The 65,909-nt window shown below is 31.1% G+C and overlaps 5 protein-coding genes across 5 annotated transcripts; all 5 read left to right on the forward strand.

Annotated features, from left to right (window-relative positions):
- Positions 1-147: 147 nt before the first annotated feature.
- On the forward strand, positions 148-1,982 carry LOC139883938 (probable xyloglucan endotransglucosylase/hydrolase protein 23). Its single transcript, XM_071868032.1, has 3 exons — positions 148-414; positions 499-692; positions 1,601-1,982. The coding sequence occupies exons 1-3, from the start codon at positions 148-150 to the stop codon at positions 1,980-1,982; spliced, it is 843 nt and encodes a 280-aa protein (XP_071724133.1).
- A 10,405-nt stretch (positions 1,983-12,387) lies between these two features.
- On the forward strand, positions 12,388-12,702 carry LOC139883935 (xyloglucan endotransglucosylase/hydrolase protein 22-like). Its single transcript, XM_071868029.1, has one exon. The coding sequence runs from the start codon at positions 12,388-12,390 to the stop codon at positions 12,700-12,702; it is 315 nt and encodes a 104-aa protein (XP_071724130.1).
- Positions 12,703-22,424: 9,722 nt separating this feature from the next.
- On the forward strand, positions 22,425-26,944 carry LOC139883936 (CASP-like protein 2C1). Its single transcript, XM_071868030.1, has 4 exons — positions 22,425-22,582; positions 22,702-22,834; positions 25,716-25,961; positions 26,879-26,944. Exons 1-4 carry the CDS (start codon positions 22,425-22,427, stop codon positions 26,942-26,944), a joined length of 603 nt encoding a protein of 200 aa, XP_071724131.1.
- A 12,673-nt stretch (positions 26,945-39,617) lies between these two features.
- Positions 39,618-41,526, forward strand: LOC139883939 (protein YIP4b-like). Its single transcript, XM_071868033.1, has 3 exons — positions 39,618-40,121; positions 41,102-41,176; positions 41,266-41,526. Exons 1-3 carry the CDS (start codon positions 39,618-39,620, stop codon positions 41,524-41,526), a joined length of 840 nt encoding a protein of 279 aa, XP_071724134.1.
- A 14,614-nt stretch (positions 41,527-56,140) lies between these two features.
- On the forward strand, positions 56,141-57,670 carry LOC139883937 (AAA-ATPase At5g57480-like). Its single transcript, XM_071868031.1, has one exon. It carries the CDS (start codon positions 56,141-56,143, stop codon positions 57,668-57,670), a length of 1,530 nt encoding a protein of 509 aa, XP_071724132.1.
- The last annotated feature ends 8,239 nt before the right edge of the window (positions 57,671-65,909 follow it).

Genomic DNA, 65,909 nt, shown 5'->3' on the forward strand with positions numbered 1-65,909 from the left:
GTACATTTTATTTTATTTGAACCCTTCACCCCTTTATATACGACCAATATTAATTTCCCATATTCCATCTCTTATACAACAAACCTTATTACAACTTGAAAAATTCCCCGACAAGGGTTGGCATATATTTAATATTCCAGAAAAATAATGGCTTCGTATTTTGATTCTACGACTTTAATCCTAGTTTTTTGTTTAATAGTTGGCTTAGCAACTGGAAATTTTGTGCAAGATTTTGATATTACCTGGGGAGATGGTCGAGGTAAAATTCTCAACAATGGTGATCTCCTTACTCTTTCATTAGATCAATCTCTTGGCTCGGGATTTCAGTCCAAGAATATGTACTTGTTTGGCAAGATTGACATGCAACTCAAACTTGTCCCGGGAAACTCTGCTGGAACTGTCACTGCCTATTATGTAAGTGTAAACTGAATTTCATTTCAATATTTAAGTATATAGTTGTTGAAATAAAAATGTTAATTAATGTGATATTGCATGCAGTTAAGGTCACAAGGAGATGCTTGGGATGAGATAGATTTCGAGTTCTTGGGTAATTTGACTGGCGATCCTTATACTCTCCACACAAATGTGTATACTCAAGGCAAAGGCGATAGAGAACAACAGTTTCATCTTTGGTTTGATCCAACGGCTGATTTTCACACTTACTCTATTCTCTGGAATCCACAAGGAATTGTGTAAGTATATATACTTACTGAATTTTACTTTAATTTTTAATGGATTGATGAAAATTTTAACTTCATCCTTATTTATGTATTAATTTATCCAAGTTTTACTTCTCATCCTTCACGTCTTTCTATATAATGGGGGGATATTTAATCAAATTCTGCACATATTCATTTCATTATCTTGAAAAATGACAACCAAGTTTATACTTTTTATTATAATGATTTTCTGAAGAAACCAAAAAGATACTCTTTATAATAAGTACTGAAAACACATTATGAAACTATCTAGAAAATATAACAAAAATTTTAAGGGTTTTCGTAATTTGCTTAAAAAAAAAAATTGCTTGTTTACATTTGCACTAGTTATTTATGATTAGATCTCAAATTTTGTCTGAGATTCTCTGTTATGTTTCCATTTTCTTGGTCCAATTGCATGGAAAATAGTATATATATATATATATATGCTTGGAATATTGAACTCGACCTAGTCTTATCGACAACACTAGGATTTGATTGTCACGCTTAACAGAATCGAAGAGTACAAGAGGAATGGTACTGTTTGAGCCTACAAATGTCAGTTTGTTATCATCCTTGGTAATTAACTCACATGCATACTTTCATAAAAAGCTTGTATATATCTCACCATTTTCCACACGTGTCACATACACAAAGACTCTCATCTAGATTCTTTGGAGAGTGGAGAGACCGATGAGAGAAAACATTTAGTTGTGGCGTAAGGAATATTCTCGCACGTGTACGTCTTGTAGGAAATGTCTACATTAGTAATGTACATGTTCAGTGAATCTTCTTTGAATCTGAAGTCTTGAATTTTGGAATTCTGTACCTATACATAATATTAGAAGAGATTCAGTATGATTTTTATAGTATTGATAAATCCATCATTTTGGTTTTTCCAGTTTTTCTGTTGATGGCACTCCAATTAGAGAGTTCAAGAATTTGGAAGCAATTGGGGTTCCATTTCCAAAGAACCAACCGATGCGACTCGAATCGAGTCTGTGGAACGCTGATGATTGGGCGACAAGGGGAGGCCTCATAAAGACAGATTGGAGCAATGCACCATTCACTGCTTCTTACAGGAATTTCAATGCAAATGCATGTGTCTTCACAAATGGCAAATCTTCTTGCGGTTCGATCGGTATGGGTTGGCTCACTCAAGAACTCGATTCGGCAAGCCAAGGCAAGCTCAGATGGGTTCAGAATAATTTCATGATTTATAATTACTGTAACGACTCCAAGCGGTTTCCTCAAGGCTTCCCTAAAGAATGCTCTGCCAACTAAGTACGTAGTTCGTGAGTATTCATGGACAAACGAAAATTTGTTCAGAAATTTGTCTGTACAAATTGTTTTGGAAAATGTAAAATAAATATGTTACTAGTATTTGTTTTCTCTGGCCTTGACAATATGAATGTATAATAAAAATAAATAATAAGTAGTTATATCCGTTGTGGCATCTGTTATTTTTTTCCCCTAACATCTTGAGCCCTAAATTTTAGTTTAATAAAGACACTATATTCAGCTCCTTTCCAAACTGTTAATGGATGTAAATCTAACGATAAGTTATTTTATACTTATTTTATTGTAGGATGGGTTGAAATATTCTCAAATCAATGATGTTTGTATTGATTGGAAGATGTTTGTTCGCGTCAGGTTATATAGCAAGTTTTTTATAACAGTATAGCATATAAAATAGTGAGATGATTTTACTTGATATGATTTTATTTGATGGAAATGTTTTTTTTCCCTTACAAAAACTCTTTTTTTTTTATGTATGTAGAAATTTGTCTTTCATATATTTTATCGTGTATGTGTAGCATGATCGCATTCAAATAACAATTTAAAATCATTCTTCTTATAAAATTTGGAGAAGAAATAATTGAAGAAGAGGTATAAAGAAGGAAAGCCACAATAGGGAAAGAGTAGTGCTACCGTACGACAAAACATTGCCTTTCTATTTCCAACATAGAAAGTTTTGGCTGGCACTTTTGTTTACAATGACAAAGTTTGGAACGGTCGTTCTAGCATGTGGAATTATATCTACTAGTATATTGATTATTGTAGTGTCAAAATAGTGACGGGTCATAATTTTTATATTGTGATTACAATATATAAATAAACGACTATAAATAATTAGATATAGTATAATACTGATAGTCTCCTGCGTATAAGTTTCCAATTCCATACCCCCTCCACTATCGAAAAAGTCATATTCGTATAAACCTTCCAGTGAACGAGGTATTAACCCCGACAGATCTAAATCTTCCATTAGGCCAGCTAAAAGCTCGGTCTCATCGTCAGGAAGAATGCTTCCAGCTGCATGAGCTTCCACACCAAGCATTGACCGTGACATCATGATGAAGATCTTCGAATCCTTCCTGCACCTATCATACACATGTCCACTGCACACATAAAGATGATTAAATTGTAATAAGAAGGCCAACACATGAGGAATCAACCCATACACAGATCATTTAATAGCATGTATTAAAATTAATCTTGTCATGCTCAGTTGCAGTTATTTTACTGTTAGAGCGGTCAGTGCATAAAATTACTCGTCTCTAAAGAATTTTATGCATGATACACCTTGTAATATACTACCTCCATTCCAAATTAGATGCAAATGTTTGCATACAACTATACTATTAAATTATCTATGTATGGGTTCATACCTCATGTTAGCCTTCTTATTACAGTTTCGATTTCAGGTATAGGTAGATATTATCTCCGCTTTATAATAGTTGATGTTTTGAGTTTTAATGAAATGTATAATTATTCAAGTGTATTAAGGATATTTTTGTGAAAAAAAACTTCTCAAACTTCTTCAATTTGAGCAAAAAATCATGTATAACTTTAAAAGTGTTTTATTTTAAAAAAATACCTTCATTACATTTAATTAATTATACATGCCATTAAAATTCAAAATATCTATTGTGAAATGGAAGGAATAGATAGATAGATAGATGGAGCGCTTTATATCTCCATTTACCTCCTCAATTTTGTCTGTGGTGAGGAAAGGAGATCATTGCACATGAACTTCAGCAGCTTAGTCCTATGTCATCAAAAAGAAAAATGGGCAATTAGCGGCAAGACAAAGAAAGTATTCTCTTTTTCCACAACAGATCATTCAATTGCATGTTAATAGAGATCATTCAATTGCATATATACCCTTCTTAGCAAAATCTATGAATACAGAAAACAAATTAATAGATCATAAAAATAGACTAAAGGGGTGAGAGAGAGACATACATAACATTTTGGTTGATCATCAATCCGATAAAAATTGGAAATAGGGTTGGGCACCGGTCGGTCGGTCGGTTTTTTGCCCAAAAAAATCGAACCGGACCTTGACCGGTTTTAGAAAACCAAACCGAACCGGAAACCGGCCGGTGAAAATACAAACCGGAAACCGACCGAAATTTTTTGGTCGGTTTCCGGTTGGTCGGTCGGTTTTTTTAAAAAAAAACCTAATTATAACCTAAAAATTTCGGTCGGTTTCCGGTCGGTCGGTCGGTTAACCGGTAAAATTATATAAGATACTATAAAAAAATTAAAAAAAAATAAAAAATTACTGTTTATTCGGTCGGTTTTTGACCGGTTAACCGACCGGTCGATTACCGGTCAAAAACCGACCGAAAAAGTCCAAAAATTACAAACCGGACCGGAAACCGACAAACCGACCGGACGCTAAAAAACCGACCGTTTCATCCGGTCGGGTCGGTTTCGGTTCGGTCGGCCGGTTTTTGCCCAACCCTAATTGGAAACAAAATGAACCAAAAACCGTGTTCATTTGTTAATTCAATCTTCATTCAACATGAATTAGAGGGCGTTGTGAGTGTTGATGAGATTTTTTCGATAAAAAAATCAATCATGAGATTTAGACGGTGAGTGAGATTGAGAAAACTGTTGTATTAGACTTTTAGAAACGAGAATATTTATAGCCTAAAATGAAATATTTTAGGTGTATTTATTTTACCAACTTTATCCTTTGGACTCACCCGCATTTAGATCATGGGCTTCGATCCGCTTACGGTATTGGGTTTTCATACAATTTACATTTTCTAAAGAGCCGCGTAGCATCACTAATTAAGAAATATTTCCTTTTGGCCTGAACCGATGTTATTATTTCAATGTCAACTTCTTATTCTAAATACATGAACAAAATATGTCAGCATTCTAATTGTGTAATTGCATGGCAATCAATATGAAAAACAACACCACATTTCGAAATTTGATGAACACATAATGAACTCTCAAAAGAAACAAAGGGAAATGGCAATTGACAATTCAACTAGAGTAGATAACATAGTAGACAGAACTACTTAAAATCGAAAAGGAAAGAAACTTCAGTTGCAAGTAACCATGCCTCGCGAACATCCTCAAGAAAAGCTTCACATGTGACCCACCATAGTCCCCGATCGACTGCCAATCTAAAATCAAATACTATAGCAAAATCCCAAGGTCGAGATTTCATTAATGTCCTCAGCAGACTATAGATAGCTCTTTCCTTAGATTATTAGTAGAATTGCATTCGGATTTCAAAATAAAAAAAATAAATAAAAAATAAAAAATTGAATTTGAATTTGAATTTGAATTGCATTCTCAACATTATATTAGTGCAAGAAAATGAAGAAATTCGTTTGCAGTTGGATCGTAGTCCGGCCCGAGTTAGGCTAAAGCTGATTGGGAACTCCTAACCACGTTCCAGTTATGGGAAGCATGAATATTCTCTTACTACATACATGTATAAACCATTGTGGTGCTACCTAGGTTGTCCGGATTTTTCATGGTGAAAACGCTCCGAAACGGATCGTAGGAAAGGGTTAGGTGGGAACGGTAGGAACGCCGTTCTTGCACGTTCCGCAACTACGTTCTTTAATTTCTATTTTTATTTTTATTTTGTACTAAAACGATGTAGTTTTGGCCTTGCGTAGTTTTTTTTTAACTATAAGGACTAAATTGATTAAATTTTTTTAACGATGATGTCCTCATTAAATTATTATGTGTTGAATCATATTTAATTAAATATGTTTTGAACTTTATGATCATGATCAACTACTATTTAACTTATTATCATTTGATTTGAGTTTTGCTATTAAATATTTGTGATTGTTTTAGGAATTAATTATAATATTTTTGATATTTTATATATATGAAATTTTTTTAACATTAAGTTAGGAATTACGTTCCGTTTACGAACTCACGTTTTACGTTCCTACGAACTACGTTTTTGATAACTTTGCTTGCTACTATAGCTCATAATAGAAACGTACGTCCTTTTTTCTAAACCGTAACCAATTAACCAAGTAAAAGCATAATAATATTTAGAACTTCGATTCTCAATTTCTATTTTATTTTGGTCAGTGAATCTCAATGTTGTGTACACAGGAAATAAAACAAAACTACACAAATAGCCGTAAACTATTGTTGACAAAACTAATTCTTTACAGGTTGTTGACGCGGCAAAGGTCAACAGAAAACTTTTGTCTATTATTTTTCTTTAGAAAGAAAACCGTTCAATCAAAATTGCGTTTTAACATAGTCTTTGTTCAAATTGTGGACGTATCACATCAGTATAGTAGCACAAATATACGTCATGGATACAACTCGTCATAATATTATTTCCAACATTGATGACTATATATACAACTAACATTTATATTATTCCAATATTCATTATTGAATACAACTCATTCATATTTCATTTCAATTATCACCGAAATTTACAAATTAATTCCTTCCTAGCCTTCCTATATAAACATTCATTCTAAGACCAGTTTATCATTACTTAAAACAAAACAAATTAAGAATTTAAATCTTCATCAGAATTAGGAGAATGTCCGCAACATTATTTGTTTCTTTTAGTGCGGTGTTCTTGATTTTTGTTAGCTTCTTTGTGGCTGGCCCAACGGGTAACTTGTTCGAGCATCTTGATGTCCCATGGGGAGACGGTCGTGCTAATATACTAAATGAAGGCGGTCTTCTTGTTGTCTCACTTGACAAAATAAGTGGCTCGGGATTCCAATCGAAAAATGAATATCTATTCGGAAAGACCGATATGCAATTAAAGCTCGTTCAGGAAAACTCAACTGGAATCGTCGCAGCATACTATGTATGTCGATAAATTAGCTCTTGCATTAATTAACTTTTTTATGATATATCAAAATAAATGTTACGACTTAATGAAAATTATTTGTATTTTCTGTAGTTGCGATCTAATGGATTGACTTGGGATGAAATAGACTTTGAATTTTTAGGAAATTCAAGTCGTTTATATAAGAAATCTTAGAGACCCAAAGCTCCTAACGAAAGTGAAGTAATGGATCTCTTTGTAAGGTTTTCATAAAAGAAAGTTTGATCCTTGATATATAGTTGGTTGACTGAGTATCCCTAACGGAAGCGAGATACAAGATCACATGACCTAAAACAGAAAAATAGAATAATACTAATGAAAATAAAATTGAAAACTTATAACCGAATGAATGATAATCATATTTGTGCAAAAATTGAATCTGATCTGAAGCTTAGTATATATATCTATGATGTTTTGATCCTAAAAACTAATTTAGATTTCGGTTTAGTATTAAGCCTTCTCTCAAAATCACCAATGCAACCACAAATTAAGGCTATTTGAAACTGAAAAAAATAAAAAGATGAACTCTGATGAACTAATAGTAATATGCAATTTTTGATTTCAATAAAACTAAGAGCACATAATCGAAAAAGGAAAGTTAAGGACCTTATATACTAATCCTCAACTATTCAAGACATCATAAACTTATTTACAAAAATTCTGGAAATGAAATTACATGTAAAAAAAGCAAAAAAGCACTTTTGGGACCACTTCTACATAGACTGTCAAAATGCTCAAAACGATCGAGTTTTGCTTGCTCTTTACTCCATTGTATTTCTTTTAATCTTCAAAATGAGACTGCAAATAGGTGGAAATAGAGATTTCACTTCATCTGCATCTGAACTTCGACACACATAAGAAAAATAGTTGACTTTGTACTTGACTTTTGATTCAATGCTTCAAATGACATAGTACCAATGCAGAAACCTTTACTACACTGAACTTTTCCAATTTAACTTCTTCATTTGTTTGACTAAACTGAAACTGAGATTAAAAATACAGAATCTAAGCTAAAATAGTTACTTTGAGTAACATGATCATTTTTGAGCTCTTTCATCATAAGATTTGTACACAAAATATCTTCACAATCACCAAATATGTGCTTTCTGAATAAAAAACAGCCAAAAATAGCTTGCAGTAGAAATCCCCAATTCACAACAATCATAATGAGCAATCGACAACTTGAGCGTATATTTTATTCTTTACTAAATAATCGATGAAATTGACATAACCATTCGATTCACGGCATCCATTAAAGTGAATCTAGAGTTTTGAATCAATTGTTTTGATCAACTACAACGAATTTATGACTAAACTCTAGTTTTGTTCTTGACGGAGATTAAATAGAAACTTGAAAACACTGTAGCAATACTGAAACGGGAAACCCTAACCTTCGATTTGGGGATTTTCAATCTAGGGAAATGCAGGTGAATTACTCAATAAAGCGTTGTTGACAACCTCTTCCTGAGCATTCTGATATGTCGCCTGAGCTCCGACTATGTTCTGGTCGGTCCGACAAATATCATTTATGTTTCCAATTTGAAGAGTTTTAGAAAATTCAGCATAGTTCACAAGTTTCTATGCAGAGTTGACAAGGTCCTTGACTTCTTTCCAACGTGCCATTTCGTCCTCGACAGTCATAAATACATAATCAACTTCAATCTTCTCTGCATTGTCTTTAATCGATCTAGTCTTGCTTTTATTGATTTTAGAGTTATCCAAGCTTCCTAGGAGAGCTTGATGCCGACTTTGATTGATTTATCCATTGATGACTTATATTTCTTCAATTATAAGTTTCTACAGTTCCTTCTTTTCTTTGCTTTCTTTGCATTTGAACATATTAGACCTTCAATCGTGTCTTGAAAGGCAGGTTCCATGAAACAAGCCACTCCAACAGCTCCTCCTTTATTGAGTAGGACTTGCATTCCTATCATCACCACAAGAAATCAAACCTCCATTTCTGAAGTGGTTTTGTAAAGATATATGCAATATGAAACTAAGATCGGCAGAACACAATATTGATAACTTCCTTCTCCACTAAGTCCCTCACAAACTCCACAACTCATTTTCCTTCTACATGAACCACTTATCAATTCCCAAATTTAATTGCAGCTGTTATATTTGGATTCTTCTGCACAAATACCTCCTCCTTCATTGTCATATGGTTTGAGCAGCCAATATTGAGCTTGTCACAGAACAACTTTCCACTATAAAAGCACTCTCTTCCTCTTATTTGTCACTTTTTTGGTTTGATTGAGAGGTTCCAGCATCTTGGTTTTGAGTGTTTAGTGTATTTGGTTGATTTGAGGGTGTTTCTAGATTGGTTGAAGGGCTGGTTGGACTTGGACAGGTTTGGTGGTAGTCTATTTGGGGTACTTGTGAATATCTTGTAATGTTTTGAGGTGCAAAATAGTTCAGCTGCATTGGAGCTTGCCATTGTTGAATCTGAGGTGTTGGAAGTCCCATAGCATAGTTTGTTTGGTATACAGATTGTTGTTGTTGTCCAAGTGGTGTGAAATTTGCATTTTGGTTTGGGATCTTGAAATTGTTGAGCTTGTCTTTGCAAGGGATTAACTGAAGGCAATCTTCTATATTGTCTACTTTGAGTGTTTTGCTGATCATCACACCACCTGTTCTAACAGACCACATCAGTGTGGCATTTTTCCTACAATAGCTGCAAATGGCCATTTCATACCAAAAACAACTTGCTTCTGAATGATGGTGCTTCTTGCAATATCTACATTCTAAAAAATTTTCCTAATTTTATAGTGGTCTTTGTCCTTGAAAATTGTTGAATCCTCTTCCTCCAAATCCTCTGGGCCTCCATGGGGGACCCCTAACTATACATAAGTCCAATAAAGTATTTTATGAGTCCCATCATATTAAGGAAAATAAATGTCCAAATTCTCACAACTTTACAAATGTAAATTACCTTCATATGACAATTCTATCTTCATACCTTCTAATGAGGCCCTCTCCAAAAACAGCTTATGCTAGACTATCAGTAGTCAACATCTATAGTAATAGTAGCATAGTATTTATATATGACATCTCATTATCAAAATGATCCGAAGATTTTTCCTCCACTAAATTCATCCTGATAAAGCTTGGTTATCTTCACCGATTGACCTATGATGTCTAAGATAACAAAATTCACAATGTGAGAACATAAGTAGAAGTCACTGTTGAAGATTTGATAAACTTTGGAAATTTGATATCAGTTTACCTGTTGTTCGAACCACAGTGTTAGTCCCGGTGGAAATCTGATCTAGCAGTAGAAAGTCATATTTGGATATTTGGATGTCCACATCTTGGCTTTCAAGTTTCCTGATTTTAGTGTCTGATGTAAACTGAATAGAGCAATGGCAGGCAGCATATTGATAGTTTCTCATATTTTGTTAGACATCCAAACTCGCTCATTTGGACAACCTGCCCGACATTCTCACATATCAAGGGATGAAACTTATGAGCAAGAATTCTTGGACAAATTGTCTGAACACATTGTCTCTGCAGGATTGACAATTTTAATTAAATTTTCAAAAAAAGAATGTATATAATACTTGATTAACTGAAAGGTGTAAATCCTCTAAAAGTACCTGCTCATCAATAAGAAGCATGTCAAGACTTAAGAAATCTTGCGTAGTAGGAAACTTCGCATCCCATGCATGAACAATTTTTACACATATCTTCTGATTTTCATTGACGACCAATTTTTGAGATTGGAGTAAAATGTGGAACCTTGACAATATTCCTTCATGAAAGCAAATATTAAAATGAGTTATCAATATGAACATGACAAATCATGCTAATAGTTGAAGGAAAATCCTTGTAGAAGAAGAGAAACTTTATAATAAAATTAAGAGACATTAAGGATTTAAAAAGCAAGATTTCCAAATATAATCACTTTATTTTTATATGGCTAACTCTTCTGATTCACTGGACATTTAAATACTATCAAACCTACAATGTAAGTATTTACAGTCATAGAGAACCAATAACACAATGAGAAGATACTACATATGAATAAAATAATTACATAAAAGATGTGCAGGCCTATATAGTGTAATTGCCAGAAACATCATAATCTCCAATTAAAAAGGAGATGAGTCAAACAATGAGCTCTTAAAAAGTAACGAACCAAAATATTTGAATGAAAGATAACATCCAAAAACAATAACAAACCAAGCTCCTTGCCATGATTGTGGTATAGTGCACAAGACTGCAGGAGATATAAAGAGAGAAGTGATATAAAGGATATATTCTAAAAGCAACATGACTTACAAATTGAGACCGAACCATATTAACAAAGCAGATTCACAGAGACACCCATGAGAATGAGAAGTGTAAATTCCTTGAAAAAAGGTTCAATTATGAAAAATAAAGCAGGACGAAAGTTAGAGATGACAAACAAATGGAACCCCATAATTTTAGTAATAGAAAGAGCATCGAGTAAGAGCACTGACTAATCAGTAAGCAAGTAATAACTTAAATGCAATCTAGATTTATTTCAAACTATACATGAACTCCTCTATATTAAACACTTGCAAAATGTACATGAACTCCTCTACATTAAACACTTGCAAAGATCAAAACATCAATGAAAAATTGTATGAAACATGGAGAAGAAGAAAACGACACAGAACTATCCAAATTTTGAAGAAGCAGAGCGATTGTGAGAGAGAAGAAAAGGAAGAGAGAGAGCTTATTTAATTTTCCTTGTAGAGAGATGGTATGTTTTGAATTGATAATGGTAGGAAGATTATAAAGCAGGTAAGAGGCAGAGAAAAATACGGTTCGGCGCAACAATGATGAAAATTGCAAACCCATACAATAAATTGAATTAAAAAGTATGTATGTAGAGGATGGAGATATATGTACATAAGGAAAATCAACGGTATGGGTGAGAGTGTAATACGTACATATATTTTTGTGGTATTGTGTTCATAAGCTAACATAATATGAATGTATGGATGTTGAAAGGACGAAATACGGCTGCACACATGGCTTTCTTTTTTCACAAGACCGTTGTCGCCCAAAAAGCTGCGTCCATGTATAATCTCTCCATGTTTATACATTAAAAAGAAAATTAAAACATCAAATGGACGGTAGGAAGCAGGCCTCTCTCCATATTATTGAAAGATAGGCCCGTGCCCAAAATTAATGGTGAAGATCTATCGGTGGCTAATCCAACGGTGCAGATCAAAGAACAGTCATATTTATTCCTACGAAAATTGAACAGTAGCAAATTTTGCTACATGATTTTATACTATTGGATTGTTTGAACTTTATTTTCTTGTTATAACTGTTATTCCCCCATTATTGTCTTCAATATATATCAACTTAATTAGAAATTATAAATTACTCTGACAGGAATAAATGTGAAGTAATTAGGGACGGAGGGAATGTGACAAATTTTCGCGTCCTTTCCTAACAACTCAAGGAAAATCAACAACTTACAATCAATTTTATCATGTTTCAGCTTCTCTGTGGATGGCATTCCTATTAGAATGTTCAAAAATCTTGAGACACCAAATCCCATTTCCTAGGAACCAACCCATGAGACTTTACTCTAGTTTATGGAATACTGATGACTGGGCAACTAGAGGCGGACTTGTGAAGACTGATTGGACGAACGCACCGTTCACTGCTTCGTACAAAAACTTCAATTCCGATGCATGTGTTTGGTCAAATGGTCAATCTTCTTGCTGCTCAGAATCTCCAAATTCTTGGTTTTGGCAAGGTCTTGATTATGCACAGCAAGGACAATTGAACTGGGTGCGAGATAATTATATGATTTACAATTACTGCTCAGACACGAATCGATTCCCACAAGGTGTTCCTCAAGAATGTGCATATGCCAACCTTTATTAGAAGAAACTATATATATTATACATGAATCTTTATTTATTTTGAGTCTGCACATTAATCTCTCTGTTTTTTCATTCATAAAAGGTCGATTTTGTTTTAAAATTTCCAATTTGTATTCTATTTGATTGCCCCTTTTTGTTTTTTTAATTAATAAAAACAGAAGTGATTATAATTTATATCCATGGTACACTAATAGGAATTATTTATTTGGTTAATTAAGCCATTTCTGCATAAATAACTTGTTTCCTACTCTGTATATTTGTTTTTCCAGGGACAACAGAAAATTTCTCAGGATTTGGTCTAGCTGAGTTACATCTCCTCGTCTCGCCAGAGACATAGTTATTTGTATTTTCTCCTTCCTGAATTGTTTGATATTCGTCAATGCTTGAATTCCTATTTAAGTATGCTTTCCAATATTGAAACCACCTACGTAGTGCAACAATGTCAACATCAACTTTGGTAAAGATTAAATAGACTAATTAGAGTTCATAACTTAAATTCAATCTGATATATACTTACACTATCCATGGATAGTCTTCTCTTAGGATTACTCTTCAGACACCTTTTTGTTAATAGAATGACCCTTAATAATTGGTCTGAATCGAGTGAATTTGCAATTCCAGGATCAACCAATTCATGATAGCTCTTCTTTTCAAGTTGTCTAGCCTGTTTGAAACAAATTAATACATATACTTTGGCATAAGAAGATTGTAAATTAATACTGTTAGAGATCTTAATTATATATACTTTACCAAGTCCAGTACAGATGTTTTCTTTCCCGTGATCAACTCTAGTAGAATCAGACCAAAGGAGTACACAGCTGCCTTAGTGGACATCATCCGATTCGTTAGATATTCCGATGATGTCTCAGGTTGCATCTTTGTAAACCCGAAACCAGCAAGCTTAAACAAGTAAATAATATAACAGATTTATATTCAGTTTTTTTTTTGTGACACAGCAACTATATATCGAAGAGTGTTGATTAATTACGGGTTACCTGAGGTTCAAAATCCTATGTTAGGAAGATGCTAGCTATTCTAACATCCAGATGAAGTATATTGTTTTGATATAGAAGGTTTAGGCCTCTGGATACTCCTAATGCCACTTTAATCCTCTGCGTCCAGTTCAAATTATTTCCTGCAATGCCAATATTAGGAATCCAATAAAATGCATATGGAGATCAGCCAATAGGCCGATTTTTCGATAGACCAGCTAGCATATTTTTCGATGCATTTGTACAGATTCGACCCACACGACCTGTGATGCGTGCATATCACTCTACCACTGATTTACATGCTAGATAGCGACGGACTAGTACATTACGATGATGCTATAATTAGTCCCTATGTTAATAAATAAATGGATTTCCTATTGCACACTTACTTGACAACAGTTGACCAAGTGAACCTCTGCATGCATACTCATAAACAAGCCAATACTTGCTTTTTCCTCAATGCAAGATCCCAACAGCGGCAACATTTTCATGCCTAACTCTCAAAAGCTCTTCTAATTTTAAGTTGATCAATTTCTGACTTGAAATAGTACTTTTTCTTACAACAACTTTCAAACCACTTTGAAGCTGACCTTTGAAAAAAAATTCCTCCTGCCAGATTGTTTTTTGGGGAAAATCCTTCTGTAGCTTCTAGGATTTCGGCATGCATGAAGTCCGTTGCTGTTTAACATATGCTCTCATGTTCTCGCAGATGCTGCATATAGAATTTGTCAATAATGTTCCTTCTGATATTGACTTTGCATTCCTTGGAGAAAGTTCAATGCTGAAAACATCGTCTTCTTCAGGGGATCCTAAGACCATTTCTTCGTAAGTCATATGGCTATGGCTGCTGTTTTTCTGTCGGATATAGTTTACTTAAATTTCTCAAAATCGGTCCTCGCAACTGTTCAACTCTATTACTTTGCTTCATTCTTGATAATCCACATGAAAGCTTCTGCATGAAGAATTTCCTGTGTTTCTTCATTTTCCTACAACTCAGGAAAAATAAATCAGCAAGACATATAGGATTTAATTTGTATTTAATCTGCCATATGTATGAAACTATAATATATATTCCTACCTGTCAAGAATCACCCATGAAGCCTTAAAATTTTCAGCTAATCTTAAGGCGACCACCTTTGCTGAATGTCCAACAGCAACCTCAATCCTAAATTCAACCTGTAGAATCCTAACAAATGAACTTTAGATTTTTTGTTCAAATTCTTGATGAAATTAATTTCATAAAATAGACAGTAAAATCATGATCTTACCTTATGCATTTCATAAAGTTTAGAAATTTGAATGAGCTCCAAATTGTTCTCATATTCTTCATGCTTTCTTTTCAATATCACTTCGTCGCCAACAATATTCATGATCATATCTTTGTCGCGCGTGAATGAAAAAGCACTTGGTGGAGTATTAACCTGACGAAGGATAACAAACAGAGATAGAGAATCATTAGGCTTGAGAGGTAATCCTTGTAAGGCCCACCTCAGAGCTCCCAAGCTAACTTCAGACGATGCATCCTGGATTACGACCACCCTTTGTTGTGTTTCTTCCATGATCACTATACATGGATTGTATTATAATGTATTTGATTGAAACGTCAGAAACCTAAGCATGATCTATCAGTAGCTATTTAGGACGTTTGTTGAAGACCAAATGAAAATGATGATATAAAAAAAATGTTCAAGGAAGTTTTCCAAAAATGTCATTTTCAAAGCAAAAACATATTCCCTGATAAGAATTTTCGGAGGTACATTATATACAAGAAACATAGGAACGTTAAAGAAACAATGATTTCACAAGAAATTCTTATTTGGAACATCCAGCCATATGACGTGTGGCCAGTGTTGGAAGTCAGTTTGTAATTTCTTACTACTATATAATTTCGTTCTGACTGCGAGTGAGTTTAATCCTGATTAAAATTAGTTCTAGCTAAAGTCTTCTAAGGAGATATTATTTCCAAAAAAGAAAAGGATAGATATGTTCTTTAAATCCGTAGTTGTGGTAAGTGATATTTAAATCAAACACAAAATGAAATGTTGGAACTTGGAAGCACACACAATGAACTTGATCTCTCTGTTTGAAGCCAATCTGATGAACATGAATCTGAACCAAAAAGCCAATCTCAGTGATTTTCATTCACCTGATCGTCTGCTGGGACGGGCTGCCGAGTGTGTACTTACAATTTAGTCCAAATTGAAAAACCAAAATTAATCGGGTAAAAACATGTCTCCTAATATACATGTGTTTGTTATACATTTTTTCTTTTAATATTTTTTCATTAAGGGTTAATCAATCGATTTTTTTACTTCAAAAAAAGTTACTATTAAAATTTTGAGGTAAAAAAAATTATAGACCTAGTAAGTCCTTAAATATAAAAAATAATTTTATTATTTGTTGAAGGTTCAAGGTTGTTGAGTTAGCAGGAGAAAAGTTTTTCCCAATTAATCACACATGCTTTGTTAGTTAGTTACTTAATTTCCCTTTCATCAAAGTGTGAATTAATGGATGCATGCCATTTTGTTTTGTACAAATATGATTTAATTAATTATTAGTACTTAGATTGTTTACTACTAAGTAGTTTTGCTCTTCTCATACGAGAAAATAACAATTTATGTCTCAGATATTTAAATGATACATGCGAATTATCTGTCTATAACACAGGATTACCATCGATCATATGAAGTTTGGTCATGTGTTTCGCTCGGTCGGGAAAGTAGTCGATTTCATATTGTTTGAGGGACTCCCAAAGACAAGGTGACCGAAAAGAAGATGAAACAGAGGTTAGTTTTTTGGTATATGTGGATGTTATATAAATGTTATTGTATCATGGTGTGACATAATTTTAATCACATTTTTATGACATTTCTAAATTTAATCTACTATTTTTGCTATAATAATCAGGAAGATGATGATAAACTAGTGAAGGAAAGTCGAAATTGACGTCAGAAAAATTTATGAAGAGGCTTACATGATATTAGTGGATACTAAATTCACCTCAACTTACATATTTTAGTTCTATTTTAAATTTGGATTGTGTTGAATTAAAGATACAATTATGCTGCCATTCGATTACACATGTTGTGCTCTGTTCATGTGTCTGAATTTATGGTTTACTTTTCTTAGGTTTTTTTTCATAAAAGGGATATGGATTCGATTATTGCGAGATAAATTGTGTGATATACGTTTGCGGTTTTATGACATGAAGAAGTCATTAATTTTAATTTTTTCAATATATACCGGCTTCTGCCATGAAAACAATTATGAAATAATACATAATAACACCCCTGAATTTTTTACAATGGTAAGTAAACTCTTACGGCTCATTTGGAACCATGAATAAAGCAAAGGATTGGCAAAAATTAAGTCATCATTTTCTTGCCTGTTTTTCTTTCTCGACCAAATCTCCTCCTAGCCTCAATGTCGATCTTCTCCCAACTCGTCAACACACCAATTGTCTCTTTGATTTTCATTTTGCATGTCTCCTTACATCGACGATTTTCGTTGCAAGATCGGTTTTTCTCAATTTATCGGATCGAATCCAGTGGCATAGTTCAATTATTAAGGTTAGGGGCGAAATTGAATAATTATAGAAAAATCTAGATAGTTCGATTTTTACACGAGTCAACTCATGCCTAATATATGCATTTTGAAATGGCGGATTCAAAAGAAATGACTACAAACAACATGAGTCTAAGTTTGCTTCAACCTTTGGTTGGAGCAAGTTCCCCCAATCCACCAATTAGAAACAACCATGTGGATCTCTTTTAATTAAATAATTTGTTACGAAAATTATATAGGTATTGTTTGTTTAGATCATCTATTTTATATAATTTTATTTTTTATTTATGATGTATGTTATACATAAGTAGTACTTTTTACTTTTGTAATATACACCCTAAATTAAATTATTAATTTTAAATATTAAAATAAAAATTACTATAACCTATACCATAAAATTGATTAGTGAATCCTCAATATATAATTTATAAAAATAATATATACATCAAAATTTAATTATCAAAAAAATTTATTAGTTCTTTAAAAAAATATCAAGATATATACTTAGATTTAAATTATCATATATATGTATAAATCACAACCAAATATCGTAATTTTCTTACAATAGTTAAGCAAACAAAGATTAAAAATTTTTGGTAATTAAAAAGGTACAATTAAATGTTAATACATATATCTATGCATGATTGATGGCTGGTTATACTTGCTCCAATTTTGACTGGAGCAAAATATTTATCAACGCCAACTACCCTCCACTAAGAAAGTGTAGTTGTAAATCGTTTTCAATAAGTTATTAATTTTTGTTTGAAATCAGAAAATATTATGAAAATGGATAAAATTGTCAAAACACTTTGACAAAACCCTAGTTAATATATTCAAGTTTACTTAGCCATCCTAACTTTTCTCAAGTTTACTTAGCCATCCTAATTTTTCTCTGTGCATCTTGCACTTATCGTCATCTTGTACGAAGAGTTGTTTTGGTTAAAATCTTGATACAGTTTGTATTGTGACGATTCGTTCTATTTAATCCATTTTTTCGTGCTATTCATTTAGTCGAGCCACTTGCGTTTATGACATTAAGTCTGACAAAACGATAACAATAAAAAGTTTTATTCTATTTGTTGAGTAAAAGGAGAGAGAGGGGGACCTTCAATAATTCTTTGTTTCGAACTATCTTCGAGAGATAGAGAGAATTGGGGATGCAGAAAATTCTTTTATTATGCTACATCCTCATTAGTCGAATTTATGATTTATCAGGTATGTAAATTTTTTTTATCTTTATTTAATTTGTGGCTAATTCATATGGTTTAGAAATAAAAATCTTCATGGATTTGATTTTTCATTCGAAAATAATATATAAGAAAGACAAATCAAGATCTTAGTTTCATGATCTGTGTATTCCGTCAAATATGGGTTTTAGTAAAACTCTTGATTTATGCAAATTATGTGTTCCTGTTGTTTATTTATCGGCCATCATCCGCAAAAAACATACACCATGATGTGTTATCATGAATGTGTTGGATCAAAATATCTAATACAAAATTAAAAATATATGGGCTTAGAGCTTAGCGTTAATGTACACATATGGTGATGAGAAAATTATGTTGAGTCTCATCCATTCATTCTAACACTAATATGTACCCCATCATACATATCTTTATAAGGCTAATGTATTGAGTAGATATACCTTCTTTGGCCAAATATTCCTAGTGATTATATGATATGCATTTTAAGATCGATGAACACTATATACACGTTTTTCTTTTCTATACTTCTCCATTAAGCTCTGGCAAAAAAGATAGCCTCAATGGTTGAGCAGTTGGACATGAAGCAAAATTGATTCTCTGATAATGTAATAATAGCTCTCACTCTATGTTTTATGATCCGCTCTCATAATTTTATATTGTGACTAATAAGCTTGATACATTGATAGTGAACATAATCTTGGACCGTACTAGGGCTATCGAGTTGTAAAGTAGAACTCGATCGCGTGCATCATCGAGTTGTACTGTGGAAGCATAATGCCTCGAGTAGCATTCTTTAGTTAGTCACATTATCAATATTTATTATATATACATTCATGCTCTTCCTCAATTACTTTGTCCCAAATCAATTCAAATATTTTTCCACTCACTCTCTAATATCAATCATGAATTCTGCTTCCCTTTTTGCAGGATTGCAAATTCAACCAATTACTTTGGGGGATAGATTTCTTCCTCAATTAAAAGAAAACCTGAAACAAACAAAAACTGTTTGTTGAAAGATAAATTAAAATTTCATATTTTTATTGAATTTATAGTTTATTATTTAGGGTCTCATTTATTTCATATGTGTGGCATAATTTTGAAGGTCGCATCTAAAGAATTGAGAGAATACAGCCAGATCTAGAACCAATTTTTCATGCGCAAGCAGATGCACCTCCCGAGGTTGGTTTTATATTACTTATAGCATATGTTGTCATAAGATCATACATTTTTTCTTTATAAAATGAGTAGTTTTTACTATGGTTTTATTATAGCCTTAACCATCAGTTATCAATGCTTCCAAATCACATCAAAGAAAGAAAAAACCAAAAAATATATATATGTATATATGCTTCCACCAATTTATTGGTCTTAGCATTAATATTAATTGATTATTTGGTCGTACATCATTTTTAGTAGTTTGTTCATACATATATAAACGGTGTGTAGACTTCAAACAAGAGAAAGAAAGCTATAACGATAGCAATGCTCCCAAATTCTTTTGAACTTCGTAATAGATTTTCAGAAGAAAATATTCACAAGATAAATATGTCTTAAATCTTAATTAGATAATGAGAGTGAAGAAAATTCAATATTATCCATGTATATATATATATATATATATGTTTATGTAATGATGTTGTGTGCGACATTATATATTGTTGTTACAGTCCAAAGGTACTCCTCGATTCCAATTCACGGAGAGGCTCGAGGAATGGTTACTCGAGAGGAGACAGCGAGCTAGCGGACATATTGACACGGTAGTCTTTTCGGTCCAATACAAATTTGGAAATAATGACTTGGTAGTTATTTATTATTTATATTTAGATTATTTATTATTCATAATTTTGCTTTTTTCATATGATAAAATAATAATTTAGGTCTCACACATTTAAATAATACATGCAAATTATTTGTTTTTAAAGAAGTATTACCATCAAATGAAATCTGGTCGCGTGTTTTGTTCAGTTGAAGATGTAATTGAGTTCATCTTATTTGAGGTATTTCCTAGAGACAAGGTGATCGAAAAAAAGTGACCGCTTGAAACGGAGTTTAGTTCTTTGATATATATGTATGTTATAAAAATGTTATTGTACCATGGTGTGACGTAATGTTAACGATATTTTTATGACATTTTTAAATTTAATCTACTACTTTTGCTATATTATTCACGAAAATGATGACAAATAAGTGACGGAAAGTGGAAATTTACGTCAAGAAAATTTATGAGGAGGCTTACATAAACTTAATGGATACTAAATTTATAAATTCAACTCAACTTACATATTTTAATTCGATTTTAAATTTGGATTTTGTTAAACTAAAGATTCAATTAATACACCATGGTGTGCTTTGTTAATGTATCTGAATTCAGGGTTTATTTTCCTTAAGTTTTTTTTTTTTTCATAAAAAATATATCGATTTGATTATTGCGAGATAAATTGTGCCATATAGGTTTGCAGTTTTATGACATGAAATCAATTCATTTTAATGTTTTTCAATATATACTGGCTTCTGTCATTAAAAAAATTACGAAATAATACATAATCACGCCCCCTATAGTTGTTTACAATGGTAAGTAAACTCTTACGGCTCGTTTCAAACCATGGAGCAGAGGATTGTCAAAAATTATCTCTCAAGGGTGTTACAGCCATCATCTTTTTGCCCGCTTTTCTTTCTCGATCAAGTCTCCTCCTAGCCTCAACGTGGATCTTCTCCCAACTCGTCAACACACCAACTCCTCTCTTTGATTTTCACTTTACATGTCTCCTTCCATCAACGATTTTCGTTGCAACGTCATTTTTTCGCAGGTTTTTTCGAATCCAATGGCATAGTTCAATTATTAACGTTAGGATCGAAAATTGAATAATTATAGAAAAAAATAGATAGTTATATTTATGCACGAGTCAACTCAGAACTCATGCTTAAGCTATACATTTTGAAATGGCGGATTCAAAAGAAATGACTACAAACAATTTCTATAAGTTGAAAGATAAATTAAGTCCTTAAACATAAAAAAATATTTTTTTATTTGTTGAAGGTTAAAGGTTGTTGAGTTAGCAGGAGAAAATTTTTTCCCAAGTAATCACACATGCGATTTAATCTGTCGGACCTGATTTGGGATTTAAATTTTTTATTTTATCAAATTGAGCCGAATCAGACCAATTTATTACAGTTTGGTTTTGTTCAATTTTTCATTTATTATTAATTTTTTTATTTTATTTTTTTTGCCTTGATTTGAATTCCAAACCGTTAAGTAAATAAGTCTAAGTATATGTATGTAGCTCATCATAATTCATATATATCATATATGTGTCACGGGACCATAACAAACATGAACACCTACAAATTAAACTCACTGGAATACAAATGTTTAAAGGGTGAAAAAGAAAAAGTTTAAGAATCATTACTATCCCAAAGGCTAAAATTTTTACAGCAACCTAAACATAAACTCTATAATTTACTTGAGCTGGCAAAATATAAACCCCATTATCATGCAGTATTAATCTTCGGTTCATAATTGGCAACATAATTTATCTTTATTAATCATTTTCAGTCACAATGTTGAATATTAATCACATCGGCAACTAGCTAGTACTCCTCCAATTGGAGTTGGGGTTGGGACCAGCTGCTCGGATACAACCCTATAAAAAAATAAATAATTTTATTAATTCAAAACTGGTTTGTAATTTTGAAAAGAAAGGAGAAATCACACATGCATAATTTTGTCCAACTATAACCATCAAATGTTATAATCACAAAATTAATCAAGGGCGGGACGCAGAACAATTAAATAGTAGCATGTAATGAAGATAATTTATAATGACAACTGGTCAGTGGGGTTTCCTATAGCTAGTAGCACTTAATTATATACTCACATTTTCTGTAATTATTTCTTTCCCAAGCTTTAAATACATATATATATATATATATCCATTCAGAAAAGATTTGTGTGCATATTCAGAATGGAAAAGAAGTGGATAGCAAAAGCTGAAGTTTGTTTAAGGCTGAGTGCAATTTTGCTCTTAGTCTTGACTGCTTGTTTAGTTGCCTTTGATTCTCAACAGAAGGTTATCTTCTACGTTGATATTAAAGTTACTTACAAGGACTTGAAAGCTCTCGTGTAAGATACTTTCTTTCATTCATGTTTAACGTTCCTAATCGTAACTATATACATATATATATATATATATATTTAAAAAAATTTATCTTATGATCATGAAATATTCTTTTATTTTTCAGTGTGTTGGTGTGTGTAGATTCAGTAGCAGCTGCTTATAATTTGGTGCAACTTGTGCGATGTTCATCTTCTTTCAAAGTGAAATCCAAGAGTTTTTACATATATCTAGCTTGGGCTACTTACTTGTTGGATCAGGTAACTTCGATCAATTTCTCTGAGGAAGTTGAAACAATATTGCCATCTAGCTTCATATTTGTTTTACTATTAATTCCTCTGGTTTTCCATTTCCTATATATATCCATCACTTAATAAAAAATATAGTTGATACATGTTTGATATCCTAGCTACTAATTAAGAAAGAAAAAGTACTCAAAAAGAAGAAAATAAAGGTTGCTTCATGTCACGAGAGAAACAAGAAGTCATTAATTAATTATACATGTCAAGATCATTATTAGTTAGCTATAGCATACTTAAATTTAACGTGAAATTGTATATTATACATACGGCGCATTCCAAGCGCTTCAAAAGAAGAAAAAAAAATTGAGCATTTATAATGGAATAGAAGGGTATGTCGTATTTGGTTACTCGTATAGAGACGGCGTCATCACGCTTTAATATCCACTTATCAATGGTGCTTCTTTGCATGGTAGTTAAAATCCGCATGCTGGCATGTAGGGCGGAGTACTGGATAGGTCAAACGTGTCAATTTCTAACTATTGAGGAAGGATAGATATCGTAAGAATCTCGTGCCGAAGCGTGAGATAGGTGGAAGCGGTGCTTCTCCCCTTCTCACTTTATATATTTAAAAAAATTGGTCCCTTAATAAATAAAAATATATAATTTTGGTCTCTACAAAAACTTGTTAGGTTATGCAATGATGTCCTCTAGGCTATAGATTTCTATACTTTAGTCCAAAATTTATTTAATTTTCTTTATAATCATTATTCATCCATATAATTTACATATATATTATATATATTTTACATATATGTTCCATTATATTTCTACCGTACTCTGCTCAACATCCCTTCATACGTGATTAGATAAGAATTTGATTTTAATTACCTTACTTCTTCGTAATACCACGGTGGGAGTGTCTATTTCCGGTTTATAATAACACCTAACGAAACTTATTAATTGTTCCCTATGAGAAATATTCAGACGTCTGATTTACATAAGTATTTTGTGATCTTAGTCGCAATACTGTTCAATTTTTTTTATTGTCACCATCATTTGTTTAAGTGTATATGCGTTACCCACATTTATGGGAGACCTGGCTTCGGATCTGTTTGGCATGATTTTTTTATTAAGTATTTTTTTATTTTATAAAAAAATATGTTTTCATAATAAAATAAATTAATTTTTGACAAATATAATAAAAATTATTTATAATTAAATTTATGTTTGATGAAGTTATTTTTCAAAATTCACTTTACACAAAAATCTGCTTTTATGATTTAAATAAAAAAAAAATTATACCAAATATTAATGTTATTTTAATACACAAACAAAAATAAAAAAATAAAAAAAAAATAAAAACTATATCAATCACACCCTTCATTAATTGTGGGTTAGCTTAAGGAACTCCTGTGACTAAAAGGAAGTCAGTAGCGGATAGATCAAGCGTTAATAATTGGAGATGGTTGTTTACTCCGTTATTATATTTTATTTCAACAGGTTATTTTCATGGATTATTGCTTCAATAATTCTGAAAGTTATTGCTCGAGAAATTATATTGGTGGTTTCCGTTTTCATAAACGACTTTCGAAATTATCTTCATCATAAATATTTTCAGCATTTATTTTGAAAACTCAAACTACATGCGAAAACAATTATACTACTCTCTCCGGTCCACTTCAAATGTCTCTCTATAAAATTCATGTATATTTGAGCTATGTTTTCCAGTCTTATCCTTATATTTATTTCAATAAATATTTTATTTTAAATAAATATTTATGATTTTTGAATAATAAATAATGGATAAATATATAAATTTTTCTATCATTAATTATTTTATTAAGATTCGCAGCTTTCATTTGGATCGAAAAGAATTATAATTATCTTTTTTTTTCTTTTCTTTTTTGTGGTACAGAAATTCTTTTTCTATTATTCATAAATCTCTAAATTGTCTCCCTTGAATTGTCAAATCCACAATCTAACTCTAATTAGGGACAGTTTTTTCAACTATATTTTATTTTTATTGGTTTTGAACTATATAATATATAATATTGAAGATAATTTTTCCTACATTCATGAAAGACCAATTTCATAATTTTTAAGATTAAATTTCATTCGGATGACTAATTGGCCAACCGACTTTAGTTCTAATCGGGGACAATTAATATACTTTTAATTTAAAAAAATCAGTTTTCAATCTTATTCATATTTATTTCGACCTGTACAGGTAGAAGAGAACTAAATGACTATCAATATTTAAATTTAATAGCAAGCGCTTTCCCATTATTTATGAAATAACATTGAAACGCCATTTGAGGTCCATTACATGTATGCGTGCAAGCATTATATAACATGCATCCACCAGCGCCATAAATGAAATTAGGTTAAATCAAAGAACCATGCCTTATATTCAGGCGCCGTACGTGTGCCCATAACATATTGCACAAATTATAATTTAATTCTACGAAATTTTGAGGATAATATATATACACATATATACTCCTTCTACTCCACTTTAAATATTGAGTAACAGAATTTGTTTTGGTCCATTTTATATGTTGTTTTATAAAATTAATACGTATTTGAACTATTATTTTTGACTTTACCCTTATATTAATTTCAATAACTAAAAATATAATTACTCTATTTAATATACATTTATCGCATTAGATAAAGAGTAGACATGAATATTTTCATATAATTTATTATTTTTTTAAGATTCGAAATTTTAATTACACGACACTTAAAGTAGACCTGAGGGAATACCGCACGTTCGATTCTATTGATGTAAAAATTATTGTTCTGAGAATTACGTCTGTGCATGCATGCTTTCTTTTCCTTTGTTTTTTGTTGCAATATTAATCCTTTTGATATTGTTTTGAAACAAATGTATCTATAGATAGCAGTGTACATGGTGTTTGCCACAACATGTGCGGCATTGGAGCATTCAGTGCTTGTACTTACCGGTTCGAAGAGCTTCCAATGGCTCAAATGGTGCAACCGATTTACGACTTTCTGCTTTCAGACCGGCGGCGCTTTGGCATGTAACTACGTGGCAACTGCAGCTATGGCTTTGATCTCTTTGATCTCTGCCTTCAATTTGTTTAGGCTTTATTCACCCAAAAATTTCCTTCTATTAAAAAAGGTTACCGCTTAAATTAGATTCCTTTCGTTTCTTATTAAGTGCCAACTTCTCTATAAATTTTATATAATAAAATTGATACTTTAAAAAAAACGGATATAGTATACATATGTAGTAATACTTATCAAGATTTGCTAAAGTCAAAATTACCCGATGGGAAAATGTACCTTTTTGTTCTTTTGGATGTAATACTTCAAGATTTGCTAAACTCAGTTGTACTGCACTTTAAGCAATAACTTTGATTTTAAGTAAAATACTCCATCCATATCATAATAATTGATTTTTTGAATTTTAATAGCATGTATAATTAATTATATGTAATAAGAATATCTTTTTAAAATAAAATACTTTTTAAGCCATATATGATGTTTTGCTCAATTAAGGGAAGCTTGAGAATTTTTTTTCCACAAAAATATTCTTAATGCACCTGAATAATTACACATGCCATTAAAATTCAAAACATCGACTAAACGGAGGCAGTATACGGTAGTGGGGGCGGAGCCGAGACACGGAAGGATATGGAGTCATTTGCATAAATTTTTGAAATTTTAGGACTACAGGATCAATTTTCTCAAATTATGTGATCATTTTAACATAAACTATACTAAAATTACACTAAAATTGAAGATTTTTTTTGAGTGGGGTCATATGACCCACTCAACCTCAAAGGGCTCCGCCCATGTACGGTAGCGTGTGTTGTTGCAAATGGTGGTGGTAAATGGTAATTAAAGGAAGAGATCTGGTTGTTCCTGGTTGCTTGCATATGTTAAATATATATGAGAAAATTCGACGGAGAACGCTATGGTCTCTAACACACAAAGTGTAATTAATGGAATGTTCAAAATGTTGAAATGGAAGTATGATCATGCTCGAATGATGGGTGGCTGCGATAATTTTTTGGATATCATGATTATCTGAAGATTTATACGGGAGAGCAAACTGTTAAAGATCAGGACAAAGTGAATGAAGGAGAGGCTGAAGATTGACATATCAAAGTATGAAGGTTGGCAAAATGCATCATCTCCAAATTGTAGGAGGTACCTCCAGATCCCATAAGACTCTAATTCACAAGGGCTCCCGAGACATATAGAGTTTCCTGTTGCAATGTTGAAGCTTGGTCTACTTGTTGAAGTTTTATTTCCATGTTTCTGGTTCAAGGGAAACAAATAGAGAGTTCATTTGCATCAGTTTCTTAAACATGGTAACGTTTTTCATCCACGAGTAGAAAATCGTGGCGTAAATACTTTACGCCACGGTTTTTTGATAAAGAAAAATAATTGTAGAGTAAAATGTGAACACTACACAGTTTAAAAATTGTGGAGGTAGTTCTATGTCATTTTTTTCAGAACTGAAAGGTCGTCTTGATCAGATGAAAAAACCATTGGATAAGATATATGAACCATTCACATTCATTGGAATTCAGACACAACCCTTCACATTCATTATCACAATTCTCTATAAATATTTTCATTTAATCTCCAACTCTATAATAAAAGCAGAACATAAATTTATACAACAAAAAACAGGATTGCAAAATCATCTCTACATTAATCATGAAATCTCCATCAAGTACAAGAGGAAGAGGGCTGATGATTCCGATGCATCATCACTTCCGACGAAGAAAAAATCAGGACACCCTTCTTATGATCCGTTCGGTTCATCAACCAACGATTCTTTGGAGGAGTCAAGGACCTTCTCTGATTCCGATTCTGAACAGTTCTCCGACGAATTAGTGAGAGAACAAACATCCACTGAGTTGAATGGTTCTGATAACAACGCAAAATCGGAAGGCAATGGTACTTATGACCACAACTACGAAGGAGATGATGATGAAGATGAAGAGGAGGAGGATGACGACGACATTGATGAAGATGAAGATGACGACGACGATGAAGATGAAGAGACTGATGATGACTAATTAGTAAATTAGATAGTTTAATTTTTAATTTTTAATTTTTGTCTTCTAAATTAAGTATTAGAACTTATAATTTTGATTTTGATTAAATTATATTTTTGTTAAGTTCCTATGAACTGAAATATAATCAGACTATTTCGTTATCTATTCTGATTTTAACTGATTTTGATTTTCAATGCTTGTGACTAAAGAAATCGATTCACACATATGAAATCGATCATTGTTGTTTCTATGTTGTTGATTTTGATGAGATATACAACTAAATAGGACTTTCTCACTTTATTTAAGAATGGAAAATCCTAAAAATAAACTAAGGCTGGTTGATTTAGGTATTCCTAATAGTACCAATGCAAGAAGGAAATTTAAAACTGGAAAAATAGATGATGAACTTTCTATTTTTGTCCTTTTTCATTTTAAATCTCATAACTTGAAAGGAAAATACAAATGATCTTGTATAGTGATCTTAGAATAACCTAGACGTCATAATTCCAATTACAAAATAACTGAAAATGAAATTAAAAAGCTATTTTTACAAAACCAGATTAGTACAGCTCAAAACACCTAGTGATATTTGGGACCACATTCTGAGAAATTGCCACATAGCAAAGCAAATCGACTTTTCTTGTCTCCACTTCTTCATAATAGTTTTTAATCTTTCTGGTAAAATAACTGGTAATTTTGCTGCAGTAAAACTTCTTCTTCTTCTTCAAAATCGAATCAAACCAATAAAATGCTTCAAAATTGATTCTAGAGTTGACTTTTTTGATTGAACATAACAGATGATTGTAACCATTACAGAAAGTTTCTAAATACACTACTGAATATTTATGCATCTTTACTTCTTCATTATCTTGACTGAAAAATAAAATGACTATAGAACTTGTTTGAACTTCTACTAAAATGAACTAAGGACAATGGTCATTCCCATCTTCTCATGCTAAAATATTCCAAAAACCTCCATAACAACTTCTAAAAGCATAATGTAGCTTGACTTAATCGAAAGGAACAAGAAAAGTGGTTTGCATACAAAACCCCCCAATTTTTTACTACAAAACCCATAAAATGAACTAATCGAGAATATATTTTATTCAGTACTACATAATTGCTAAAATTGACTTCTTAATCAAACTCAGAGCATCAAGTCAACCCTAAATGGCGTTTTGAATCATCAAAATCCATCAATTATAGTGAAAGATAACTAAACTCTAGTTATTCGGAGGAAAGAGAAATTTCGGGCAATAGAACAGTAACCTGGAACCCTAGGCAAATTGGGGCTTTTCGATCGGCTGATTTGCGAGGAAATTAAACACAATGTCGTTGTTCCTGATGTTGTCACGATCATTTCCAACTATGTTATGACCTTCGCAAATCGGAACACCGGCCGATGAAATCTCAATTGCATTTTGGAGAACTTGAACTTTTACATGTGTAGCGACATCCTTATTCTTCTTATTAGTGACATCAAGGTCCATCAACTCTCCTCGATGTGCTATTGAGTCCTTGACTGCAACAGTAATCTCATTTTCACCACCCTAACCTAAATCGATCCTAAACTTATCTCTGATGGCCTGTTTTGCTCCGATCAGCTTCAGTTTCATCTTAAACATTTCAAAGAAGACTTTTGCAGCTATTTTTTCCAAAACTATTTCTTGATGTTCAGTTTTCTTCTTTCCAAACTTGATTTCAACTCCATTCTTCTTTCTACGAGCTGCATTTCATTTCTTCTCTATTCCAGCATTCACCAAGCTTTCTAATATCTCCTGGTTGGCAGACCTCAGGAAACAAGCAACCTCAATACTATCCAAGAGTCGAACACATGACCTTTCGAGAGAGGAAATGTCTTAAGTATTGAGCCACGCTCTGATTGGCAAGAAACTAATTTTTTTAGTATGTCTTAGTGGATAGTTGAGATATGATTAAATATATATTATAATAATATGAAAAAGTATAATATAGGTAAGTAGTGGATGATTGATGTGTGTGGTTAAATATATATTATAATATTTTTAAAATGTACGGTGATAGTTAATGATATAAAATATAATATATTTATTTATAGTTAATTGATATGAATTAAGTTAAGTTTTGAGCCAAAATAAATTAAAATGAATCAAAATGAGTAAAGTGGGTTGAGTCGAGACGAGTTAAGACGGAAAAAAAAAACAAACTGAGCTGATGTAGGGTGATATGGTCGATGACCAGGGATGGACATACGTGCATACCTAACTTTTTTGAAAAAATAATTTTATTTAAATATACTTTGTCCATAATTACAAATTGAAAGCTGTAGCTAAGTGGTTAGGACTTCTGCCCTTCATTCTGTGTGCTTCCTTGAAATCGACTCCCCCGCCACTTACCGTCCATATATTTATTTATTTTCTTTCATTTTTCTTTTATAGTTTAGATTTAAATAATCCAAACATATCTTCATCCTTCCATACATCTCTAACTTCAACATATTTGACTTCAAAAAAAAAACTAAAACAAATTTGATCTCTTATAAAATAAGAATAAAATTATAAAACTTTTTTATATCAGAAACAAATAAATAAATATCTTTTTTCAAAGTTAATTTTAATAAATAAATATCTTTAGATGATATATATTAGCAAAAATATAAAGCTACCATTTAATTAAGAAAAGGTAAAATATAGTAGATAAATTTAAGATGCTTTGGTTTAAGAGGTAAGACTTATTAATATTTTTGAGAATAAATATCATATCTAAAAGAGTGTGATAAAAAAAAAAATCTCTTCGACATATATATACGTGTACATTATGTAGAATATTTGTAATGAAAAAAAGTTTTTAAATAATAACTTAATTTATTGTCAAGATTTAATGAATTTTATTAGAATCGAGCTATATGGAATTCAGAATTTTAAATTAACTATTATAATTCGACCCTATCCAATATCCGATTCTGCGTCTGTCCTGTCAATGACTATAAGGAGTACATAGGTCTAAATAAAGTTTTATTTTTACTGAAACAGAGGGTAACGCCATATATAGTACACTTGCTAGTAGTATATATGTTCCACGTACATTCCCCATTGGACGAAATATCTGTTGAATCTTCTAAGTTGAAATGACAGACGAACTCTAGGAGGATTAGAAGATCCTTCTAAACGATTATCGATGTATTTTAAATGATTCTGAAAGGTTACTCGTAGCTTGTAAGATAGATGTAAGGCCTTATTCTTCAATTTGAAGATTTCTGGTTTTACTTGTACTCCATTATGCAAAATTCTATTCATATATATATATATATTTTTTTCGCACTTGCACATTTGGTTGCACTCGGAACTCGGGAACAAGGTAAGCCTCGTACAAAGTTTTTTCAAGACAAGTGTTAAATTATTATTACAATCTTACTAACTAGAATAGGAAAAAGAAAAATAATGTAAAGAAATTAAAGCTACCTCAAGAATGATCCTCCTCTAATTGTCATGGGGAGCCTTCCACGCATTGTCTTTCATATATTTCTAAAGCATCATCATAGTCATTATCAGACAAAGAGGTCGACATTATCACATGTCTCAGCACTAAAATTTGCAGGTTTCGATGCAAACCTAGCATCTTGATGACTTCTCTCTTCCATGATGAAGTTTGAGGATCCTCACGAGGCTGCAATCCTTGTAGTGAGATGTGCCATCATCCAGGCCGCTTTCAACATGGTGATTCATTAGAGAGTTTATATTTGGTTCAATATTCAGATCGATCATTATTTTCTTAAGTGCTAGTATGTGTGACCTGCAAAACCCAAAACAAAGTCAACAATCGTGCAACAAATTTCATATTAAAATAAAAAGGAAAATAATCATTATCTCTCATTAGATCATGCTGTTAATTACTTTTCCCTCATTCATCTAGTCTTACATGTATTGAGAAAATTCAAACCAGAAAACCCATGTAACCAAGCAATCAATTACAATAGCGAAGAAGTATTCAAGAAAAAACTAAATATATTTGAATATTTCATAAGCTTTCCATAGTTACCTATCAATTTCAATAGCCAATATAATAATATGTTGAAAGCAGAAAAAAAACTTCAAAATCTGTAAAGGATTTCCTCATGGAGGATTAAATTGTTTCGTTTGCTTCCATTGGTTCTGCCCCTCTCAGGCTAGGTAATTTGTCGGGAATTTCTTCGGTCCAAGGTCTGGCTTTTTTCTTTTTGCAGCTCCTGTTCATGTTTTGCTGTTCTGGTTTTTTTTTTTTTTTTTGTTCTCTGGCCTTCGGTTCAGTCTCTTGTATCAAAAAAAAGGTTTCGATGAAGATGTGGTTTGGTTATGTGAGGATTGTAAAGCAAAGAGTGTGAATCTTCCTAATAAGCTTGCTGAACCAAGTTGTCTATCCGATGTGAAAACTGTCTCAGATGGCGAACAGCCTATTCAATCAAAGAGTGTGAGTCCACCTAATAATCTTGAAGAACCAAGTTTTCTATCCAATGGAAAAATTGTCTCACATGGTGAACAACAAATTCAACCTGTGAATGAGAAAAGGAAAAGGAAAATGAAGGAAAAGAAAATGAGCAAAAATGTCAGGATCTTTTGAATAGGATTTTATGTTGATGTGAAGACTCCGTGCGATTTTTTTCATGGAACTATCATTATACTACTTTGCATGATTTTTTGGTCGTATCGAGTATGATCAACGATAAAACCAACCGAGGCTTTAGAAGTTCGTCGATGTCAAGATTCAAAGATTTAAATATTTGTTCTATAAATTTTATGAGATTTTGTATGCTCTAAGAGTGTTTTTGTTTCACTACTTGACTTAAATGTTTTGGTCCTCTTCTAGGTTCACCAATGCTAACTGCATCTTTGATCCTAGATCGAGTAACTTTCAAAGCAACACCATCTTCATTATCTCCAAACTAATTTAACTAGTCGTTTCAACTTAAAATGATTCCAAAGAGAGTAAGAAAATCGCACCGTAAGATTAGTGTTTCACATTTGATCATTTAAAAATAGTACTATTGAATGAGCGCTGCTTAGCACCTAGTACTGCGAGCTTCACTTCTTTTTTTATATAAATGGACTGTAAGACTAACAATAGCTCCGAAATTCTCGACGCATATGCTTAATGTTCCCCGCCAGATTGGATCAATTACTAGTTGTACTTGAACATGAATAGGCAGTTCCATATTGCTCACATCATGATGCTCCGATATTTGTTCCAGATTCTTGTCTTTGACACAATTCTCACTTACAAGCACCACTTCAACGTTAATGGGGTTATCGTTGTTTCCTTGCAGGACGATGGCGCAACCACCATCTGATCCCTTCTCCCTGAGCTAAGACGAGGAGGAATTACTGCATTCATGCTGCTTAGGTTCAGACAATTTAAAAATCATAAGCTTCTAAAAACATAATTAAACAAACAATTAATAAAATTAAATTTTTTAAAAAAAAAAGAGAGAGAGAGAGTAACTTATTGCAATAGTGTGGATTGAGAATAAAAGTTTGTAAGAAATTAATTTAAATTTCGTGAATCAAAATAATAAGAGCAAAAAATAATGTATTTTGACTAAATATTTTTTCTGATAAATTATTTTTTCGATAAGATGAGTGTATTCACCATCAGCAAATGTATTCGATTATAATCATTGATCTTCTTTGTCGGTATGTTTAATCTAAATCTCCATAATCGTATATCATTGCGGGATGCATAGCGGCTTATTTCGATGACTCTAACCCTAGATGTGCGGCCTTTTTATATGCATAAGGTTGTAGTTTTATTGAAGAATCAAATTAACATTTAATGCAAAGATAATTAGTTATCCAGTAAAAAAATATTAATTAATTTATACCGTATTGATGGACAAACTGCTGAAGGTTTTAATCGGCAAAGAATAAAAAATTGGATCCATGTTTTTCTCTTTATTCTTTAAAACCGGTCAATAATAGCTAAATGTATAGTGTTGTTAACCGAACGGGTTTGGGCCGGAGATATCTTTTCGCTCCCTCATCCCTGATATAATAACATACACCGCTCCCCATCCTCGATCGATGCCTATTGAGGGGGGAAAGACTTTGGCCCCCAAACCAGAATATCCATGTGGAGATTCCCTATCGGGTCCCCATAAATCAATTCTTAATCCACCTAATTTTATCTTGGAGCCACAGGGAGTTACATATCAACTTAAACCCAATCCTTGTTAGGCGATTTTTTCTGCTTTCTTTCCCCCAAATCCCAGTAGGAGAGCGTTATCGAATATTTTTGGAGCTGATTATTCCCACGAGACCAAATTTTTCCAGTGGGATTGACATCACTTACTGTAATGAGCTTAGAAACCAGAATACAACTAGAACATGCAAAAAAATACGAAAACACAAAATTGTAAAACTCATTCATTGACACTTACACATTCTAATGTTATAGACTCCCTCATTTATTTAGATTGTATCGAGTACAGTATTAATTAATTTGACTTAGTGGTACTTAACAACTTAAAATTTTAATGGAAGAAACTTATACTTACTTTAATTTTATTTAGTTTGATTTTATAATTTTTCTTACAAATGAAAAGGTTAAGATTGATTAAGTACTACTTAACTACTACGTAACAGTACAAACTGTGCCCAACGACATTATACTAGATAGAGTCCCAACGGGATGAATCCCCACTATTTGTGCGCACAAGCACGGATACAACTTACTACCAGAGATATTATTATCGAGATTGCAAGGATACGCCTTTTTGATATCGATGTTCATTACATATTCTTAGCCCCTGCCAATCACTTTAGCGAGGCTTTACCTAGGAGATCGTATTTAGTTACGAAAACCTATCAGATTGACACATATCTAAAGGTCGAGCCTCTGCTCCATCATAGAGCTCCCAAAAAAAACTTTGGTGATGCGTTTCTATCACCCTTTAAGGATGAGACGTGGCTCTGTCATTGAGTACAACCTCTCTCACAAGGCCACTAACCCTAAAGCATAGTTTTTCTAGATTGATGCTCAAAAGATATCGCCCCATCAATGGTGTAGTTGTATGCAACGAAGAATGAGTTTCCGAGAGAACTACTTTCATCTTATGGGCTTTGTACTCGAACTCATTTGTGCACTTTATGAAATGAGCATAACCTCTATTTATAGGCCGAAGATGCTTAACGATCATTGATAGCTCGAATCCATCTTACCATTTATCTTTGCGTGATCATCAGTCAATCTTTGATCTCGATAGAGCGCTTAATTCCTTTGGACAACGTTTTTTTGAGAAACACTCAATAAGAGTCTATTTGATAGTAGTATTGGATAGGACTGGACTACATTAAATTGGACTAAAGAGAATTGGACTTAATTAGACTAATTTTTATTTAATTTTATATTTGATATGTGTTGAATTGGACTGGATTAGAGAAACTATAATTTTCTAATATACCTTTTTATTATATATGTTTCTTTATTGGTCTGGTTTCAATGTTTAGAAGAAAGGTAATAATAATTCAATGTTCTTACCTCGTATTAAATTCAATTTAAATATTAAATCTTATAGACAATAGAGAGATTTCAATTGGTTCCAATTATAATTCAATTATAAATTTTATTGACAAATCAACATCCGACACATGTCGTTTTATTAACGAATAGTAATTTGATACATATATATAAGAACTTTAAATTTAATTTTATTTCAAGTTATAATTTTAAGTCAATAATATTATTTTTTTTTCCTTTTCTAATTAGGAAATCATAATACAATAAAAATATAATGATTTCTAATAAAATTCTACCAATTATTTTTTTTAATATAATAATTTTATTCTTAATCAATTTCCTATCCATTATTTTAAAAAAATTCTAATAAAATTCTAATACACTATATTTTTTTTCTATTTTTTTATTAAATAATTTTTCCTAATAAAAATTCATGATATTATTTTTTTCCTATTCCTAATTAAAATAGACACATCTTTTTATTTTCATATTCAAACGAGCATATTATTAAAAAAATTATTTCTAATCAAATAATAATATATTATTTTTTCTAATTTTTTTATTAAACTATATTTTTCATTTAGAACTTTAAATTTAATTAGGTTTCAAATTATAATTTTAAGTGTATGATTTTTCCTATTCTAATTAGAAAATCAAAACACAATGAAAACATATTCCTGATAAAATTATAATACACTATATTTTTTTTTCTAATTTTTTTATTTAACAATTTTTTCTAATTAAAATCTATTATATATATTTTTTATTCTTAATTAAAACTGACACATCTTCCTTTTTCCTATTCAAACGGGCATATTGCTAGAAAAAATTATTCTCAATCAAAATTAAAATATATATTTCTTTTCAATTCTTTTTATTAAACTATTATTTCTAATAAAAATATATTATATTTTTTTATTATTATTAATTAAAGTTTTTTTAATTTTTCAAAAAAATAATTTTTTAATTCTAATAGGTTGTAAATTTTGAAATGAAATCAAAATAATTCTAATTGATTTAAAGTTAAAATAATTTTTTTTATCTAATATTTGATATAAATTTAATAATATTTAATATAAATAATTATTATATAATTTTTTATAATATATATTTAAATTATTTATTTAAAGGTATAAAGTATCCGTTCAACGGACTGGTCCAAACGACTAGTAATAATAATTATTACGGTAGTTTATCTAGAATAACAAATAAACTATTCTTTTCTTTTCATCTATAGTTGACTCTCTCATTCCTCTTTGACCAGTCTTGTCCCGTCTCTTTCGTTTCGCCGCCACTACAAACTGACCTTCCTTTGTCGGCCACAAAAATTTATTTCTCATAAACATAAAACATGGAGCTCCAAACAAAAACTTCCAGATTCGATTGACCAAATAGTGAAATCGGTTACTGAGAACGGGCGGCGAGATCTAAGAGATTGGCTGCCGATCTAATTATGGAGAGAAAGTGGCGGTGAGATCTAAAAGAGAGGCTACGAGACCTAGTTGTTGAGAGAGATGCTGGCAAGAAGTTAGAGAGAGTGCATCGATTAGCCCATTTTCATCTCAAATCTACCCACCAAAACAGAAAAATCTCAAGACGAAATGCTTTCTAAAGGTTCAGTTCTTCTCGAACGCAAAGAAATTTTGAGGCGGCGCTGCGTGAATGGAGAAGTGCTGACGAAATCGGCAGCGACAGGGCAGAGGTTGGAACGGCGGCGGCGTTGAGGCTTGGTAGTGGACGGGAGAAGAAGATGAGACGCATAGCTTGTGATAGAGATAAATGGTTTCTTTGTAAATATTTTTAAAGTGAAAGGGTATACTGGTCATTTTAAATTTTTGCCTGGGTCAATCCAGCTCAATTCCATTAATTTTGAGACGACTAAAATATAAAACAAAATAGTCTAATGGACTAAAATTTTAGTCCAATCCATATTTTTCGATTACTATCAAATATGGAATTAATTATTTTAATTCAGTCAAATTCCAACTTCAAGTCTTATCAAACGGATCCAAAGAGTATTGAATCGTTATGATAGATAACCCCTTTGATGTATGTAGTTTTTTAACTTAAGTTCATTAGTTTTCCACCATTTTTTCCTTAATTAATAATTTATTTTTATTTTTTTGATGTTACTTTGATTAATACTTTTTTTCTGAAGATTTTTTTAAAAAAGTTTTGATTAATACTTACTAGTACATAAAGTATCTTGTTATAATATTAAAGCAATAATTCCCCTAGATCATTTCTCGAGAAATACTTCATTTGTGAACCCAAAGTTGGTTCGAATGAAATAAAGACTGAATAATTCATGTTCGCCAATCTTACTGGCTATTTGTGTGAAAAGGTTTCACTCAAATCATGTCATCCAATCGTAGCTTATAATCCACAACTCGATATTATTCATACAGAAGGCGTTCATTTATAAATATATTCATAGAAATGTAACAATCATAAAAATGTTATTTTTTCTTTAAAATGAAACAATTTTAAGAATACTCCTTTATTCTGCCAATCAGAACGTAATCCAATGGACAAGGCGTTTCCTCCTACGTGAGTAGGATGTCATAAAAGGTCGACTCTATCCTTTAAGGTCGAGCCTTATAGATACGAAAAGTTTAAGGACAAGGCCTAAAAAAACTTTTTTATTTAAAAGGACCTAAAAATTACGGTCCAATCGTAACTCTTTCGAGTTTCAGGGATAAAGGTCAATAAAAAAAATTTTGTACCATTCAAATATAAAATAATTTCTTTAAATTTTTAATTTTTTAAAATTAAGTTAATCTAAAATTTGAAAGTAAACAAAATAAAATGTCGTAGAGTGTCATAAAAACGAATTGGAATGTCGTAGTGTGTCATAATAATAATGTAATAGTTTAACTTTTAATTAATAAAATAAAAAATAAAATAAAAGAAACAAATTCATCGGTTATTATGCATGTTTGTTGTCATCATCTCTTTTTCCTCCTCTTTTTTCTTCATTTAAAATAAAAAAGATGGAAACTGATATGGAAGAATGAAGTTGATGAATGATGATCGTTTTAGGGAGATGATATGCTGTAGAAGAAGAAAAAAAGACGTATAATATATTGGATTTTTTAGTCAAGCCCTACTTTGGTGTCAATAAATATTTGTGATAATCATTTTTTAAGTTAGATAATCATTATTTCTAAATTAATTAACCACCAAAATATTATTAAAATAATTATATTAATACTATCAAAATAAAATTAGTTCATAAATATTATGGTCGGACTTTAGCCCAAGCTCTTAGGACTTCGACTCTATAGGGCGGAACCCTTTAGGGCTTAAAATATAAACGGGCTGATTTTTTTATCGTAAACCCGCCCTAAACCCTAAGTCCAAAGGGTTAGGCCCATTTTGACATCCTTATACGTGAGATCATGGGTTCGACTCTTAAAGAAGCGGACTTTGGGCGGATAGATTTGTATTATACATTATTAAAAAAAAAAAGAATACAGAGACTTATGCATCCACACCATAGTAATCGATATTGGCCGTACCGCGGTATGATAGGTATAACGTAAAAACGGTACATACCTATCAATGTATCGATGTCAAAAAATATCGGTATTGTACCGCGGTATATCGGTTCGTACCACGATACATCCGGTATTTTAAAAATTCTATTTCAAGTTAATTTTAACCGGTTCTTAATGAATCGGTTCAATTTCAAATTGATATCGCTAATAAAATCTTGCATTGAATCCTTATTTACTTTGATGATGAGAATTCGTAGATTTTGCCTTCTTCTTCTTTTTAGTTTGGACTACAATCTAGATACATTACTACATGAAAATTTAAAAATAATATACTTTGTCATATTTTAAATCTTTTGGATTTTTTTGTGTGGAGCAAAGTTTGAATTTAAATAAATAAATATTTAATATATCGTACCTTACGATCCGACACGCGACATGATATGTTAGTAAACGGTACTGCGTACCTACCGCGGTATGACAAGTATGATCCACACGTTCACTTGCATAAACCAAACCTAACAGCTCTGAATTCCTGCATGACCCTTCCATCCCTGGAAGAATCATTTACACTTGATCTAAACAAAGGAAGACTAGGATTTGCCCAACTAAAAAAGTAAGGATCCATTGAAAAACATATAAAAGATATAGGGACCAATTTATGTATTATCCGAACTAAATATACAGGGAAATGGGCTTCTCCTTTTGTCTGTAGTTCTAAACTTTTCACTCTTTCTTTGTTCGTCTTCGTCTTCTCCACTGATCATTAATCGAACAATCAGATCTGGAAATTCGAAGATGTCGCACAACAACCACATAAGCGATACTGTACCTCTCCATCCTTCCTCCCAATCCGACATCGACGAGATCGAGAACCTAATCCGCGCCAGCGTCCAATCCTCCTCCGCTGTCCTCCCTGCTCGGCCGCCGAGTCCTCAACGCGCCTCCATCCCCGTCTCATCCTCCCCATTCATCCAATCAAACCTCCCACCTCCCTCCGCACCTCCTTCATCCTCCAATCAGAAAGCTCCTCCGATCCCCGCCGCTCCTCCTCTCCCACCTCCCTCCTCCTCCGGCAGCCTCGGCGGGTTTGGACCAGCTCCCAACACTCTGACGGAGCCTGTTTGGGACACTGTCAAGAGGGATCTGTCACGGATTGTTAGTAACTTGAAGCTCGTGGTTTTTCCTAATCCTTATAGGGAAGATCCTGGTAAGGCTTTAAGGGATTGGGATCTTTGGGGACCTTTTTTCTTCATTGTGTTCTTGGGACTCGCACTTTCCTGGTCTGCTTCCGTCAAGAAGGTTAGTGCATTGTTAATTGCAATTTCCGACAATTGATTGTTTGAATTAAGCTGGAACACAATCTAAGCTGATGGAGTTTGCAATATTAGCAAAGCAAATGTTCTTCTATAATCAGGTTGTGAGCTTCGATTGTATGCATAACTGACTATGAATCGAGTTGAGATGTGCTATTTCATATTGTTCTTCTCTATTTTATGGATCTGTAATTGGTAAACAGTGATGTTGTCTTCAGCTGGTAGCCATTTCCCTTTCTTAGAAGTTCAGAATATAATTACCTATCAACCTTGTGAATGTGATTATGCTGCCATTATTATCACACCTTTTCTTTCTGGATTGATCGAATCAGGAACTCTTCGATTTTGATAGTTTTCATAACTTCCTCATGATGTCTTCTTTCACATACTTGGGTAATTTTCAGTTGTAGTTAGCTCTAAGAGTTTTGTTAAAAGCTTCATCTCAGCTGTAGGACCTTCACCTATACGGCTAAACCTTTTAACGCTGCATTCTCTGCTTTCTGTTTCTGGCATATTTGATCTGACAATTGATCCAGTTTCTGATAAACTTTTGACTTGGATCTCTGGTATGAGAGTGGGGTATCAGATATTGCTCAACTGGGTTTGTTAGACACTGCATCTTCCGATAACAAAAGGCTGATGATGGTGTTATAACTGTAGTTTCTTTTCTTTGTTCTTGATCATTGTAGCTTTTCCGAGCAATAGTATCCATGCCCTTGATTTCATCTTTGTTCAAGTACTTGCAATAGTTATGAACGTATGACTTTGGATAAAGCTGTTACTCGAATGAAGATTTAAGTAAAGTGACAAAACAATAACTCAAATTCGATCATTGCTCTGAATCAATCCAACTAAGATTTTATGCCAATGGGTTCTACTTATCAAATAATTTGTTTACTCCGAGTCTGAGGAGGTTTAGTATATTATGTTTGATCCGTTACTGACTGTCTTTTTTCATCATCTCAGTCTGAAGTATTTGCCGTTGCATTTGCGCTACTTGCCGCTGGTGCCGTAATCTTGACTTTGAATGTGTTGCTATTGGTAATAACAGATCCCTCCCTTTTGAGAGTGTCTAAAATGCTTTAGGGGGGTGTCCATTACTTATGTCTTAACTTATATTTGTTTTTCAGGGCGGACACATCATCTTCTTCCAGAGTCTGAGTCTTCTGGGTTATTGTCTATTTCCTCTGGCCGTTGGAGCTCTAATATGCTTGTTGTATGACAATGTAATCCTGAAATCAGTCGTGGTATGTGTGACATTGGCTTGGAGCTCCTGGGCTGCTTATCCATTCATGAGTTCAGCTGTCAATCCTAGAAGAAAAGCTCTTGCACTTTATCCTGTCCTTCTCATGTATGTATCTGTTGGCTTTCTCATCATCGCCATTGATTGATTGTGGATTGCATTCTTAAAGAAACTGAAACCTTCCTGTGAGAAAATAGAATTTCATATGGTCATTAATAAACATGTTCACTTTGTATGCTTGGGACCCATTTTGCTTTTTCTTTGTTTACGATATTGTATACTAGTTGTATTGTGAAAACGCTAAATAGTAGTTATACCCTGCCGTGCCATCCCATCCCTATACTAGAAATGTAGCCCAATTCTAAATTCTGGATGATGGTACTCAGCTCGATTGTTAATTGTCAAGTTTTGAAAAGTGATTAGATTGTTAATGGTCCTCTTTTTTGTGTTTCTCGATATTACCATGTATATGCTGGTAAATTTTCTTCAAGTTTTTTATCAGAGCGCCGACGACTGAATATTAACGTCAAGCTTTCGTCATATAATTACTTTCCTAGTTGAAGTGACTGTGTTCCAAAGTTTGTATTTAAGTTTGAGATTTATTCCCTACCATCAGCTTCACCTTAAAAATAAAATTTTGTTTGGCAGCCTGTTAATATCGGAATGAAATATACTCGACACCTTATTTCCTACATGCTATGTAGGGAAAGAAAATAATTGAGGAAAAGAGAGGATTGATAGTTATACTTTATTTGACTGATATTTTACCTGATTAAACCAACATTTGAGTGAAAAATTGTTACCATTATTCACTCCCGTTGAAATTACAAGGCACTTTACCCGGCGACCTTATAATTCCAACTGTGTGGGCTTAACCTACGCTAGTTGGTACCGGTGGAACCTCATTAAATTAATAGGGTTAGGCAAAATTTGTTAATTAATTGAGATTATTACTTTATCAATATATAATTACTTTTAAATTCGCATTTTGAGATCAGAAAAATCTATTAATTAAATGAAATTATTAATTTATTGGATATTATATTGTCGATGTTTGTCTGTATATATTTTAATCGGGGATGTGTAATTGTCTCTCGTTCTTATAACCGACAATTTATTTTGTTTCATCGATTTCAAATTAGGAAAAGATGGAATCATGCTAAAAGTACACCAAATTAAGCATATACCATGATGTTGGTCTGTCGACTAGCTAGTATGTAACTAACATATGCATACGCAATTCTCATCCAGATCACAATCTGGTTCACAAAAATTTGAGCACTTTGATTCTTCTTCTCTCTGTTTGTTAATCGCATGCTTTGATATTTTGGCATCTCCTCCAAATTTTGGCGTTTTCGCAACTTTCGTTGTTGCCTCGATCATCATTGACATTGTTGTACCTACAAAGCCAGTTGAATTTTTTACTTTTATAATTAAAATTGAACCTACTTAACATTGGATGTCAAAAGATGTTGGTGACGATGATAAAGTTGTATAGAAGATTTGTAAAATAGTATATATACGAATAACATGAAATACTTACAAGACATGATCATTAAGAAAATTAGAATCGACAATTTAAAAGCTATTTTCCCCATTTACTTGTAGCAAGAAAATGCTTTGGATGTAATATGTGCTGCAAAATTGATATTTATAGGTGGAAGTGGAACAACAATCACATATATACGGAATGAATTTTTATATATAGATATACGATGAATATATTTTCTCTTTGGTCAATATTCAGATTTTTTAAAAAACTGATAAATAAAGTGTTGACTAATATGTTAACAGAAAAGAAATTTATTGACTAAAAATTTAAAAGGTTCTGTTTTTTTCGTTTCGTTTCGACTCGTTTCAATTCGATTGCGTTTGATTCTGATTTTAGATGATTGAGTGTGATTTTGATTGATTGGATGAGTTAGTGGATGATTGAGATATGGTTAAATATATATTATAATAATATGAAAAAGTATAGAGTATGTAGGTAGTGGATGATTGATGTGTGTGGTTGAATATATATATATTATAATATATTTTAAAATATATAGTGGTAATTAATGATATAATATATTTAATTATGATTAATTGATATGAGTTAAGTTATGTTTTGAGTCAAAATGAATTAAAGTGAGTCGAATTGAGTCAAAAAGAAAAAGAAATGAAAAAGCGAGAAAAAAAAACAGAGCCTAAATGTGCTGGTGTGGGCGGCCTTTTTGTTTATAACGTTGCTAGCAACCTTCGCTGAAGTTTATTGTTAGGGTTAGTATTGTGCGTCTTGTTTCGGCTTATAACTTTTGAATACTTACTGATAAATGGGCTTTATTGGGCTCAGCTTATTTTACAAGTCACTTAACTCAGATTTGGGCTTCACAATATAACACAGAGACAGAAAAGAAGAGCAGATATCTTTCATTCGAATCGAATCGGTTCATTAATGAGTAAAATTCGTTTGAAGATAATGAAAAATTAATCGTGCATGGCAATTCTTTTTTTGATCAATAAGAACTTTTGCTCAGGATAGTAAGGCATTCGCTAATTTAAAATATTATGCTTTAAGAGATTGTACTTTGTAGTAGTGTTATTCAACCGGTGGCAGAGCCAAGATTTGAATCGTGGGATTGTCGATGTGGATAATATGTTTAAAATTTATGTCGTACTGTGAATTTTGTTTTTTTATATCAAAATAGTAATTTAATAATTTAGTTAATTCTTAATGAGGTATTCTTTTCAAAAAAAAATTCTTAATGAGGTATATATATAATATAAACTAGTATCACATTTTATACAAAAAAGTTGTATAGTACAACTTGTACTCATTTTAACTCGATCCAAAATACTGCATGTCATCTAAAAGAGCTTCTTACTTAATCCATTAAGAGAGGGTAAGAGGAATAAAGAGAAATCTGAGAAAGGGTGAGTTTCAAGTGAGTCTCCAAATTAGGAGCGTCTTTCTTAAAAGACTGAGATTTGTTTTACTATAATGTAGATTTGGGCCGAAGATGGTCATTTTTTTGTTTTGTTTTTGAGTCAATTACTAGGGTGACGTGTTTTAAGAAGTTTTTGAATATGAATGTGAAGCATGATTTTTTAACTCACTCACTCTACTATAAATTCATCAGATAAAAATATAGATGTTAGTTGCATTTTGTTTGATGATAAGTTGAATGAATTCATGAATTCATTTATCCTTGTTGTACGAATATAGCAAAAGCTGACCCATCAACTAAGCTGTTTTACAGCTGAGGATTCAAGTTTGATATTTAGCAATCAAATTTGAGGACTGATTATTAAACTCTTGTTTTCTTTTACCTACTAGTAGGTAAAAATATACTAATGAATTTAATGAACAAAAAAAAATGAGTTCATTTGACGATCAAATTTATGTCCTAACTGTGTATAGTTTGACTGTATAGTAGTTGTACCTTTTAACGCAACAAACTTTGTCAGATTAGCTATCAACATCATTGTATTGTACATTTCAAATGCTCACATATTGTAAACGTGAATATTAATATCACAAAAATAATAATAATAATAATAATACTTCAAACCACGGATCTACTCTTATGTTAGTAGATTTTTTTCCCGCCGACCTTTAGACACCGTGTATACGTCCTTATTAATCAATCGATCGATTTCTTTAAAATTTATACTTTATGCATTGAGTCGGAATTAGTGTTTAACGCACTATTCTCTCTTTATAATCGTAAATATTTGTATGAGCTTACTATTTATTATTAATGAAATGCAAGTTATCTCTCGAAAAAAAAAAAATAATACTTCAAAATAATAATCCTCAAAAGAATAATAATAATCTCAGTTTCGAGAATTAACACTCAAAAGTTACTAGTCTCGCCATATCAAAATAGTCACATTCAAGGATTTAATAAAATATTTCATAACATGTTTAAATGTTATCTTTCAATCATTGGAGTATTATATGACATTGCATCAAAAAAAAATTTGTAAAAATGAAAATAAGATCATTTTGTCTTGGGGAAAAAAAACTTCAACAGTTGTAATATAAAGTTTTGAATTACAATATATCTACCCTGAAATAAATCTCTTTTCTCAACTAAGTTCGAACCCGATACTTTCTGGTAAAGAGTTTGGGAGCCTGACCAATCATGCTTGGACTTGGTTGGCCATCATTTGTAATTAATATTAGTACTTTTTTTCCTTTAATATCTAATATTAGTACGTATGAGCAAAAAAGTCTAATATTACAATTATTACTATTTCAATACATACGGTACGGAGTATCATACTATCATATAGTATTGCGACAGATTGGATATATGAAAGTAAAGTCAAAATAAATATGAATCTCATATTCCACCAACCATTTCGACTATGAAATAATGGAGCAATTTATGTTTAATATATATATCTATCTATTTACAATATACAAAGAAAGAACATGGCTCAATAATTAAGGTGTTTTTTTTTCGAAAGATCATAGATTCGATTATTATATTAGATATATCAATATATATTATATATTCGGAAAAAAGTTTGACACATGTCATAATATAATTGGATAGCTTCGTTAATAAATTTTATTTTTATTTCTAAAACAAGAAATTCAACTACAATTAAATTTTAGTTCTTTTTTGAACTTAATAATCAAAATAGAAAGATTTTTTTTTTTTTGGCATGTTATACAAAATCAAAATAGGAAATCATATATTCTACAAATTAAAAAAGGAAAAAATCAAGTGATTCTTAAAAATTTTATTTTTCTTAATAAATATTTAATCAATACATGTAAATTTACGCGAGCTGGAGTCACACTAATACGCAGCCATGATTCTTAATTAAATTTTGATGACAAGTAACAGTGTATTTCTTCCCAGATTCATATGAAATCTTATACTATAAATTATTAATTACTACCGAGGGATCCGTCCGTTGGATTTTTTTTAAAAAAAATCTATATCTTTAAAAATTGATAATTTAAATATATCATAAAAGAAATTATATAATAATTATTTATATTAAAAATTATTAAATATATGTCAAATATTAACTTTATATCAATTAAAATTATTTTCATTTTATTTCAAAATCTATGATATTATTAGAATTAAAAATTTATTTCGTTTTCAAAAATGATAAACATAGCAAAAAAATAAAAGTCACATGTCAAGATTTATTTTGATAATAAAATTTATAATTGTATCTAAATCAATTTAATTGTTCCTATTGTTTGAAAAATAAGATATGCTCGTTTTAGTTAGGAATAGAAAAAAATAATATAGCGGATTTTTTATTAGGAATAATAGTTTAATAAAAAAATTAGAAAAAATAATAAATGTACTATACTTTGATTAAAAATATTTTTGTAAATAATATGCCCGTTTGAAATTAAAAAAAAGAAGATTTGTCTGTTTTAATTAAAATAGGAAAAAGGAATATAATGAATTTTAATTAGAAAAAATTGTTTGATACGGAAATTAAAAAAAAATATAGTGTATTATAATTTTACTAATAATAAATTTTTAAATAATAAATAGGAAAAAAATTCATGTGTCAAATTTAATTCGCTAATAAAGAATTATGATTCAAAATTAATTCGACAAAGATATATACACGCATATATATATGCCCATTTTAATTACTATGAATGAAAAAAGAATTTGTAGAGGATAAATTCCTAATTAAGAATAAAATTATTATATTAGTAAAAAATAATTGGTAAAATTTTATTAGGAATCATTACATATTTTTTTTATTAGAAAAAGAAAAAATAATATCACTTAATTACAATTATAACTTGATTCCTAATTAAAATCAAATTTATAAAATACTTGTCTTAAATTAATATTCGTTAATAAAACGCAGATGTTGACTTGACAATAAAAAATACAATTAAATTTACCATTAAAATAAATTTAAAATGAAATATAAATCTCCTTATTATCTATAAAATTACAAAACACATTAAACTTACTACTTATAAAAGATCCCTTATCCAAGAATTTCAAAAAAAATTCAGACTTCTGATCTACATTCCGTTTAAACCAAAAGCAAACATGAAACCCAATTATTATTGTGTGACGAAAATAACTTCAAGTCTCCTCCTCCTAAAGCTTCTAAATATCCTACATCATAAATATCCTAAACTCTAAATCTTAAATCTTTTATATGATTATGAAAATTTGGAATAGTCCAAAAATTCAAAACGCGAGCCTTAATCTTATAATCAATACGTCCGGGATAAACATTATCAATTTGAGAATATTTTAACGTCATCCTATAATAAAACGATTTATAATCAAAAGATGAAAAAAAATTATTTCATTACAATTTCGTTGATTATACAACAATAGAATTTATGAAAAGACAACATGGCATAAAATCAAAACAGCTTGCAAAAGTCTTACCTAAGCTCTTTTTAAAATAAAATAAAACAAAACTAGCATACAGTGCATCAAATAAAAGTATAATTAATTAGTACGGATGAGAGAGGAAAACTCTCACCGAAGGAGCTAGCAAAAGAAAATTGTACGAGAAATGTTTGTTCGTACGGATGTGGATTTAGTATATGGTATATATAGCGATATATATATACTTGTGGAGAAATCTCATATGATTAGGAATAATTAATTGATAGAATTTTATTAGAAATCAACATTTTATTATTGTATTTTGATTTCCTTATTAGAATAGGAAATAAAAAATTATGATTGACTTAAAAAATTGAAACTTGAAACCTAATTAAATTCAAAAATAAAAAATATATATGTCAAATTTCTATTCGTTAATAAAACGCCATGCGTCGAAAGTTGATTTGATAATAAAATTTGTAATTGAATGTACAACTAAAATTACAATTAGAATAAATTTAAAATTAAAAATCTCGGTATATATAAGATGTTAATAATGTTATAATCACTATATAAATTGACCATTAAAAAAAATCACTACTCCGTATATCAGGAAATTATAAATATATATTATATAAAATATAGATAAACATATTGAAACAAAATTTGTTGTGGTGGACAAATGTAGTCCGACCGGCAATGAGGATGCCGGTCGGACTGCTTAATTTTCTAATTAAGCACTAATCCAAAACTGGTATCCTTATTGCCGGTGGAAGCACAAAAACGGCAATGTTGTTGCCGGTTGAACTACACAAAATCGGCGTCCTAGATGTCGGTCTAAAGCTTCTTTTTTTTCTTTTTGCTTTATGTATTGTGTATCACATAGGGGTATGGTGTTTTGTGGGTGGAACCGGCAACCAAAATGCCTAAAAGCTCTTTTTTTTTTTTGCTTTTCTTTGCTTTATGTATGGTGGAACCGGCAACCAAAATGCCTAAAAGCTCTTTTCTTTTCTTTTTTATGCCTTTCTAGCTTAATTAAGTGGGTTAAAGTGCAGCAAAATTTTTTTTTTTTAATAAAGACAGGACCGACAATCCCATTGCCGGTCCCAATATAATTAAACTTTTCCAAAACATGATTAATAAGACCGACAATGAGAATGCCGGTCCGACTACATGATGTTCACCTCCTCCATTTACTGTTCACAAAAGTAACGGACCCCTCCGTATATAAATTACCAGTCTAATTCAATCAATACCGGTCAATGTACGGATATCCATACCAGTACTTGTGGGACTCTAAAAGAAAAAAAATACTTATACATTGAGCTAGAAATCGTATATCTTCACCGGTTTTTTTTTTTTTTTTTTTGAATATCGTATATCTTCACCGGTTATGACTAGTTATGTTTAATGGATCTAATACTTAAAGGTTTGGTGTAGTACGTTGATGTTGTGAAAATAACACATAACAGAAAATAAGAGTTCTAAATACACTTTTCTTTTTTACTATTAAAATGTGAATGTGTCCCAAAACACGTTGCGTTGGATTTTTCTTTAATTAATCAATAAAATACCCAAATAATTTATACGAATGTCTCTATCTCAAATTAACTCGAAAAATATACATAAATGACAATGAGGACTCGAACTTTCATATATAAGGTGTTGTTTCATTAATTTGGACAATACCATGTAGACTGTGTTTTTTGATGTTATAATACTATCATATAGTATTACTCTACGAATAGGGAGCAAATTAATTTATGAAATGGACCAATGCTTGGCTGGTCAGGCTAGGACATTTTATGTGATTAATAACATTATACACACATTCTATCTCAAGAGCGAAAATAATTTCAATTAATACAATTATTAATTGTAAAAGTTGGGAAAATGTAGATGATTTGCTAAAAGTTATTCTTACAAAATAAATTTTTGTAACAAATAGCATAGTAAAAATCATTAGCTTTTCATATTATCAAGGATAAAAATTTAATCTACCCCATTTAAGATAAAAATATATATTTTATCAAGGATAAAAATTCATTTGACAATTTAGTACTAACATTCTACATCTCATCTCTTTTTATATATAATGCTTTTAAGATTAATAATTTATATATTTATAATTTAAGTATACTAGATATTTCATAAATTAAGAATAATATCTTAAATTTCAAATGATATGTTAAAATTAATAAACAAAAATTGCTGTTAAAGAATATTAAAAATAATATAGATGGATTTAGCAATGGATCACAGAAGTAAGCCGTAAGAGTGTTTGAAAATACTCATATCATTTTTTAAAGAATGTAATCAAATTTCTTTAAAATTCATAGATAGATTTCATTAAAGATTATTTTAAAATATTCAATTGCATATTACCTTCATCATCTCAATTTTAATGAGTTTTGATAGTTTAAATTGTATAAATCGCAAAAAAAATTCGCGGTGCGACCTAAAAATAGTTGGTCAAATATGCTTAAATTATTTCGATTGATTTAATATAATAAAATTGTCACGGTTTCATCATTGTCTATTGCTTGGCCCAATACGTAAAAAATTCGCATTGCGATCTATGATAATTTTTGTCCCCGTCACTATTCGGCACTCCTTGTAAAAAAAAAGCTGACAGCGTCCCTATATATAGGAGAGTGTCTCATTGATTTAGGGATTTCATTTTCCGTAATCTTCTATTTAAGATAGAACTCTTAATGAAAAATATCTCTATGTCCATAAATCAGCCGAATATACTGTTTTTTTTTTCAGGACTGTTTATCAGCCAAACTTGACCGGCTGACTGTGTGGACCGAACGTATAGTTCGGGTTTAGGCCGACCGAAGGATTTTCCACTACATATATATATTATAATAGTTTATATTTTGAATTTTAATGGCATGTATAACTAATAGATGTAATGAGAGTATTTTATTAAAATAAAACACTTCTTAAACTATGCATGTTATTTTGCTCAATTTGAAAAAGTTTGAACTTTTTTTTCTTTAAAAAATTATCCTTAATACATATAATTAATTACACATATTATTAAGACTTAAAACATCAACTATTATGAAATTGAGATAGTATATATATATATATATTCAATTTTCGTCCTTCCATTATACTATTTTTATATCGAATTAGATGCAAATTTTTACATACATTTACGATCTAATTTGAGAGGGAGATATTATTAAAACCTGGTTTGAGCATATATGGTACGTATACTATATTTTTTGAGGTTGCACATGCTACATATACTAGTTAAATTGAAATTGAGCACAAGTGGCTCTGACTGGCAGATCAAAGCCACGTAACATTTGAAATTATTTAAAAACAAAAAAATGCAGAGCAGAGGCAAAGCAGAGAACTGATCAGTACAACTACAATTAATGTCACGTCACGTGTGGAAGAAGAAGATGCATGATGATGTGAAATCGAATGTGAAGTATAATATTGGTTCGGTTTGCGTGGAGATGTAACGGTACACTGTATATTTTAGTAATATTTTTGGTTAAATATTTGTTTGGTTTACGTAATTTGATTGTCTTTTTTCTCAGAGAATGAGAGAGGTTTGGTTTACTTGTTGGCAAGAAATTAGTCTGATCAGAAAGCCAGAGAGAGAGAGTATATAGCTAGCTTTACTTGCAAGAATGGTCATAAAATTAAAAAGACCTGGGAAATAGTGTTCGTATCGATATTTTAGCAAAATAACAATTGACTATTCATCATTCTGCTCAGAATCAGATACCCTAAACCCTAAACAGATTCCTCTCTGACATCACTTTCTACATACACCCAGAAATTATGAAACTCAGAAGATGGAATGAAGTAGATATATAACAAATCTATGTAATATGAATCTATGATTGATTAGAATATACTATAGTGTACATGGCAAAAAAAAAAAACTATGTTTAATGTTTTATTTCCGATAACATTCGATGGAAAATATACAGTACAATCATCGAAATCGTTAATTTGTTTTGGTAGATGATGTCGGGACTGATTGTTAGTGACGGTGGCGGTGGAGAATTGGCGGTGGGTGAAAGTGTCTAACTGCATATATAGAAATGCCCTAAGTGTAATGTTTGATTGGGACTATGAGTATAGGGTTATGGATAAGAACTTAAGTAAGCCACGTGGATTTTTTACGTGAAGATTGTTGAAAGTGGTAATTCCGCGATTCATAAAAAAATTGAAAAGAAGACTTTTTGAAGGACTAATATGTTAATACGGAAAATTTTGTGGACTGTTTTGAAGAAAATTAAATTCAACAGGGACCTTGTTGAAAATTTTGCAGAAACGGTGCTGTGCAAAGAGATGAACGGCTTAGATGAAAAGAGTGGTGCCCAAATTTTGCTTTTTCAATTTTTAATTGGAAATTGCAAGTGAAATTATGTGATTGGTTAAAAGAGGGAGTGATGAGTAGAAAGTTTGGTTATATAATGGCATTTATGTTGTTTCCAGTGTGTATCCCATTCTATTAATAAGAATTGAAGTTTTTAGCTTTTACAACAATGTAGAACTACAAGCTTTCTCTCTGTTTTTTTTTTTTTTTTTTTTTTTTTTTACCTTGAATAAATTAGTGTAGTATCTTTATGTTTTATTAGTTATTAATCTAGTCTCCACTCTTCTCTAATGCCAAATCTAAAATCACAACACTACTTTCATCTCTTAAGGTTTGATTTTTATTGTTTAAACCCATGAAAATGTTTTTATGAAGCTTGATAAATTGGTGTAAAGGTTTGAGTCTCGACTTGTTGCTGTTTTGTGTCACTTAGAACCAATCTAAGTGTGGACAAGCTAGATATCAAAGTTGCTTGATTTTCAAGTTTCTCTTCTATGCCTACCACCAATTTGATGAAATGTTTGACTAAGCCTAATGTTGATCCTCGCAATATTTCAATTGGAAGGCTAATGGTGGAGAAACAGGAAGCAGTTTTATCATTTTTTTACGGTGTCTTAGCATAGACTGTTTCTAGGATTGAAGGAAAAATAAGAGCTTCAACTGTTCCTTGGCAAGCAAGCTATCTATTTGGTGAAAGGTTCAAGAAGGAAGAAACCTATAGCAGAGTGTATTTGAGACAGAAGTTCATGTCCAGAGATAAACTAAGTACATGTAGGGTTGAAGTAGAGCTTGAGAAGAACAAAAATCAGAGCCTCGAAAATGCTTGGGAAGCAAACTACCTCTTTGTACAACTGTTTGATGAAATGATTAAAAGAAGATTTTTTTTGTCAACTGTGAGTACCGCACAAATTAGAATATAATGGGATCCGGTTCATCATTTCCTATAAAGATGAATACGTTATATGCGTCAATAAATAATTAGTTGAATTTGCCACATCGTCAATGTCTGTCGGACGTAAGCGATTAAGGGTCAAGTACCCTACTTTTAGTCAAATATTGGAAGCATTGTATCCGAATTTATATGTTAATAATGGTGTAGCCTTTTACATGCATACGTTAGGGGCCAAACGCATAATTTTATCTTTTTAATTGTGAGTTCATAAATACCACCTCCTTTTACAAATTCAAATAGATATTGTTTTATTTCACTTTCAAAATTAAAATAATTAATTAATAGAAATGAGATATATCATATATCAATTTTTAAAATCAAAATAGATAATTAATATGTAACGGTGGGAGTATAAATTAAAATTAACCGTCTTTTTAATAAAGAAAAAAACCTACAGGTTTACTTCTACTAATATTTAATTTAATTTTTTTTATCACCATTTTTAGGGATATGGAAAATAATCATTTTTTGATGATATGGAAAATAATGAATAATAATAATGTAATGATATTGTCGTTTAGTTCCTCTCGTGTATAATGGGCTATATAACGGACAGAGAGAGCCTTCTGCACAACCAACAACGTATAAAGTGTAGTAATATTTGATGGGGTTGTGTAGTGTGTCTCTATATAAGCATTCTGTGTCATGTCATGTGTCAGCATCAATCCAATCATATACCGACACGTTTATTTGTTATTGCTTCAATTACATAATTGTCCCTTAAACAAAATTGCTTTAGCAAACAGCGTTACCGCCAAAGGTGGCAAAACGAATACTATATAATATGCGAGAGAAATTGAAAGTAAGAAAGTTCAATAGTAATACTAATACGGTTTTTTTTTATGGTATAGTAATACTAATACGTTTTTTTTTATAGTATATAGTAATACTAATACGTCAGTAATTATTTTTCTAATCTCTTATAATAAGTACTTAGCTAAAGATTTATTTTTATTTCAAAAATAAAAAACCATTCATTTGTCTATTGTTTTTTTCAAAACGACAGTTACTCGAGTCTCGAGTTTCTTAAATTGGGATTTATTTTCATGACGAGTCGGCAAAATCCTTTTAGAGTTTTTGTCTATTAATTATTGTCAATAAATAAATTCTTTAATTTCCTGGAATGAAAATAAAAATGTGTATGGATAGTAGTATAAAGTATAAACCATAAAAAAATGCGACTAATTCATTGATTAAGGAAAGAAAAATATATAGATTTCTTAATTTTTGGAAAATGATATCTCGATTATAAATGTCAAGATTTTTTTTTTATTCAATTCAGATACTGCTACATATATCTGCTGATTCTGAAGAAAGGATTAAATTGAGACAAGATTCGCAGAGGGGATGAATCATCAAAAACCATATCTCATTTGAGTATAATTACTTGTTAACTAAACTACTACACTACATTTTTTCAAGGGTTAAAAAATGAGAAAACATTTTTAACACAGTTGTCAAAAAATTAACAAGGAAGTTCACATGCATATCATATCCTATTATATATCAACACCATGCAAGAACTTATATTCGTCCCATATGATAATTAACACTAATGTAAAACTACTAGTTATAATTCATTAATTAGGTCTTTTACTACTTAAAACATTGATCATTGGCGGAGTTCCACTTCCGGTTCCAGTGAAAAGGAAAAATGTTTAATTTCAAAAATAACAACGGAATGTATAAAAATGACTGATGGAGTATTAGTAAAATTCGAAAAGCTAGGTTTGAAAACAAATATATATATATATATAAATATAAATGTTGCAAGTACTTTAGCATGGGATGGATATGTATAGAACTTATATTAAGATGAAAAATATTATATTGGTTCCTTAAGAGCAGTAACATATGGTACCACCAATTAAAAGTGGTTCATATAGTAAACATAAAAAAATCTGTATTATTTATAATTAAAGTTTGTTTGTTTGATTTTTTTTTTTTTTAAATTTATATTTAAATTTTATGCTGTAGTATAATTTTATTAATTTCTTCTTAGGTTTACATTAATAGGGTAGAATGATATATCTTTATTTTTATTTTTATGATGTAGTATAATATTTTCAATTGAATTATAATTCTTAAAATAAACTCAAAAAATTATATCTGGTTTTCCATATATTCTCATTTAAAATTAATGATTGAGGATTTAGTGTGAGAGAGAGAGATTAGTGGATGGATATATAAATTTGAAAATGGTGTATTAAAATTCTAAAACGATTGAAGACAAAAAAATAAACAAACGATCATTGTTTTTTAATATATATTCCTAGCACAATTATACACATAATTCATTAATATTCACTCCCAAAAATTCAACTCTCAGCCTCTAAAAGAATTAAATGTCGAATTGTTAATCACTGCTCTGGTTGACAAAAAGAAACGACCATTGTTCGAGGGGAAAAACATGCATTAAAAATTGAAGCTAATCCCTATGTTGGGGATTAATTATTACAATGATAGAATTAAAAAATTTAATGATTATTAGAAAAGGAATACTTAAAATATCCATCTCACTAATAATACTAAATATTAAAATATCGTTATTACAATATATTTAAATTTTGAATGAAAGTATTATTAAAAATATGAAATTTGATAATTAATTATTTACGATTAAAAATGAAAAAGTGTGATAATTAATCGGAAAAGAGTAGTAGAGTGAAAATTTAAAAATAGAAAAACATGACCCATATTGAGATATGATCTCCGAAACTGAAAAACAAGTTTGTTTTTGGCTTGGTTTTTTTCCCACTATATACTCTTTCTTTCTCTATTTCTTGTCCTGCTGGTTCAGTTTGTTCTTATATATATATATGCACAGTGTCATACTATCACTCACTCAGCCAGCCAGCCAATGCTAAACTTTCCCATCCATACTTAGACGACACTTTTTCCCAAAACCCTTTTTCACTTTATTCCTTCTCTCTCTCTCTTTCTCTCAAAAATACTTCGAAAGGCCAAAAGTCCCTTTAAATCTCCAAATCCCATTTCCTCTATAAATAAAACCACAAATCTCTTAAACCCATACAAAACTCCCTTCTTAAAAAATCGATTTTTTTCACTTACACACATATTTTAGAGAATAAAAAAAGGGATTTTTAGAGAGAGAGAGAGAGAAAAAATGAAAGAGTATTGGACATCGTTAGCTTCGATTCTGGGAGTATTAGCTTTCTGCCAAACTCTACTACATACAATATTCCCGCCGGAACTCCGTTTCGCCACCGTTAAATTACTTAACCGCGTCTTCAACATGTTCTCCACTTACTGCTACTTCGACATAACGGAGATTGACGGCGTCAACACCAACGAGCTATACAACGCCGTCCAACTCTATCTAAGCACATCCGTCTCCATCTCCTCCCGACGTCTGAGTCTCACGCGCGCTCTCAACTCCAGCGCCATAACTTTCGGGCTCTCCAACAATGACTGCATCACTGACACGTTTGACGGCGTCACCGTCCAATGGGAGCACATCATTACGCCACGTCAGTCGCAGTCGTTCTCGTGGCGGCCGTTGCCGGAGGAGAAGAGAGGGTTCACGCTTCGAATCAAGAAGAACGACAAAACCCTAATCCTGGATTCTTATCTCGAATTCATCATGGATAAGGCTAATGACATCAGGAGGAAGAATCAGGAGAGGAATCTGTACACGAATTCGAGAGGCGGTTCGCTCGATTCGAGAGGGCATCCATGGGAATCCGTGCCGTTTAAGCATCCGAGCACGTTCGAGACATTGGCAATGGATCCTGAGAGGAAGAAGATGATCATGGAAGATCTCCTGGATTTCGCGAATGGGCAAGGATTTTATCAGAAAACGGGTCGGGCTTGGAAAAGAGGGTATTTGCTTTACGGGCCTCCTGGTACCGGAAAATCGAGCATGATTGCTGCTATGGCGAATTTTCTCGGGTATGACATTTACGATCTCGAACTCACCGAGGTGAACAACAATTCCGAATTGAGGAAGTTGCTGATGAAGACGAGTTCTAAATCGATTATCGTGATCGAAGACATTGATTGTTCGATTAATTTGACGAACAGGAAGAGGAATGGCAGCCATAACGACTCTGTTTCTTATTTTGACCCGGATATCCAATCCGGGTCGGGTTTAGGTGATGGCTGCACCAATAACAACAACAATAATTCGATTACTCTATCGGGGTTATTGAATTTCACGGATGGATTGTGGTCGTGCTGTGGGAGTGAGCGGATTTTCGTATTCACGACGAACCACATTGAAAAACTTGACCCCGCATTGCTCCGAAGTGGAAGGATGGATATGCATATTTTCATGAGCTATTGTTCATTCCCTGCTTTGAAGATTCTATTGAAGAATTACTTAGGATTCGAAGATGGAGACTTAGAGAAAGATGTAATGGAGAGCTTCGAGGAGTTTGTGGAGAAAGCGGAGATGACTCCCGCCGACGTTAGCGAAGTTCTGATCAAGAATCGGCGCGACAAGGACAGAGCGGTGAATGAGTTGTTAGAGATTTTCAAGGAAAGATCAGAGAAGAAGAAAGTGAAGAATGACAATGTGGAAGTTGAGAAAAGAGCTTTAGAGAGTCCTAATAATAATAATGATAATGGAGAAGGAAGTGATGAGTTTGAAGGAGGGGAGAAAGATGATGAAGAGAAGAACAAGAAAAACATATGACTAGAGAATTAGTTATTGGTAATTAGAATTTCTTTAATTTAAAAAAAAAATCAAGTTTTTATTGTTTAAAAATTTTGGTTTTGGTATTAGAAAATTTAGCAGGGGAAGGGAAGGGAAGGAACATATTGATGTCCAATTTGATTGTTATTGTTTAATTATGTTTCTTTTGCAATGCTGATGATCAATTAGTTTTGAGAATCTTATGATTAATTAGTTGGAAAACTTATTTTTTAAAAAAAAGAATGAAATTGGTTTTAATTTCTGATTAATTTTTTTTTAATTGGAATATAGTTTGGACTAATTTATTATAGTGCTATTACATGATAGGCCCTAAATATATGTTACGTAGTTCTTCAAAAAATAAGTATATGTTATGTGATCCAAGATGAAAAAGTATATTAATTTTATTTTTTTCAAGTACATACTTATTAAATTTTTATTTTTTTTGAAGTTAAAGAAGGAATTAAATTTAAATTAATAATGTACTACTAATAATTACATAATACAATTTATTTCAAAATCAAAATAAATACTTAATATGGAACGAGGGAGTACATGTTATATCCGACTTCAAAAAAATAAAACTATATGACAGGTCCCTTTGTTTGTCTATCTCAGACTGCACAATATACGATCTTTCTTGGGAGGGGAACTAGAAAGAAATAAAGAAACGAGAAATGGTAGTCAGTACATTGCTTGCTTACAAGTAAATCTAGGTCCTTCGCTTAAAGCACATGGGGCATGGCCTAAATGAGCAGAGACTGTTTGATAAATGTGCGGCTGCCGGGGTGATACGGAGACGGAGTGGGGTAAATAGTAAATACACCTAAAAAAAATAGTAAATACAATGATTCAGTATTAATCATATTTATGATTTTTTTTTTTTTTAAGGTTTAATCATATTTATGATTATGATTTATGATCGATGTAGGTTAATGTCGTATTCAAAATTTGCTTATGAATTTCCTCGATCTCAAGATATTGAAACAAACATCGATATTGACAAGAAAATCGTCTACTCATTTATAAGGGCGTCAAGAGATCGACTGAATTAATTTCTTGAAGAAGAATTGCTTTAATTAACAAATACTAAGATATATATTCACATTTTTTAAACGGAAAGATCTCGACACTTGATTGAAAATTATTTTTTTTTCTTTGGATATAATACAATTTGAAATTAATTTGTTTTGATGTGCAAGTGAAAACAACCAAATCGAATAATTAATTTTATAAAATTGAAAGGTTATATTGTATCTCACTAAATATTTTTGTATTTAGTTTTGTGGCCGCACAATTTAGTCCTAAAAGATACTCTTTTCGTATATAAATACATGACGTTTTTGAGATATTTTTTATCTTTAAATAAATGATGTTTTTAGAATATCAATATATTTTTGACTTTTTTACCCCTCCTACACTCCCTCACTTCCCACACACAATTAATAATTTAATAGGAAAAGAGAAACGATAGAAATGTAAAATAAAGATGATTTATGTATTGAAATTGATGATATTGATATACATAAAAAATATCAAAATATCGTCTATTCAAATAAAAAAATAATACTCCCTCTATTCCAAAATAGATGCAAATTTTTCAATATAAAAAATTATATTGGAAAATTTACATCCATTTTAAAAAGAAGATAATATATAGAAGAAAACTCACTTCGACTTAAAAATAATCACAAACAAGTTAAAAAACACTTAAATTAATTTGTCTTGGTGGGTTTGAGATAAACTAATATGTCTTCTAAGACGCCATACAAAGATTTGAAAAGTTTCATAAGGGTATATTATATATTCTCTTTGCATTAAAATATATGACATTTTTATTTTTTTAATTTATTTATCGATTATATTCTTTCCGTCTCAAAATAAATACAAATTTTTATATATAAATTGTATTAAAAAATTTACATTTATTTTGGGACGGAAGTAGTATGTCTTATATATATGAATTTAAGAATAAATCTAAAAAATAAAAAGTGTTGTTAGACCTAGAGGCGGCAAAATGACCTGTGATTCGATAACCCTAAAAATTAGTGGGTAAGGGTCGCCAAATTGGACCCATTAAGTCAATTGATCCATACCCATTAACCAATCAAAAATAACGGATAAATTGACCCAATCCATTAATAACCCATTAACTCATTAGACCAAATTCGTTTTGAACTTTTAAGATTAATTGGACTTTTGACAATAAAAAATTAAAAGCCTTAAACTTCATGCATATAAGTAAAAAAATATGGAAGAAAAAGGTGAAAATAGAACATTAGTAAAACTGACAAACATCAATTTTATCATCAATGATCCACCTTTGAACCGTTAATGGGGAGACGTTGCTACCTTAATTATATGAGGAAAAAAGAAATCATCTCGCATAAATATTATTTACGTATCAAAATATATGATGTTTTGAAATTTTAGGTTCGTCCAAATAAATAACTATTTAATAAAGATTATTGACTAAATATATTTTCATTTAGATGAATCTAAAAATCCAATACATCATGTATTTTGATACGAATGGAATAATAAATACTACATCTATATTAAAATATATGATGTACTTTTTGTTGGATTGGCTTGTTTCATGGAACATGCATTCCAGAACATGGTGAAATGCTCGGCTTCTCAACAATTTTTTTTTTTTTTTTTTTTTGAGTTTCACTCACCATTTATAGCAACACTATTTGAGAAGCCAATCCAACAAGCTTCAACAAGGCTCCGCCATAAAACAATTTGACGAACCACCGGAGCTATTCAGTTGGACTCAGAACGGTGTCAGCTTCAACGACATATCGACCAATTGTGCTACAATTCATCATGGAGAAAAGTCCCAAATCGTCTAGGGTTTTCACTATATTTATATTTCTCTTTCTTCCGAATAAGTTAGGGTTAAGTTATCTTTTGCTGTAGTTGATAAAATTTGATGATACAAAAGGCCATTTAGGGTCGACTTGATGTACTGAATCTGATGGTGAGTCTATTTTTAGCAATTAAGTAGTAAAAAATAAAATATCTGCACGATTTGTTGATTGTTCATATATGGCTGTTGAGAATTGAGGCTTATTGTTAGTTGTTTTTTATGGGACTTTTGCTTCAGAAAGTTCACATTGGTTTTTAGGAAGATGTTTGTATGAAGACTTGATGATAAGATGTTTAAGAATGATTATGGTGCTAAATACAACTAGTTTAACTTAATTTCTGCATTTTTTATTCCAGTTTCAATTTAAATGAAGAAGTTTTTGTTGAGAAAGATCAGTAGTAGTATGGTTAATGTTTTTGTAATGGTGCATTGTCATTTTGAGGCTTGAATCAAAGAGTCAACCTACAAATCAACTATGAGCATTTTTTGTTGTTCTTCTGCAAAATCAAGTTTAAATGTAGCTGCAGTAAAAGATTCTATTCTAGCCTTTTACCATTTAATCTGAAGGTCAAAAAGGAATGTGTTGAAGTGGAGAGCAAGGAAAAATTCAGCCATTTTGATCTTTTTGGCCTTTTGTGCAGAATTATAAAACTACTAGTGGTATTTCTTTTTTTCTGCAAAATTTGGTATTGTTAAAACCGGCTCATATTTTCATTTTTCAGTAATTGTAATTCACTTTTATGATGTTTAGAGTAGGAAATGATCAATATATAATGTCACTTTTCTTCCTTATTCTGTTTATGAGCTTTTGAATGAGATTGAATCAAATTACAGCTTACCTTTTAAAAAGTTCATCACCTTTATTGTCTTCAATTTTAAATAGATTTTTACTGTTGCATTGATATTGTGAGTGAATCCTTAATACTAAACCGAACCAAAATTAGTTTATTAAGATCAAAATACATTAAATACCCACAAATATGACTATGATCTTTCCAATCACAAGTTTTTGGATTTTGTTCTTGTAGTGGTTGTCTGATTTCTCTGTTTCAGGTCATTGGAGCTTGTATTCCTTCCTGGTTAGTTAATGGGTTAGCGGGTTGGATCGGGTAGGGTAAAAAAAATTCGGGGCGTATATCGCGACCTGACCCTAAGGGGTTAATGGGTTGACGGGTTGATCCACTAAAAGTAATAAATTTTTTAACGGATTAATGAGTCGGATTACTACAAAACGGGTTAATCTAAATCACTTCAAAATATCTAGCTAGATAGATTTTAACAATAAAATTAGTGATAAAAAGTGTTAAATCAAACAACATAACAAGTCTTATACGTGACATCAATAACATCAATCCATAAAATTAAAACAAAGGTAGTTGAATGCGAAAAAAATTAAAACAAAGTAAATTATAAGCTGCTTCTATGGAATTTAATCATATCCTTCAATTATCATTAATCAACATCAATATTAATCGCATTAAAATTTTGACTTGTTATAGACATGGCTTCCATACCGATTTTTGAGAAAAATCATATCTACTTCTTCTTCTACATAGAAATTAATAAACAAAAATCGACGTGATATTGATAAAAAATAAATTATGCCAAATTAGCTATCTAAGTAAACATTATTATTTTCGTATTATAATAGATAGATATTTTATTTCGAGGTTCGCTCAAATATGTATGTATTTAATCAGGGTCCGTTGGTCTAGTAGTTATTTGGGTGAGCTCTTACTCTGGAGATCATGAATCATAATTCTTAGAATTGTTTGGGATGAGAGAAGATTACTCCTTTTTGTGTAATCCAAAATCGTTGAATCAAAAAACATATATATATATATATATCTAAAGGGAGATTATTGACTGAATATATATCCACATTAATAAAATTAAAAATATAAAACATCATCAATTTTGATGCGGAAAGTATAGTTATCTCATAAGTGAATTTTCATCGTTACTCCTTAACTAGATATTGGAAATAGATTCAGATTACCCGAATGAATTACACTGCAGGATGATGAATAGAAAATGATTTACCAAATGACAATAAGAACATGCAAGTGAGTCATTATTCAACTTGCAATTAGGGGAAGCACATTAGTTGGCTGATGATATAATCATGTGAGTAAATCATGTTTAGTGAATTCCAGATGTATTTGGAAAAAGCTTTCACAAACGTCCTCGAGTTTTTTTTTCCTTGCTAACTTTTTACTCCTATTGGTGCATTTGATCTGTTAGTTCGATGTCGTCAATTATTTTAGTTTTTACGTTTTTATTTAAATAATAAATAAACATAATAATGTTTGAGAGGGAGGAATGGATAAGATTAGAGGGGCAATTTGAAAAGAGAAACAATTAAACAATGCGCAAGATTTTATGTTGGGAAAAAGGAAAGGCAAAAGGCAATTACAAAAGTCTTCACTAATAATGAACAAAAGTTTTGACACATTTTTATTTTGTTTGTCCTTTTGTTTTATTTTTTGGTACTGAGTTGGAAAGCTACACATAGTTGTCCAAGCCTAATCTTAGAATTGTTTGACAACTGATCACACCTCTCTATTGTTCTTTTTCCGGCCAATTCAACAATTTATATTCATTTTAAATATCATTTTTACAAGTTTTATTGTATCTAAATACGCGTCGTTGACAATTTATCTACTTCTTTAGTTATATTTTATTTTACACTTTACATATATATATATAAAACAATTTATTATTTTAATAGATCATTTTTAATTCATTTTAGTTTCAAAATAAAAAGTAAAATTTTTTAATTCACTTTATAATCAAATTATATAAGTGATTATACAACATTTATCTACAACATATGTAGAACGCATTTGATTAGTTTTTTTGGAAAAAATAACGAAAGTATCTCATATAAAAATTAGAATGGCCACCAACTTTTTCAACACATTTTATATTATATATACATCAGACATATATTAAATTTAATTAAGATTATATTATTCAATTTTATTTTATTTTATTTTTAATTTTTTTAATCTATATAAAATCTAAAAAAATAAGAATTAATAAGGAACGGGAGTAGTATATAATATGCCGATCTTACATCGTGTTAATAATATTGAAGTGTCGAACCAAATAGAATAAGAGACTGCAATCACTCAACATTTTTTTTTAGTGTCACTCACCATTTATAACAACACTAGTTGATTAGTGTAGTGTATCAGTTGTTCTCGACACATGCAACCCACTTATTATTATTTTATTATGTGGTCTAAAAGTATTTTCCTTATTATTATTTTATTATGTGGTCCAAAAGTATTTTGGAAAAATCCAGTTCAAAATATCAAATTTATTTCGATCTATGTGTCGTTTTTATGAAATCAATGTATAGTTGAGTTATTTTTTTATTAATATTTATGATTTTAAAATAATAAATATTTTTCGATTTATTTTCAGTATTTCGTAATGAAATTAGTTTTGACTTACTTTAAATATCATTTTATGAAATCGATGTATATTTTAGCTCTTTTTTTTAATCTTATTCTTAAATTTATTTCAATAAATACTTTATTTTAAATAAATATTTATAATTTTTGAATAATAAATAATTGACATACATGTAATTTTTTCTATCACTAAATTTTTTTTAAATTCGTAACTTTCATTACGAAATATTTAAAGTGAACTAGAGTAAATAATAGACAAACATATAATTTTTTTAATCATTAATTATTTTTTTCTTAATCACCATAAAAAATTAATAAATTTATTACGTGACATCTAGGGGAAGAGACGTTTGGAAGGGACAGAAAAAATAATAATAATTGAAATCAAGGACAAAAATTTGAACATCATATATATATTTCGATTTCCTGCAAACACCGACCAATCAAATACTAGTACGTTAACTTCAAAAATAGTATATTAATGAATAATTGATTTCCTGTCCCTATTCTAAAGTTTAGACATAATAATTTGAAGAATCTATTATAACAAGAATATATCGATTATTTTCCAGAGTTTACACACTAGAGTTAGTCAATCAACCCAATAATTACATGTACCGCATGGATTCAGTTAAATTTTTAATTAGATTTTTTTCTTTACTCCGTATACCCATATTTAATGATAGATTGCATGCGCCTTAATGGTGAGATATTTACATTATAGAGATACAAAAATAATTGACATAATTTATTAATATAATTATCACTTTATACATACAAAATAGCAAGTTTATCATTTCGCTTTTTACTAACTTATCGGAGATTGACAGATCCGATAGTAAGTACAAAATCATGGCAAGTTTATCATTTCCTTTTCTGGAAAACTCTTTGGAACGTCAACATTCTACCTAAAGCTAGACTATTTTTATGGCGAGTTGGCCACCAAAATTTAGCCACTAAAGATAATCTAGCTCGTAGAAGTATATATGTTGACAAAACCTGTCCAGTCTGTGGCTTTGCATCGAAAAATTTAGTTCATCTTCTGATTTTCTGTGAATGGTCGGCTAAACTGTGGAAGCTATTTCTACCACAACTGGACTCCTTAGCTTGGTGCAATGAGGATTTTTTCTCGTTGTATGACAGGCTCTCTAAACTGCTAAACCCTGATGATTGGAATTTGTTCAATATGCTCCTATGGTTTATTTGGAAGAATCGTAACCGAGCATGGGCTGACTCGATTTGTGTCTCCCCGATGTCGGTGCTCACCCAGGCGAAGAAAACTCTCTCAGAATTTTCGATAACAGCCTTTAGCAGCAGAATGCTCAGCAGAGGAAACAGGCCCCCTATTTTACCCTGGTGCCCTCCAGATCCAGACTTTCTAAAAGTTAATTGTGATGCAGCTATTTTTATGGAACACAATAGATGGGGTATCGGAGTGGTGATCCGAGATCATCAAGCTCAGATAGTCATCTGTCAATCCACCTTCTCAGATGGATCGCTGGACATATATCAGGCCGAGGCATCAGCCATTCAATTCGGAATTTCCTTAGCTCACTCAATAGGTGCAAGCAGAGTAATTATTGAATCGGACGCTCTTATGCTGATCAAAGCTCTTAACTCCTCTGACAGTTGTTTTTTGTCGTGTCGGGAAATCTTGTATAATATTAAGTCGATGAGGACTAACTTTATTTCCTGTGCTTTTGTTCACACTGTCCGAGACAACAATCGGCTCGTACATTCTATTGCTAACTCTAAATCGAATGTGAGAGGGCGATTATTATCTTCGTTGTACCAAAGTGCCGTTTATGGCTAAGTAATAGAATATGTTCTCTTTTAGTTAAAAAAAGAAAAAAATACAAAATCATGGAAATTTACTTACTATATTTAGTGAGACAATTTGTTTTCACGAAATATTACAAGATAAATTATTACTACTATTATT

Source organism: Rutidosis leptorrhynchoides, unplaced genomic scaffold (assembly GCF_046630445.1).
Source record: "Rutidosis leptorrhynchoides isolate AG116_Rl617_1_P2 unplaced genomic scaffold, CSIRO_AGI_Rlap_v1 contig477, whole genome shotgun sequence".
Classification (NCBI taxonomy): Eukaryota; Viridiplantae; Streptophyta; class Magnoliopsida; order Asterales; family Asteraceae; genus Rutidosis; species Rutidosis leptorrhynchoides.

What these genes read in the sequence shown, in the direction of transcription:
- LOC139883937 (XM_071868031.1), top strand. Translation starts at nt 56,141, where the DNA reads ATGAAAGAGTATTGGACATCGTTAGCTTCGATTCTGGGAGTATTAGCT.
- LOC139883936 (XM_071868030.1), top strand. Translation starts at nt 22,425, where the DNA reads ATGGAAAAGAAGTGGATAGCAAAAGCTGAAGTTTGTTTAAGGCTGAGT. An exon ending in CTACTTACTTGTTGGATCAG is followed by an intron (nt 22,835 to 25,715) that starts GTAACTTCGATC and finishes ATGTATCTATAG; the next exon opens with ATAGCAGTGTACATGGTGTT. An exon ending in ATTTCCTTCTATTAAAAAAG is followed by an intron (nt 25,962 to 26,878) that starts GTTACCGCTTAA and finishes GATTATCTGAAG; the next exon opens with ATTTATACGGGAGAGCAAAC.
- LOC139883939 (XM_071868033.1), top strand. Translation starts at nt 39,618, where the DNA reads ATGTCGCACAACAACCACATAAGCGATACTGTACCTCTCCATCCTTCC. An exon ending in GGTCTGCTTCCGTCAAGAAG is followed by an intron (nt 40,122 to 41,101) that starts GTTAGTGCATTG and finishes TCATCATCTCAG; the next exon opens with TCTGAAGTATTTGCCGTTGC. An exon ending in CTTTGAATGTGTTGCTATTG is followed by an intron (nt 41,177 to 41,265) that starts GTAATAACAGAT and finishes TTTGTTTTTCAG; the next exon opens with GGCGGACACATCATCTTCTT.
- LOC139883938 (XM_071868032.1), top strand. Translation starts at nt 148, where the DNA reads ATGGCTTCGTATTTTGATTCTACGACTTTAATCCTAGTTTTTTGTTTA. An exon ending in GAACTGTCACTGCCTATTAT is followed by an intron (nt 415 to 498) that starts GTAAGTGTAAAC and finishes TATTGCATGCAG; the next exon opens with TTAAGGTCACAAGGAGATGC. An exon ending in TGGAATCCACAAGGAATTGT is followed by an intron (nt 693 to 1,600) that starts GTAAGTATATAT and finishes TGGTTTTTCCAG; the next exon opens with TTTTTCTGTTGATGGCACTC.
- LOC139883935 (XM_071868029.1), top strand. Translation starts at nt 12,388, where the DNA reads ATGAGACTTTACTCTAGTTTATGGAATACTGATGACTGGGCAACTAGA.